We start from the raw sequence: 72,089 nt of genomic DNA on the forward strand, positions 1-72,089 counted from the left end.
CTGTTATGAAATTAATTTCTCAGGTGAAAAAGATAAATGACATATTAATCTCCTGTTCTGGGCCTCTTTGTTTCATTACTGCTGATGCAGCTGTTGTGGTTGTGCCAGTATTCACCATGACACTAAGTAATAGAGCTCCCCAAAGGTGAACACCACTGGGATGTCTTTTCTTGGGACACCTACTGCACTGGTGTTACTCATCCCTTTCTTCTCCCCTTTCACTACTGCTTGCAGTTTCTGGGTAGACCCTCCCTGATATCTCTTAGCCCAAGGAGCTCTAACCTCCTCTCACCAGTATTGACATCTTAGGCTGTTTATGCTACAAAGCAAAAGAGAGTTAGGAACCATTGGTGCCCCCATTAACCCTGCTTTCCACTCCTCTCTCTCTCTCGTAGGTTTGCTTTAGGGAGACCTATTATGAGCTAAAGGCAGGAGAGGAGCTAACAGTGAAGGAGTGGGGACAACTGGAACTTCACACTCAAGCTCACATCCTTGTCTCCTTCTGATAGTAGCAGTCCCTTGTCACACTACCTAACAGCTCAAACATGTCATAAGATTATATAAATTCCATGAACTGTCTCAATAAGGAAGGCTTTGCTACTCATTGAACAAGAGTCTTGATCTGGTTAAAATCAGTATTTGCTGTTTTCTTCATTATTTGTGTTCTGAAAACCACCTGAATATATGCTCAGCTTTAAGTCCACACTCAGTGTTCCTTAAGTCAGTGAGCTCTTTCTTTTTATAAGGCCTCTGTATAATTACACACAGTTGAACAGTTGCAGTCTCTTGAGACACTGTTTTTTTGCATGGCACAGAGGGTGTGCTGGACCCTTTACAAATGTAAATAGCAACACAGCCCATGGCCTGGGGAGCTGTTGAACGAAGTCAGACTCACACAGAAAAGCCATGAAAAATGTAAGTACTGTCTTCTGGTTCAACTCAAGAACAGAACAGACCTCATGAAGAGATTAGAAAGATGCTCTGTGGTGTGGGACTGAATACACCAGACCCATAGTATCATAGAAAAGTTGGTAGGAAGAGATGTCTGGAGGTCACCTGGTCATCACTTTCAAAGCAGGATGGCCACCAGCACTAGAACAACCTTTAATCTCAAGGAACATCGGCAATTCTTTCTTTTCTCTTTGTAAGGAGATATCCATACTCCCCACTTTGCAGCACAGCCCATTACTCTTTAAAATTTTTATGTACAACTTCTCTGGAATTACCCTGCATGTCAGGATCAGGTCCAGGTGACTCAATAAAGGCATTATACATTGAAAAGTGCAATGATAAATGCCAGAGTAAAACCACAACCAGAAGTCACTAGGCTTCACTGAGTTGCTGAAACACAGTCAAGAGCCATTTTTGATAATAAAGAGTATCCTGTCCTGCTCCTGCTTCCGCAGGGCTCTGGTTTGCCATAAATTCCATCATAACTGTGTGTAATGTCTGCCAAACCTGCATAGGTGCCTTATGGTACTAGAGAATCTCGGCTAGATACCTATATTTAGGCATGTAAATGAGCTCCATTGACTGTACTAACTAGATTTCAGCTGACTACAACAGGAGCTTACACAGCACACTCTCAGATACAGACCTGTGTATAGATGCCTATAGGAGCCAAATCCTACTTTGAGTGGCAGCTCAGGAGCGTTCTGGAAGAAAAAGAGTTCTGAATATTGTTTTGAAGAACACTGTGTTCATCACTTGTTTTTATTGTGGGCAGGCATATCCCATGTCCTTCATGTTTCAAAGGAGATGAGTAGGAGGCCATGCTGTATGAGCCTGGACTCTCAGTCTGTGAGGTAAACCAGCCTTACTCAACCTAAAGCATCAGAATTTAAGTTCCTCTCATATATTCTTTGGGGTTTCTGTGCTGTCTAACACTCAACTCTGTAATCATTGTGTTTTTTTTAACTTGAGTATTTAATAATATTTAATTGATTGTATTCTGTTGTTATTTTTCACTTAACAGAAGATACCTGAGAGAAACAATAAGAAAAGATAGTGAATGTGCATGAAAATTATGAGCTACTACAATCTCCCCCCGCCCCCCAAAATGACATAGTGTACTTTTAGGCTTTTTGGTGGGAAAATGGGAACACAATGGGTCACAAATAAAATGTTGCTCTCAGCATAACTGCTTTTATGAACTGCAAACCAGAACCACCAGGCATTCCGGCATGGTGCAGATAAGAACCATCAGCGTCAAGACACTAAACTAACAGATTCCTATAAAGCACGTAGCCCCTAGGTACGTGACATGCATGGGATCCTGCACTGGAAAATACACAGTTCCTGCAATATGTCAGTTCCTCTGTTTTCCACTCATCTTAATTTTTGTGTGCATCTTACTTTGAGATGCCTTATTTGCTATGCTCTGCATTACTTTAGGCAACCATTTCTCAGTCTGCGTGTGCGCTTTGTTGCTTTACTTCCATTATTTTGCTCTGTGAACACAGTCACTGCTGTTTGCAGCATGAGTTCTAGTAGCATTGCTCAATCCTGTTCTTTATGAGCTTAAAAGTGCATGAATTCAGGCATTTCTCTACCTGCCTTTTTAATTTAAGGCCAAATCAAGATATTATCTAGAATTTACCAGCTATGTCAGTAGAGAACTCATTTAGGGTATGTGTACATTCAAAATATTTATTAACAGCTAAAGCAAAAGAGGTTTTCTTTTCTGAGGTAAATGAATTGGAATATTTAGCAGGAAATAAACTGTAAGAATCAAATTACTAGGTTATTTTTTTCAGAAAGAAAGAAGCAGTAAGCTGAGAAGTAGCCGAGGGACAGTGTAAATGTGTAGGGGTTTGGAAGGGATTTTCTGAACTGATTTTATGTTTAATTGCATTGCAGCTTTGCATTGCAACTAGACTCTGCTGAGACAGAGGTAAACTACCATGGGGAGGAGGCAGTATGAGAATATTAGCTGCAAATCCAATGACACATCGTCTCTCAGTAACTCCATGGTCTCTCTTGCCTTGCAGAAAAATGATCCTTCGAAATCTCTTGCCTTTCAGTGAGAGACAGGTTGACAGGTCAACAGTTGCTCAGTACCAGAGGGGAAAGGCTGGGCCAGCAGACTGCTAGACCAGACAGGTTGGGAAAATGTAATCCCTGGTCTTTGGGTCTTGTTCTAAGTCCTTCCAAAGCTCAGTAGGAACTTTCATTGCTTTTTCTGAGTGCTGGGTGAGATCATCTGTGCATAGATTTTCATGTTACCCAGTTCAGATCCTACTTCATGCACTCCCTGATGGACGTGGTTTTGTAAACACGTTGTAGCATACTGCCTTTGTGCTTAGCTGTTACTTATACGGCTGGTCTCTTCCTTTGAGCACGCAGCTGCACAGGAACCTGTATTTATCCTCATATTCCATTGTGCTTTCAACTGTGTTCAGCTCTTATAAGTGTCTTCTATTTATTATTTTCCTGCTGAAGCCTTTGTTCACCTAAATCTTTGATCTCACATATCCAAATATAAGTAATTCTCTCAAACGCTGTACTCAGATGGCCAGAGGAAGGAACAGTCTTTGCAAATATGCATTGTGTCAGTATCTCCAAAATCAGGGAAAGCCACATTCATAAGGCCAAGCTTCATCCTCTGTTTATAAGACAGTTAGAAATAGGAAAGCTTCTTATCACTGCACAGAGCGGCTCGGCATGGAAGGGGAGAGGCCCCAGAGAGGGTTGGTCCTGTGCTGTTTCGATGCTGTGGTAGTGCAGTGGGGATGAATAGATATGTAGGAGAACAAGGATGTCATGCAACCTTTTCTGTTCCAGTCTCTTTCCCAGCAGAAGGTTGAGGTCTCTTAATAACTCCCGTACTATGGCCTCAGGGTGAGTGGAGTGTGAGCAAAGCCTATTCAAGTGTGGTTCCAGAGTGCTGTCTATTTCAGGTCGTCTTCATGGGCTCTACAAGGGAGGCTCTTAGAGACAAGATTTTTGGTCTCCCCCACAGGACAGCTCCGACATGGAGTAGGAGAAATGTGGTGTCATGGTTTAGCCCCAACCCGGCTAATTTCAGCAGCTAAAACTGTGCTCCCAGTTCTTCTCCCAGCCACCCCAAGGGAAAAGGGAAAGGAAAATGAGAGGAAAAAGGCTTGTGGGTTGGAAACTAAAACTACAGTTTAACTGGAATAATAATAATAATGAAAATAATTATAAAGTAATAAAATACATACAAATGTACAAGATCGCGCCCCTAACCCAATCCTTGATGACTATACGTCACAACAAATACTGTGGAGCAGACACAAGGGAATGGGCCTGTGGCTAGGAGGGAGCTGGACTCAGGAACTTGATTCAGGAATGCACGGATCTGACATCAGGAGCAACAGACAGACGAGGTCCTCACTGGACGTTGGCCATCACAAAAGAGGAGGAAATCCTCATAGTCTCTCAGTTTTATACCAAGTATGATATATATGGGACAGAATACTCTGTTGGTCAGTTTAGGGTCACCTGTCATGTCCTCTCCTCCTTGTAGGTGCAGCCCTTTTCCACCAGCTCAAGGATGCCCTTGGTTGCTATAAGAGTAAGTGTAAGAACTGTCTTTTTTGCATACTGATGCCCTGTGTTATCACTTCTAGAGGGGATCACTGTCTCAAAAACATGCAGTTAGCTTTCATAGAATGAAATTACTTAGAGCAACTGAGAGTCACAAAACTGACTCTAATTTAGCTCAAACCACAACATGTGGCTTGTGCCATTTACTTTTATGCTATAAACACTCTTGAACGAGAGACAGACTTACAACTTGGCTTGAAAACACCTGGACACTTTGGGAGTAATGTAAATGGTATGACTGAACTGTCATTTCATAGGGGAGATTCAGAGGATGGCCTATTTCAGTCTCATGAATTCTGCTGTGGTACTTCTACAATTTCCAGTAGAGTGTTTCCTACGAAGACAACCTCCCAGTTTATTTGGACTCTGGTGACCTTCAAGATTTAAAGTTGTGGAGGACATACACCAGGCTGCGTGCCTTTCTCCCAGGACGATATAACCCCCACAGAGGGGACATGCTTTCTCTCACAGTGTCTTCCCCAGCCATGACCCAGCGTTCATGACGTACTGGACAGTACTAGTGAACTAGCCATGAGGAAACCAGTTGTTAAAGAGGAGGTGAGCTGTATTTTGTTGATCAGTATACAAATTCTCTAAGCATTGCTGCTACAAAAATAACTGCAAGCTACCTCACAGGAATTTGTCATGGATAACGAGTTTCATCTTTACCTTTGTCAGTGTCCTGGATGAACTGTCTTTCTACCATTACATATCAGATCTATATGGGAGCATGTTAGGAGTCTGTATTGCCCGCCCATGGTGCCCCAGCTCACTTAGAGAATAATTTAAGCTCTGTTCTGCCTTTATTCACGTGCTGCCTATCAGGCTTTCCCTGAGTGCTTTGTCAATGGAGAGTAAGTGCAGCACAGGATTTGGTCCTTTCACTTCAATTTTTAGGGTTCCTTCTTATATGAGCACATTTCAAGTATTTTTACAAAAGCTGCATAATGCAAGATGGTTTTTGGCATGATTGTAAGAAGTGAAAAGACCAGGAAAAATTGTTTCACTCTGATCTCAAAATGAAGGAGTAGAAAGCGTCCCAGACATGGGAAGGTCCAGAAAAGACTTCTTAGCATCCCTCAACCTCCATAAGCAATGAGACAAGTGGGTCGATATAAAATGCTGTGAAAAGCCACTGTAGTTCCAGCCTGTATTTCTCATGACCTCAGGGGCTGAAAAAACCCCACTGCTTTAAAGCTAGAGGTTGTTGGGAATTTTCTGCTTGGGCTGACCTTCCACGCAAGAAGAGGTACATATTTCATTTAATTACAAGTGACTTCAAGAAAATAGTAAGGAGTCCACATTGTTGCGTTAATGCAATCATGCTGTGTTGTCTGAAATATGTTGCTGTATCTCACCTGCTTTCCAGCTGCTGCCCCAGACAAGCACTGGTTTGCCATAGCACTCCATCTCATCTGTCAGCCCCATATGGATGTTTTTGGATACTTTACAGCAACCCGTCCTCCTCGGACGCTGCAGTTGACTCAGGCCATTTCTTCCTTGCCACCTTTTTGAGGCCCAGAAATGAAATTCATTCACCAATGTAAGTTCTGTGGAAGTCAACGGTGAAGTCAGAGAAATCTGGCATCCGTCTGACTTGTTCTGTCTTGTTTCCCATTTACCTGCTGAGTTAACTGCCTGGTCTGGTTTGGGAGCCCTGTGTAACTAGCTCTAGCTCTGCCATAAGAATGACCTACAGAATTAGCTTTACATGTATATCACAAGCTCCGGATGGAAAATTCAGAGCAAAAGCAGACAGATACCTGGACAGACTCCCAGATCTTTGGGAGAAGGTGTGGGGGAAAGTTTTCTGCAAAGCTTTTCTACTTGGGAAGAGATAGACTAGGTATTGTATGCAATGCACATGTCTTTTTTACAAATGTTTTTGCATTAAGTAAGTATAACCATCCATAATATAAACTCTAAATAACCCACCACATGGTATGAATCTATAGGTAAGTAAAATTAGAAATGGTTCAAATGTAGTTTGCCAGAACCTAGTTTCCTTTTTTTTTTTTTTTATTTTCCCCCTATAATTAAAAGCAGAAAATTATACCCTTGGACTTTTTACTTCTTCCAACTAGCTTGCAGTTTGACCGTGGGGCATTCAGGTGAGTGAAGATACAGAGGTTTCATTGTGAAAGGTCCAATAATCCATTGCAACTTCAGACATGTGTGAATGAAGATCTGCACAGGAAAATTAACCACTTTCTCCATCTCTGTGAGGAAATGATAACATCTTGCCTTTATGAACAAGACCAAACCACGCATGTGTGTTTTACAACTCTATTACCACATCTGATGCCACCTGATTCTTTTTAGGCACATTGCTTTAATAGACTTATAGAATCGCAGAATAATAATGAGACATTGCATTTTCCCTATATTTCCACACTGAGGAACTCAATGCTCTTTGGTCAGGGACACAACTGTGGCCATTTAGCTGAATTATGTTTTTTAAATACTTACCTTCCCCAAACATTTTACATTAAATTAACAGAACAGCAAAGAGAAAACTAAATTTGGGTTAATTTTCATATTATAGTAATGGGGTGTTTATTTATAATGACATTAAAAAGCAAACCACTGACAGCAAGCACTAGGGAGTTGTCAGTAATATAGTTTTTTTGGGTTTTTTTCTTCCATTTCAAGGATTATATTGTGAGCTACTTTCAGGGTCATATTTAGCTCTTATCTGGGTTAGGGCCAGCAACATGGCTGTGCAAATACTGCCGTGTCATGCTGCTCCTCTGGACAGTGTAAATGACAGCAGGATAGCCATATCATCCTTACCCTTCCTTGTAAGCACGTGCCGGACTTCTGCCACCCAACAGTTCAACATCTTGGGGTTTTTTTTCCTTTTTGTATTCACATTCTTCATTTTGTCTGCAGGAGTTGCGCATTTGATTTTCACACATTTGATTGAAAAATGCTAAGTGAAAACAGGTAATGCTAGGTTTTGGGAAGAGCTTGCATGCATTTCCATGGATCTAGGCCAAATCCTACAAAACATAGGCTCATAGTTAAAGCCACACTGAATTTAACAGCAGTCCATGACAGTGTTTACAGGATAAGACCATGCACCACACAGGCCCCTCTTTCTAGACAGATCAGCTTTTTATTTACGCAAAAGAGCTGTAGTCTTCATTTTTATCTTTGGAAGAAAAGACATACCTGAACTTCAATATCTCCAGCAAATCTCCAAGGAAACTCCCATCTAAATTATGCAAACCATCAAGTTTATGGCTATGGCTGTTAAACTCAGTTGCTGTTTAATTGTATTCATACTTCAAATTGAGCTGTAGGAAAGGGACTGAGCCATATTATAATTGGATTAAAAATACAGTGTACCCCATGTGGAGACCCTGGTCCCCTCCCAGGACTAGATGACAGAGGGATTTGGATGGAAGTGAACAAGCTGTCATCACTTCTTCCTATACTGAAAAACTAACTGGAAATGTAAGTCTTTTCTCCCAGGCTGACCCTATTTTTGCCTTGCATCCTGATCTTGGATTCTTCCAACCATTTGTAAAACATACAGCCTTCCTTCTTTTCTGATTAGGCAATGATGAGACCCTGCAGTTCAGGGACTGTCTTTTCTGTATCTTCCCCAGTGTGGGCTGGTCAACCTCCATAGTCCTATGTGGTAGCTTTGCCCCAGCTGTAGGGTCTGTGATGCACTCCCAGCAGTGGCACCAACCACAACTCCAAGACAACCCGAGTTTCATTCAAAAAGCACCCTAGGCTAGAAGGAAGTCAGGACATCACCTGAAAGTTGGAACAGATATAATCTTTACGAACTTCTGTCAATGCGGACCCCAGCGCAAGGTCTAACAGGATAAATAGTTCCCATTTAGCAAGCACCAACTGTCTTTTGTCTACGCTGGATGGGACAAGCCTCCTTCTGAGCAAATTGCATCCGTACTGTCTTGGCTCAAGGTGTCCTGCAGGCCTCACCTGCTATGCCTTGCCTCGGGTGTCCTCATTATTCCGTGCAACAGTTTCAGCTCAAAATTTCTAAAATAGTGCAGTCCAAGGCTGCAGACCACCACAGTTATGTTTTCACTATAATTCTTTGAGGTCCAAGTTTCATGTCCTGGATTTTGACACAAAAACATATGGGGGAGTTTGAGGATGAAAAGCAGGCTGCAATAGCGTTAGGGAATGGTGTAAAATAGAGTGAAGTAAAGCCGGCGCAGGCTTGACTAGAACTATGTTTAGGCAGTGTCTTGGACAGAGCTATTTGGACAGGTCCAAGACAGAGCCACAGAGAAAATAAAGTTGTGTGGATAATAGAGGGTCCAGTAATGGAGCTCATTCTTGGTCCTCCTTTCTTTAGCACCACAGAAATCCTCAGAGGTGGCATCCCACAATTTGTGCCTGCTGCCTGCAGTTAACATCTGCAGGCAAGGACAGTCTGCCTATAAGCCACACTGGGCCAAATGTTCCACATAGCTACTAAATTTAAACTGTGCTGCTTGCATATAGATGAGGAGAGCGTTTATTCTGCCTGCTGAGTGCCCTGGGCTGCCCTACCAGATCAGAGCAGTTCTCCAGCAGCAGGAGCTGGGATGGGGGACACACAGGAAGTTAACATTTCCGTCTGCCTGAAACTGCAATTGCAAGCAGGGGCACTTAGCTATCCACCAGGATTCCACTGGTCCATGTTCCCCAGGGCCAGAAATTCAGGCTTGCACCCAACTTCTTGCTGCTAAGGCTCCTGCTTCCACAAGATGTGCCCGTTGCGAGTCCAGACCCGCACTTTCTGTCAGAGGGCTCAGCAGCAAGTGTGATGCAACCCACATGTATTTGGCTGAGCACCCTATTAGATGCTGGTGGTTTTGGTTTCATCTCTGATTAGGGCAGTACTAGGATCAGAGGGATGGCCATGACAGGGTTCAGGAGCTTACTGTGGACATATACAGAGCTACAATCTTTCTTGAACCAATTTCTGTGGGTTGAAGCGAACACAGCATTTGTGCGCTCACTGCCAACCGCATCACTTTTCTACTGTCTTCCGTTTCATTCACACATGGCTTTCTGAAAGGACTGAATAAATCGAATTATATTACAGTTTCATTAAATAATTTGGTTTTATGTTAGTGTATGCCTCAGGATTGTTATCAGATGTCCCATTTTGGGTATTTTATGCTGGAGTGGACGAAGCTCTATAAAATACACATGGGAAAGCATCAGAGTTGGCAGAAATGATATCATCCTGTGAAAAATAGTGACACTGAGTGCTGTCAAAACCAGTCTAAAACCACCCTCAAAGGGCCAGGATTTTACCTCAATAGTTTGAAGAAACCTTTCCCATTTAAATGTTCTCTGATTCTGTAAATGACCAATGTTACTCATCTTAGGTCTGTCACATAAAGAAAATAATGTACATATGAGTTTAATCCCTCCGTTGGTTTATAACATTAGAACTCAGACAGGAGAGTCACAAATCCACGTAGACGTCCCCAAGTGCTGACTTTTGCATTTGGATTTCTGATTTAGTTGAAAAATATATAAAATACTTGTGTAGCCAGACAGCTCTCTATTGGCTACACATCTGTACGGGCTCAAGAGCATCATATATTTTTGCAAAGATTTGGAATAAATTGTGCTCAATGAATTGGCTCCTCATATATTTATTTCAAACAGCAGACTCGGATGAACTCACGTATCATGGGAGCATCAACGGCAAAGCAATACATCTTGGGTCAAATCTGGCAGGAACAGCCATCATAAATATGGAAGATGCATAGATACATAAATAAATAATTTTTGGGAAATGGAAATGTACTTACAGATCAATATTAGTAACTGCAAGCTACCTTCAGCTTCTCAGGCACTAGTTTTGCATTTTGAAACCTTCGCAGTGACTGAAGAGAAGTAGTTTCTGCAGTTGGGATTCGTCTATCTGCATCAGCCATCTAGAAAAGAGGTACCTGGTCTGAGCCCTCCACCTACAAACATCATTTACATGGAGCTTTGTGGCTGTTTGACAGCAGAATATGTTGCCATATGAGATTGCTTCTTTTTCTATTGACAAAAGGGAAAATATACAGGACTCCATTTAAAATGGTACACTTAAGTTTTGTCCAGCTAAAATTAGGAATCTACTGCTAAATGTTTGCTCAGTAGATCCCTTACCCAGCCCACATGCATAAACAGCAAGCAAGTGTACAATTCAGACAGCAGATTTAGTGGTATTTTTGGTCATGTGGTTTCATCCACACCTCACTCTGAAGGCCTAACTCAGGCTGTCTCATTAGGAGAACAATGTCTTATCCATCTTTTTCACCTGACCTGACCTTATTTCTTTAACAGTAGGGTATCTGTACACTATTTTTATCCTGTAAACATCAAGACTTATATTTGCAAACACTAACTCTTAACCAACAGCCAGCCTCTCCTTCAGGTGCTCACACAGATTTCAAATGTGAAACTTTGTTTTTCTTTCATGACTAGGGTTCTATGAGAGCGGATGAAAACTGCACACAGATTTATGAATCCTGCTATTCACCCAGCCTAATTTTTGGCTCTGCTTCAACCTTTTTCTCTTCTTGTTTTCTCAAGAATGTTCCCCCTTTGGAAGCCAGCTTCATTAATGCAAAGTTCAAAATTATCCAGAGACTCCCTCCCACCTTCCTAGCCAGCTCACATCCTCACTAGGAATGTTGCAGGTCTATTCCCACCAAGCCAGGCTCCTTTCCAGGTCCCTCTGGTCACAGTCAGTTCCTCCTCCTGCCACCTGATATCCTGTAGGAAGCACAAGCCCAAGTCCCTCAGCTCTTTTAAGCTCAATTTCCTCTCCCTGAATTCCTTGCTGAATTTAGGTGACCCACAATGTTTCCCAGAGGGTCCAATTATGAGTCACTTGCTCTTAACATATGAACCATCCTTCAGCACATCTGCAAAGCATACTGTAGCTAGCACAGGTGAGACTGAGTCTGTAGTAACTCCTTTCCATGTCAAATAACCTATTTTAAGAAAAAGCACGAACCATTCTCATACCCCCACTTCTAAAGACACTTCTATTTATTTCTGTTTTTTAAGAAGTAAATAACTAGTCCCACTTATCCCTGACTAATATTAGTATTGCTACTGTAAGGTCAGCTGTGGTAGCAGCCTGGTGAACATTGTAAATTGGCAGAAGTAGTTGCCAAGAAAAGCAATGCCCTGTCTCTTGTCACTTGTTCCTGCCTCACAGCATCCCTTCCCATGTGAGCACAGAAGCCTGCGTATCTACAAACCAAGTTTCCCTGGGGAGGGAATCCACTGAATATTTTTTTTGACGTTTAAGTTTAAACCCAGATCAACTTACTCCAATTCTCCAAGGAGGCAATGCAGAAGAGGGAATGCAAGGCAAGAAGAGGTGAAGGCAAGACAAGTGTTGTTCAGCACTGATGCCGCTTTATACCAACTTCCACTTTCCATTGCACTTCACATTCAATTAATCTACCTGACAGTGCCTATGAAGAAAGTGCAAATTGTATGTGTTTCGAAAACACAGATTTTTTTTAAAAAAAATTAATGTCATTCTCTAGTGGAAACTCCTCTGAGAACAAACCTGTCACTTCAGGTAATTATATTTTCTTCAGTTCCTGTCAGTTTTTACTCCCTAGATTTATATGGACTGAGCAGTATCAGAATTTTTGAAAAAAGGTTTTGTGACTTATAAACAGTCAGAACACAGTTAGTAGTTTAAGAAAGTGTATACAGCATCTGAAACAGTTAATGCAGAATGATAAAGCTGTACTTCACTCATCCAGGAAAAATACCAGTCCTTTCTTTACTCCAACATCAACATGTTTACCACTGGGCTGGAGGGAAGACAACACCCTAGGTATACTCTTAAGAATAAAGTTATTTTGACCTGCAGGAATTTTCATTGCCTTTACTCTCACAAATACAGCACAGATGTGGATATTAGGAGAAAGCATTTGAAAAGCCATAAAACTGCTACTCATTTTATCATCTACTTACAGTCTCTATATGATTACCCTGTCTTTAGGCAGCGCATTAGTCAGCTGTGCTCAGCACTGACACTTCGCAGATGAACTGCTCTGTGTGCCGCTCCTGTGGTGCTCTAAAGCTGATAAAACTCAGCAGCTGTTATTTTCACATGGCTTATGCAACACATAGTGGGTGTTCTGGTCACTTTATAAATATCACCTTTACACTTCCAAATGCTTATAAGCACATTTATTTCTAATAGAGTATCTCCACTTAGGTGCAATGTGTATTCAGTTGTTGTTATATAAAAAGGTCAGTTCTGAGGGCAAAACATCTCTCCAGAATGACATGTACAACAGTGAAAATGTTTTTGCATTCGTATCCTAGGGACGTATGCCTAAGTCTCGTCAAGTGTTCACCACAGGAAGAATCGCACTGGTGGAAGAGGTTGCAGTGCCCAGCTGCTGCTCCTGGCCCTCAGCCACAGACTCCAGACCCCAGAGCTGAGCCAGCAGAACTGGCCACATGGGTTGTCTCCACCACACCAGTGCTAAGCCACCCACGCTAATTTAGGTGTTCATCATTTTATAAGTAAACTGTGCTGACTGCTTTCAGGACAAGGGACATTCCCAACTCCCTCTTTATGGGGACGCTAACTTCCAGCAGGAGAATTGGAAGAGGCTGGAAAGGAGAATTAGGGGAAATATGATAAAGCAAAAATGCTGGCTGCCATAGAGAAGGACTGACTACTCACTCGTCCCTTCCACGACAAGACATATGGGCTATAAGGAAGCCAGGTTGAAAACAAATGTAAGAACATGATACTTCAAGCAGCAAATAGGCATGCATTTCACTGCCAAAAGACACTGTGACTGCATGAGTTTTAAGGAAGAGTGATTGGGTAGATGAGCACTTGGAGAGGATTCTACTATGGGTTACTAAACAAAAAACACATCTTAGGCCCAAAAAAACTCTGTAATTGAGACTGGTCAGAGGCTGTGGAAACACTTCACAACTTACTTGGCGTCTCGTTTACCAGCAGGCATCCTATTGCAACCACTGTTTTCTTTTTCTGGGGGAGATCATGAATGTGGTCCCTCAGTGCCAAAATTCAGGCAGATGAGTTGCCTGGTTTTGGGGCAGTTGGAGGGTGAGTACACCCAAAATTCTGTGGATGAGCTTTTTTTCAGGGAAAACACTGCAGGTATCCCCTGCTACTTCTGGAGTCAAGGTATGGGCTTGGGATACTCCGATCTAAACTGGTACTGCTGTCCTTAGGTTCAGCACCCAGCCAAAACAATGGACAATTAAATGACAGAAATCACATGCCTATGCCCAGAATTATGATCTTGGTATGCATGAGTACTTTACATGGGTCCCTGAAATTTTCTTGGACATCTGTAATTGGTCAGTGCTTGGTTTACGCACAAGCTCTGTTAATATCCATGCTGGACATTAGTAACTTCCACTCTCCTTTGTGTAACGATAGTAGCTACTGATAGAAAACTAGTAGCCTTTTGGCTGGTTTTAACCACAGAGCTGTTGTAAGCAAGGACCCAACCGCAGTTTAGTAGTGTGGGTGACGAGGAGCCAGCACTCAAGCTCAACCTTAACCCTCTTTTATTCAGCAGCGTTCATCCCCACAATTCCTGTCCTGCCTTGTTAATTAGTCTGATAATCAACATTCCCACCAAGAAAGTGAGGGACCAAGTTCAGAATACATATGAGTGAGAGGATTTTAACTCTTATTTCCCACAGTGCAAGGATAAATGAAATTTTTATACTCACTGCCTACCTTTGCACGTAGCAGCAGTAGCAGAACCTAGGTGTATTTCCCATGGCAAACAGAAATGCTTGTGAGGGCTCCAAGGAGCATGTCCTCCATCTCACTCCATGGTCCTTCCTGCTGCCATATCGCTGGTGATACTTTGCCAGTCCAAAAACTACTACAAGTAGAGAACAAATAATTACTTGTGGCATTCAGCTAGGGTAGAGGGCAGGCAGTATTGTTGGCAGGCTCCATATCCTTGTTCCCATTACACTGTATAGACTATAATCAATTTTTTTGCCCCCGGCCAAAATAGTCCTGGAACATGGTCAGAACCTGCTTTTCCTGGCATAGCAGGGCTACAAAGTGATGCTCTTGTCTGCAGGTCTTTCCATAGTCAAGTACGGAATCCTCTTCTATCAGAGCTTGAAAACATAGGATACATTTCCCCAACTTGCTTCTCAGCTCACAGTGAGACCAGATCTGCTCACAGTGAAACCAGATCTGTAAGAGATGACAGTGGAAATCCTTCCTCCACTATAGTGGGCTACAGCAGGGATTACCATAAAAAACTACTTATTGTAGAGGTGAATTTTGTCATTTATTTGGTCTGGTGGATCAAACTATGCATCTGTCCTCTGCCCGTATCAAATGCTAGAACTGTCCCAAGAAAATTACAAGGTGTATCTGGAAGGGACACCGCAATTATCTTCTCCCCAGAGACAAATTTCTTTCTAATCCTCATCAGTTTCTGGTTGGATTTTGCCTTGAAGCTGAAGGGCTTATGTCTTTCAGAAGCATTTGCTCTGCTTCCACAACAGTCCAGAGTTCTCCTTACTAACATTCACACACAAACCCACAAAAATCACAAAGAAATCCCTAATCAAGTTCAAATTAGATCAACACATTCTCGGAACACACATAACACATTTCCTGGATGCGCAGTCTCCACCGAGCCTGGTTGCTCCTTAAGGTTCTGCTCAACAAGGGCAATTCCACCACCATTGTAATGTGCAAACAGCAACAGCAGCAATCAGCAGCAGTGCAGAATCCAACCATTCCTGTAAATCCCACTGTCACCAGCTAGGGACAAAGGTTCGTGGACTCAGAGCCACTTGAGCGTTTTAAAAATTATTGTCAGGTTTGGTTGGGCTTTGGAGTTAACCGCTATATGATCTGTGTCCCTTTCCTCCCTCACAATCCAGGCACTCAGTGAGAGCATCTCAAATCTGCACCACTGAATACTCCAGCACTGTCTGCAAGGCCTTGTCATCCCAATACCATCTGCAGGTGCCAACTCAAACAAGAAACATTTAGCACAGCGTAGATTGGGGGAACGAGCTTCTCTCCCTGCGCCGATGGAGATGGAGCGGCGTGTGGCATTGTCCCACCAGCCCCTCCTTACCCAAGAGGCACTGAGCCAGGACAGCAGACCACTGCAGGTGCAGAAAAGCCACGGAGCTCGAGTCTCCCCACAGGTTTCCTATGTTCCTTCCAAAGTCACGCTATTTTAATTGATATTTCTTGTGAGAATTCAGCAGGTGCAACATAAATCCCATGGATTGTGCTGAATCCCACAAAATCTTGACTTTCATTTTGGAAGGAGTGGGGGGAAGAGGGGGAAGAGGAGTTTTCTTGCTCTTTGGGTTTTTAGCCTTGAGCTACATGAGACAGAAAAAATGCTGTTTGCTCAAAGTGCTGCCAGATTAAAATAAGCAGCTATACATCTTTTTTTTTTCTTTTTTTTTTTCCTAGAAGGATGGTTAACTCATTGAGAAAAAACTCATTGACTGTAAAATTACATTCAATTATAGCAGAAGTATAGCAGGGACAAATTTGGCTTTTCCTTATAAGTCCTGGACGGGGGAGCAAAAGCTCCTATGTCAAATTTCTGCCCCTTCAGACATACTCAGCAAAGCAGATGGGAGAGCAACAGTGTCAGAAAGGGAAATTCTGGATTTATGGGTACACACTAAAACCTGGTAAAAAATGTTTAACAGACCCATTCCACCATGGTTTAAGTTATAAGGTGAGAGATACTAGCAGTAATGAAGGTGGTATGTCAGAGCATGTGATTTCTTTGGCATTAAGGTGTGATATATCTCCTTTTGGTTTACTTGCCACTTGATTGATGGCTCAATATCTTCAGGGCTCCACATGGTACAAAGATAAACAATGAGCAGATAGGGAGGCAGATGTTGGAAATAAAGACAGATTTCCACTTCTCATTTTTGCGATTGTCCATACAGAATATTTCTCTAAGAAAATTCCTGATAAGGGTTTGTTAGAGGGTTTGGAGGTTTTTATGTCTTTGTATAAAAAATGTTTTATAAAATGTTAATTCATCCCAAAACTTCGGGCCACCTAAGGAGACCACTTCTAACACTTAGACCACTTCTAACACTTAGAAACAGAGCAAGTTAAACTGCAAATCTCTGTGTTCTTCTCCACACTCCTGTACCCACTTCTCAGTTCTTTTATCTCATTTGCAGTTTGGTTTGAGTGCTGAGCACAAGTCCTGCACCGATGCCAGTCTAGCCTGAGAGTCCCTTGTAGGAAGGAACAGAGCTCTATCTGCTGACAGATGTCTATCAACTGATGGATGAGGTTTACAACTTTAGGAAATATAAAAGCTCTTTTCTTTTAAACTCAATACTATTGCTCAGCACCACAACAAAAGCAACAACAAAACTGCTAGTAGTAGTAATATAATGTCAACATTGATAATAATAACAAAAAACATATTGAGAACATACTGAAGATCTTTAAATCCTGTAATATTAATATCACTTAGCACAGGGAGACATGATTTTTAAAGCAGAAAATAGGTAGGAGAGCAATCCCTCTATTCTTTCCGCTATATGTAACAAAGAGGAAGAAATGGCAGGATTTTTTTCCACAGAAAATCTTAGATTCTTCATTGAGGATGAAAAGTTGAAATTTCAAAGTATTTTGTACATTAAAATCTAAAACAATGCAAAACCCCAAAATATAGACCAACGCAAGTAAAAGACTTACTCCTCCTTGGTGCCTTTCATCTATATAGAACATCTCTAGCCCCGAGATGGGATTGATACCCCTGATTTAGAAGAGACAGTAAAGCCCTGCTCTGGGGACCAGGACAAAGACCAGCACTTCTCCAGAGAGGATTCCTGTGAGATGTTCTCCTGAGTGACTAAGACAATTTAGGAGGGTCGAAAGAGAGTGGGACCAGGAATGCCCCTCCTCATTTCCCCCTAACAGAGCAGATTTATCTACATTTGTAAAGAACAAAAAGCTGAGAGGTTTCTGCCTGAAGTTTACCCGGGGAGCAAAAGGAAAATTTAGATAAAAGTCTTTCAAGAAAAAATAATGAGCAGAATTGCAGTAGTAACTGTTGCTATACGGATAAGGCAAAATATTAGACAAGGAAAACATCTCTCAGAAGAAAGCACAAGGGTAGAGCTATTATAGCATCCGAGGCCTTTTCCCTCAGACTTCTTATTTTATAACATATTTCTAAAACACAACACCCACAACTGTTTTTCTTCATCTATCAAAGCATAAAATTGCCAGTCCTTTGACCTAACTTAAATGAAGGAAGTAGCAATGTTAGGTTTAATTAAAAACAGCAAATATTTGTACAGCTGTCCCTGGTTTCACAGTACAGAAATAGGTTTAGCATCAAATCTTACAATTTTAAATCCACTGGGAACCATATACAAAAACATATAGGATCCTTCTGGCTGACTTGCCCAAGCCAGAAATGCCTTTTTTTTGGAGTTATTTCAGGTGGGGCTCATTCGGCCTTCCCGTTTCCAACCCACTATTTTCCTACTTGAGATTTTTTTTTCTTTTTCCGTGCTCCAAACGCAGTACTGTCAGCTTGACAGGTTTGGATGCTTTTGGGGTTTGTGAATAATAATAATAGTAATAAAACCGAGGGTAGGCTGAGAAGATTTGGCTTAGCAGCAGCTGTAGTTTTTTGGTGGAACCTTGATGGCTGGACCTGTTTGGGTATTTCCAGGGGTCTCTGCCTCTTGATGTGGGTGTTGTCAGGAGGCACCTGGTGTGGGATGCAGGAACATCAACCAGATCTGCACTGAACACCCCCAAAAGCGGGAGGGGTTTGAAGTGAAAGGTTTTGCTCCTTGCCCTCGCTCTCTTTTAAGATTACACACTGAAACACATTGTAAAATCCTTCAGCACAGAGCTTTATTACACAACCTCTGGAAGGCTGAATCTGCACACACCTCACCACCTTGACCAGGGCAGCCTTGGCAAGCACTCTCCCAGCAGCAACGACAGGAGACAGGAGGATTTACACCACCTCATGCGAAGGGCTCAGTGCTCCCCCAGCTCTTCACCCACCTGCCCGTCCCTCTCAGGCACCGCAGGTTTTGACCTGCTGAAGTCAGCTCGGGGCTGGGGTGGAGACGTGGGTGGTTCAAGTGGCCACCCACTGCGGTACAGAGATAAAAGTGAAGAGGGAAGGAAGGAGCCAAATGAGGTTTAAAAATCCACACCAGGTCTGGAGAGGCAAGGGAGGTAGGAAGGCTGATGGCCAATTCAGCTGCTCTTCTTGCATCCATAGGACACCAGGCAGGAGGTCTCAGCACTGTTGTCTGAGCCTCTCCAGGCTGTTGCAGCCAGTCACCCTCCTCGTACCCCCTTGAAGCCTTCCCACACCCAAACCTTCGGTGCCAGCAGGTTCAACCCAGGATGGTGCACACTGGGAGAGGAGATGGAGGTGTGCAAGGTTGGTGGGACTCAGGAGGTGGAGGAAGAGAGAAAAGCCCCAGGGAAAAGCCCTAAGGTAGGAGATGAAAGTGGAGACTTAACTCCTCTCCCCAGGCCAAAGAGGCTAGCCTGGCCAGGACTGACAAGGCATGAGACACTTCAAGAGACAGCTCTGCGCAGCAAGTTGTCCCAGCTAATAGAAGTTACTTCCTGGCTTGTACAAATAGAACAGATGCTCCTGCTTCCTGTCCTACAGCAGCATCCTCTTTCTTTCCACCCAAAAGTAAGTAATAGAGAGACAAACATATTTGTATCATGGGCTTTTGGTGAAAGGGCAGTGCACTGCACCCATAATTGCACATGCTGTGTCTTGCCATGGGCTGAAAGAGTTAATTTACATTAATTTTAAGTCAAGTAAATTAAGCCTATTGGAAGCTATACATGATGCAAAAAAAAAAAAAGAATGTTAAAAATCAGCTGAAATTATTAGACATTATTCAGAAATGAGATTACAATGACAGGCTGGAGTTCTACAAAACCAAGTTTCAATAAGACTTCCTCATTGGTCATAATTTAAAATAAACGAGGCTAATGACATTTGGGTTTTGTACAAACAAATGTTAGTCTGGTGAAATACACCCACCTCAATGAAGGTTTTATTTTCTTCCTCTTCTTTCCCAGAACTACTTTAATATTTACTTGTGTGAAAGAATTCATTTACATACTACTGAGAACAGAATTTACTTTGGATTCTGGTTTTCCTATTCTACTTGAAGCTAAGTTAGGTCCATTTTTCACTGAAACCCCATTATCACAACCTATTGAGCTCTGGGGCTTTCCTCACCTTCCCTTCTACAATGAGGATCTACAAATTCTGCAGTAGGCTTCCTCAGACCCTGCATCATGGATAACCAATCCCTTTAATTGTGAGTAGTTTCACTGCTGCAGATTTGATTTTGAAGTAAATTGGACTCCAAGGGATCCATTTATATTAAAACCTGTTTATAAATTCAGATGAACAAGCCCTTAAATATAGACTCCTACCCAATAGTAGATCTTGTTAGCATGTCCTACCAGCCACTGGTAGCCCTTGGTTTATGGCTCAAAGACACTTATTCATGCTAATAGTCAGTATTCAAAAAACTTCTCATTTATTGCTATGGTCATGACTCTTTTGGTTCCTTCTTGACAAACCCAGATTCATAGACTGGTTTGGGCTGGAAGGGACCTTAAAGATCATCTAGTTCCAACGCCCCTGCCATGGGCAGGGACACCACCCACTAGATCAGGCTGCCCAAGGCCACTTCCAACCTGGCCTTGAATCCTGACTTTCCTGTTTTCCATTTGTTTGGGGGCTCTTCTTCGTTTTCCTTTTGTTAGTTTATGGTGTCAGGATTGGTTTATCAGCTGAACTGGTTCAAAAAGTCACTCTATAAAATGGTTCCGAAACAGATAGACATAAGCTTGAAGAAAAACTAAATTCAAGAAATGGGGAAGGACAACACTGAAATAGCCCATCTCCTATAAGTACTAAGATCACTGCTTTCCACTGTGCCTCAGTGCCCATTAGACAGTGTTAGTCCTCAGCAATTAAAAGGGTCAGTGCTAATTTCTGATGAAAAGCGACAATCTTACAAGAATTTGGAGAAAATCCTTCACTATCAACAGCAAGCACAATATTACTGATTTTGCCTGCAGTACAACTATACAGGGACTGCTTAGCCAAAGGGTCTGCGTGAAGATAAGGAAGGACAAGAGGTCTCTTCCCCCTGTCTTGCGACCCAGGTGACCACATCGCCCCACTGCCTCACCAGCTGTTTACTGGCATTGCACCCACAAGCAAACCCCTCGAGCCTTCTGCCTCCACAAAGATGCCCTGTAATAATTTCCGCATTTTCTCACTCCAGTAATTACACACTGCCAAGGCGAACAGAGCGGCCTTTTGTTTAACAGAGATTCTGTATTTTAAGGAGCAATGTGAGTGCATTTGAAAAGGAAAAATACAAGGTATAAAAGCTTCCCGAAATAGCAGCGTGCGGCTTGCCCTGGCTGTGCTCAGGTGCAGCTATGCATTACTCCAGCTTTTTGATAACATCCTGTCTCCTGCACTGAAGTTACCAAGGGGTCGTGAGGACGGTACTAAATCAGAAATGTGTAGCGGATTGGACTAGGCCAATCTCAATGGCAGCCAGCGGGGAATGGAATATAAATCATGCTAAGAAGTTAAAATAGCCAGCCCATTTGCAAAGCAGTCATCGTATTTTCTTTAAGAGGGGAAAGAAAACAGTGTCCTTAAGAGGTGCCAGATTGGCAGGGATGGATAATAAAAAAACTTCTGACTGTGCAAGTTTCTTCTGCCCCTGTGCTGCGGTGTGGAGGAAGGTTGGGGCGGCGGGCTCAGTGCTCCTAGCCAAATGGAGCAACAACAGCAGACCTGCATATCCACCTGTAGTTCTCTTGCACCCTTTGGGGACAAACAGTGTAGTTACTTTGAAATTAGCCCAGCATCACTTAATTTGTACCAGGAATGAGTCACATCACCCAAGTGGCAGCATGAAGTCAGCCCTGTCCGACTTCCAGCGGGCAAGCAGGCAAGGGGACAGTGGATTGTCTCTGCTAAGTCTGCCCACAACAGAGCCAGCCACAGGCTTTGTTTTCCTGCTATATTGAGACCCATCCCTGGGGAACAAACCAGAAACTGCAAATTCATTGCAGGCCAAACAACACGACAGCATCAGGCATCACTGGCATTGGCCTCAGGTGAAGAGAAGACCTGGAGATATCCTGTTCCCCAAGAGAGAAGCCAGCTTTGATGGCTGCTCAGCACAGCATAAGCCCAGGGCTCTTCACCTGGAAGATATGCACATTTTAGGGGAGGAATACGGAATGAGTAGCTGTTGTTAGATGATATTTCTAATGGTAGTTAATAAGCTTGTTTTCTGGTTGCTGATTTCCTGACACAGATCAGAGATCAGTCCTCACTACAAAAGTGACTCGTTCCTCCTTATGCGAGAGATCTGAATACTGATTCATAAATAATGGCTTAGAGGTGATGGAAATGAGATAAATTGCTTTCATTAGAATTCACATAAATCAGCAGCACAGTCCCAGCTTGCCACCACAGATTGAACAAATGTGCCAGCATGCACGTTTTTCATTTTGCAGCCGCTGATATTATGAGGTTGTTCCTGGACCTAATAGCTTTGAATGTTCATTTTTTAAAGTAATTAATATGAAGAGTGATCCTGGAAAAAAATGCCTCACCCTTCGTAAAGTTATTTGCAAGCTGTAGGCATCAATACTCGTTTGTGCAGTTATTTTTTTAAATGCTGACAAACGGATGATTTGAAGTTCTTCAAGTGAGGAATTGTCTCCAAGACCCTTCTGGAAGCTCAGAGGAAATATGCTTAAGCTGTTCCATTTTATTAATATGATAGTGCTGCACTCCACATGCATCTGCACCTGCTGTGTTAGAAAGAGGCTTTGCAGCAGCAGACCACAGAATAAACTACACCAGAGGCTTAGGGGATTTTTTTTTTCCACAGTAATAGTAACTTTACAAGAAATTATTAACAACTCCACCATTGTCAGTGGTATAAGTCTTAGGAGATATCTTTGAAATGCAACTGTTTTAGAAAACAGCAAGTGAGAGATGGGTACAGACTTGAGGTGGGGCTTCTCTTCCCCACATAGGTTTCCTGAAGACTGAGCTGCTTAAGCCATATTCTCTAGGGTCATCACAGAGAAAGAGGCACTCCAGATTCAGTGCATCCCATAACAGCCATCTAAGATGGACTAGATAAACCATTCGTATGGTTCCACAACTGATCACACACAGAGCTTCTGGGAAAAAGCTCCAGCTTAGACTTTCATGTGCTCAAGGGATGCCACAGGAATCATTTTCTAAAATGACCATTTTATTCCTCTAGAAATTGAGCTATCATGAGAATTTATTCTGTAAAAATACAAAATAGGTCAGTGCGGGTAGAGGCTCTGAGTTATGAGGCATGGATGGACGTTAGGAGCTCTGGCATTCCCACCTAGACTCTCAGATTTTGGCCCGCCAGTCATGGAGACCATCCAGCACCTGGACCAGGGCACCATCACTGCCACTCTGCCTTCAGTGGAAATTTCATCTACCAGGGTGCATGGAGATTAAGAAAAAATGCTGAGGGCTGGCAGCAGACCAGGGTCTAAAATTTGAGCTTGGTGAAGAAAACGGCAGCTGTCTGTAAAAGCCAGCTGTAGTACTCTGTTTGATGGGTCAGGTTGGCATTTTCAAGTAAAATAAAAGATGGAAGAAAACCGTTTGTATCTTCTGTAAAGAAGCCTTTATAAAATTTTTCTCTTTATAAATGCAGAGCCACTTCGTGGATAGTATCAATTTTATGTTAAGGTTCAAAAAATAAAAGCTGGGCCATCAGAAACATCCTGAAACTTCAGCCTACCACTGAGTGACAACTGCATGAAACAGACCCAGAGCAGTGGAAAATTTTAAGCCATAAATTAGAAAGCCTTGAAAGTAGCAGGCCATGGTTTGTTGGGTTTTTTTTCTTTTTTTTTTTTTTATTCTGCGGGAGGTTCTTTATTAACTCATCTGTCTAAACATATGGATCTTGACAAATGAAAGCTGTAGGGAGGATCTGTTCCTATCCTGCAATCGAAAACATTTAAAATCAAATCACTGCAGACATCCTGTTACCTTCTCTTATATTGCAGGAGCTGTTGCTCTCTATCAGTTCAACTCACAAGGGCCCTATTTCCTGGAGTTAAAACGGAAAGAATTTTTAGTCTGAAACTTTTTCTTTTCCTTCAGTTCATTACTGCCCACTTTTACTGAAAGGAGAGAGATAAGTCAAGTTTTTATTCTCTGTCATGTATCCCAAAGCTCCCATGTGTTGGACACCTGCAAAAGCTAGCAAAGATAGCTTGTTTACTTAGTGCAATTTATTTGACCTTTTAATATATTTGAGTAAGGATTTTATACCTAAGGCAACTTTACAGAACAGATTTGAAAGGTGACCTTCAAAGGAAACATTAAAATCTTCCTGAAAAAGGAAACTTTTGAAATATAAGTGAAAAAGACCGCTTTTCAGCTAACCTCCTGACTCAGGACTCCCTGGCTTTTTGGCACAAGGGTGTACCAGAGCAGTGAGTTCAACTTGCCCACAGCAGCTCCACGACCTATATGGTAGAATACCTAAGGGCCCATGAATGGGTTGGATGGCTAGTTTTGGTGTTTCCATACCGAATATCTTCTATTTGCTGGCTGGTGCAGTCATTCAGCACTGGTTTTGATCTTAACCCACATTTTAATCTTTCAGCTACAAATCCTTTTGCTGTTGCCATTATGAAGCTGGAATTGTCTAGGTGAAATAGAGTTTTTAAAATTGGTTTCTTTGTTGTTTTTAATAACAAAGGTAAAACCCACAATAAGCCTGAACCTTCATGCTTTTAAGAATAAGACTAAAACTCAATTTCCTGTCAGCTAAAAGCACAGGCTACTTCTAACTAGAAGAGTAAATATATCAAGTGAAGGAGGTAAGAGGTGCCAAAATCTGCGTGTACCACATGCTATGGGAGATGGTTCCCCCACCCCCTACTGCTTGTACGGGAGCGTTCATTGCACATGCAAGATTGCACAGAGGCATAGACATTTTAGGATGACAGAGGCTGATCCTGCTGCCAGAAGATGTCTTGCCCTCTTCACCCCCAAAAGCTCATTCCCACTACTGAGATGCTCCTTCCTTTGTGCTGATGCGTCCCTTTCCTAGAGCGAGATTCAGGCTAGGGAACCATTGTGAGTTAAAACTCTTCTTCTACCATCTGCTCCTACCTTTCTTTTGGGTTGAATGTGGGTTAGGAGCATATGGAAGTAGTGGGGAATGTTTTTCTTTTAGTAGTTGTGTAGATGTGCACTACCTTACAGTGCTCACAAATACATGCTAGCCCAGCTCAATGTCAGGCAGAAGGTTGCCCCTGCTATAGGTAAGCTCCTACAGCCAGCAGCAGTACAGGTTCTTTAGGGGCATCTGGCTCCACTTAGGTTTTTTTCTAAACATAGCAGGCAAGGGTTTCCTTGGGCTGCAACATATGATGTTGGTCTGTCTGGATTAAGGAATGATTTTGTCCCATGCAGAGCATTTCACTGGCATGGGTAGGTGTTATAGCAGTACTTCTCGTGCTGTAGGCAACTCCATGTCTGAGGGACTGAAGTCTTCATAATTTGTTATGGTGTGCCACTGGCAGAGCTGTGATCCCAGTCACCTCACAGACCAGGGACACTGCATGGAAATCATGCTTCAGCAAGGGTTGCTGTCACAAAGTTCCCTTGGGAGCCATTTGGACCTCTCCAGAGATGTCTGGATATAAAATTTCCCTGAGGTCCTACCATTGCCTATCAGAGTCGGAGGAGCTGAATTAAAACCAAAAAATGTTGATGCCTAGGGAAAAAAGTGCCCCTTTAAAGTGAGTAGGTGAAATTGCTACCCAAGGCCTCTTGCTTGCAGCAGTATTTAGTGGTTCATTTATCTCAAAACTGAAGATGTTTTACACTGTATCAGAGATGAACATTCACTGTTAGGAAGTTTCTTCTTAGCAAATCATGTCTAGAAAACTTGGGGAGCATGATTTTTCACTCACTTCTCTTTGCTTTACTTTTAGGATAGCATAGAGTTTAGAAACATCTGTAGTTGTATGGCTTTACGCAGAGAGGGACAACAATTTGAGAGAAACTTACATGAATACCACCAGTGTCTGAAGACCATCATTGAGAAACTCATTTGTTCATTGGCAGTGGTCCCCTCAGATTCTTATACCCTCATCCGATCAGCTCTGAGGCAAATCCTGCAAAATCTCCTGGGCAATGTGAAACAGCAAGGCTCCTTGGCCAAGGAACAAGCAAAGCAGATGAGCTGTAATAGATCTATAAAAACAAGAGATAACTGGAAAGGTGAATCTTGGAGGTTTTACTGAAGCAAGAGTTCTTGCTGACTTTACATCAGTGTAGACTTCCCAATGGAGATGGTGTTCCAGCAAAGTACTGAATAGCCTCTTCTCATATCAAACTCATACCAAAGTCATGTTACCGGGAACTGGGAACATCTCCAGAAGTTGCTCTGGATGAACAGGAATTCATTCTTAAATAATAAGGTCTCAAAATGAAGCCTGAGAAGACAACTATCAGAAATTTCTGTTTGTATCACAGCCCAGGAAAATACATTTCCAAGCAATTCTTTATGGAGTGGACACTTGAGAGAGACATAGAAAATATCATGCTGAAATATGGACTCTTTCATGATAAGGTGTACAGCCTGATTATGCTACAAATAAAGAGACCCTGCTACATCTTCACTACATTTTACCACAGTAAGCCAAAAAACTAATGGAAAAGTGAGAATGCAGTATCTTCCACTGAGAAAAGAAAAAACAAAAGGGAGAAAAATATGTAGGGCCAGTGAGATCAATCACTTTAAAGCAATCAAGGGTCTTGGTAGATGATCCAGTGGAGGTGAACGGAAAGCAAAGTAAAAGAAGCATTAACGCGGTGAAGCAAAGGTATTTATAAACTTAGGTGAAACATTTGTGAACACTGCTTTGCAGAGCTTTCTCAGCCTCTGTGACTGCAGCAGACAGAATAAAACTCAACTATCCTACTGCCAGATCAGGAGGGTTTATGAAGTCACTTACTTCTGTCAAACAGCTGCAGTTGTAGTGCTGAGAAGAGGCATTCTCCCCCTGTTTTTGCAATAAGATTTAATATCTGTGTGATTGCTGAGCAGGAATAACGGCTTGTAAAATTTATTTTATTTTTTTAAAGGGAAAAGTTAAGCTCCTTTTAACTGTGCTTTGGGTAGTAGGTGAGGGAATTTTGTAGACTATGAGATAGAAAAGTATCTCTTTCCATTAGCTGGAGGAGTGAATTTCCACATGTGATTTTTTTTTCTTTCTTTATTTTTTTAATGTGTGATCATGAACATCATCAGCTGAATACTTTCCGAGTGTGCTTCCATGCTCTGATTGATTTGCCATATTTTATGTTCACACTTTAAATGTTACACTGGTGTCATTCTCACAGCTATAATTAAGGCTACCTCAAAACACTTCTTCACTGGTTCTTACTGTGAATGCAGACAACTGCCCTGGGTTGAAATTTTGCCTGGGATGTCTCAGCTTAGATTTCATTTAGAAATGGGAAGAAAAACCATGAAGGTTGGGCCAGAAGCAGATATCTCCCCCTTTTTTTTTTCTTTTAAATGTGACTCCCTCTCTCAAGGGAAGAGCAGAAAAGGCCTCCAGTGGGAGTAGAACAGAGTGGTATTTGCCGAAATGTTGTGGTCTACAGGGCAACACTGAGCATAATGGCAGACAGCAAACAAACAGAAGGAAGTCACACCAAGGTGTTATACTCACCCCTCCACAGGTATTAGTGAGCGTATATCTACTGATGTTGGCATTACCCTTTATAGTGAAGGGACGCAGGCCTGAAGAAATCCTTTGAAATTAGTTTTTTAGTAATTTTTCTAATGTTATCCCATCAGAGGAGAGTTACGTGGGCAGCAAAGAGGCCAGCGGAGGGGAAACCTGAGGAAGAGCAGCTGTAGCCACAGCCATGAGGTCCCCCCACATTTCAGAGTGCGAAGCAGTACCATAACCCCCACTTTGGAGTGACAGCCTGGACCCCTCTCCTGCTGACTGCAAAGGGCTGTTCCTTTATTTCCCACTATTTAGGCAGGGCACTCCCTGGCTTTCTACAGTTGCTTCTTCTAGTGTCGCTCAGTCTGTTCTCACACTCAAACACCGTATCACAGGGTCTGTATTCCAGATACTTCAGCAGGACAGTAGCCCAAACACAAATATTTTTATCTCCAGTTTCATTAAAAGGCCACTTGATGTACAAGCTTCCCCAGCACTCTCTATACCTTTCACTTTTACTCAGTCAATGCACTGAAATCCTGGACTGAAGATCAACAGCAAGATCCTGTGGACTTCCCCAAGGCAAGGATCTGAGCTATGCTCTCCAGGTCACGGCTCACATTGTCAGTGTTGCAAACAGCATTGGCATTGGAAAGGCTTTGAAAAAAGACCTGACCCAAGCTGATTTCAACCTTCTTTACACAATCACGTGTGTGCACACAAAATTAATGACCAAGTACAGAGGAACGAAAGCATATGGCAGGTAATTTTCTTTTCAAGCTCCTAAGAAACTAGCAAGTGCTACAGATTAAAAGTATATTACATCTAAAAAAATACTCTAGCCACAGTTTCACCAAATTGGACGTATTCCCTTCTGGATGGTTCTAGGCCTGCAGAGAGAACTAGCAGGTTAGGAGGAACACAAGACCTGTAGACTTAGTGGAATTTTAGGCCTTCTGAATATGTTTTTTTCTTCATGTTATTTTACAAGAATTAGTGTTTATGCTGAAAATTTTCAGAACTCTTTCTATTCCAAACATTCTCACTTAAAATGAATAATTTGAGTCAAGGTCATTTAAAAAGAAAACATTGTTAAATTCTTTGAAATTCCGGCTGGAAGTTTATGAATCCCTTGGGAAACTCCATCTTGCATCAGACGATTCAGCACAGTTTTTCAAGGTGACCGAGCAATGGAATGGGATGCAAATGGGTTCTCAGGCCCTAAGTCTGCAAACACTTCAGCTATGGTTTCGTGACTCAAAGTGCTCACATAACTGTGGTTTAATAAGTTACCACCTACCAGCTGAACTGCCAACTCAGTTACCACCTAACTGCCTGCACGCACACAATTAGCTCATCCTAATCGCCAAATGTGCAACTCACCCATCCCTTTGAAGGAAATCATTGCAGCTGCACATTTATATCAAGTTACCCCTTGGCATATTTGAGGCTCAAGGCCTCATTTCATCACAGCTTAAAGGAGGTGAAGCATGGTAAAAGATATGAGCATCTGACATGCCCGTGGGGTGTGGATTCATTGCTTGCCCAGCCTTGTGGCCTCAGCAGACTGGCCCATGGTGAGTCCTCAAAATGGGGTATGAGCTGCTCTCTGGTGTGTGTTCGTTTGCTATGCAGCAGACAAAAATCTGAACAGTGGAGAGAATAGCCTGAAATATGCCTTTCTGCCTCTGACATGGGAAGCAGGGGAACATGCTGCCCAGAAATAGCTGGCCTTGCTCGGTGGTGGCAATGTCAGCAGCTTGTGCGTCACACAGACTGCTGCCACACCTAAAACAGCTCTCTTTTTTAATGCTAAGATACTCCACTTTAATGTTAAGATACTCCACTTTGGGTTAATTTGGAGAACGAACACTGTTTCCACCTTTGTGATTTCATATACCCACCCCAACATGCTGCTCCGGAGCATCTGTGTTTCAGAGTTCTCCGTATGCCTCTTTTCTTTTCGGTTGTGCTTTCCAAATAACACCACCCAATTTAGCACAACTGCTGTGCATATGATCCACAAAATCAGCCCGTTCAGATGGGTTATGTACTTACATCTCCTGCTACCAGGCATTGACAAAACAGCTTCCTCCTCCTTACCAGTGCTTTCGGGCTTTGATGACTCAAATCCTTATACACATGAGCAGCCCTCGCCTGAACACGTACTCTGTTGTTTTAACTGTGTCTTTCTACAGTCACATTGAAAGGATCAGGATGTTTCCCACCATGATGCCAGATTTCAAGCACAAGATACACTTGCTGCATCAGGAAATTGGTGAATAAGAAGCTGAACCAGCAAAGAAACCCTGAGCATGAATGTATCAATTACTCTGTCTGATAAAAGTATTTTCCCATTTAGTACGTGAGGCTCAGGTTGACAAATAGGACAAAGTAGTCAAGGAAAATAGCGAGATATAGTAAGGCAATAAAAATGTACACACACACATCCTTTATACTGCATGTATAGAAGTACTTGAATTTTATTTCTAAAACCTAAATTTTGATGAAACTTCAAGACTGAAAAAAATAAATTAGAAAAAAGTTAACTAATTTTCAGTAAATATATTTTTTTCCTGAAAAAATTTATGCTAACTTCCCTGCATTTTATTTTAGCTGCTTGAAATAGTTTGAGATTTAAACAGAAGTCTGGAGTATTCTTTTCCTGAAGGTGTTAGTTTTCACTTCGAACAGTCCTATCATCTATGTAGCCTTTTTATATCCCTGTAATAAATTTCATCTACCATTCCCCTTTGAGCAGCTTATCCACACTTGTGAATCCCTATTCTGGGTCTTCTAAATTGCCAGCCAGCTTCAAACAAGTACAGCTACTTGTTTGTCAAACATTAAAGTGTGTTTCCTTCACAGCCAACTCTACATACTTGTTCCTAGATTGATGCCAGGCTAAATGTGCAACATCTGACAGACCACCACAGCTAGAAATCTAGTACTTTTAACAATTTTAAGCTGAATATCTCATTTCTTAGAAGTGACTGCCACTTTGAGCCTATCCAGACAATTCAGAGAATGCTGAAATTTGTGTTTAGTTATGTGCAAATTTGCATGTGCTATAACCATGCCATACAGAGCATCCAAACCTGGTCTAGGAAAACTTATTTTATAGTTGCACCTCACTACACTATGTTCTGGTTTCTCTCTTTGCGTTGTTTGTGGCCATTACACACCAGGACAGTGGCAAAGACAGCGGCATCAAGCAAGCACTGGAAAGAAGAGTTTATCAGTTAAGTTTTCCTGCCAGTCCTTCGATTTGCTCCCTTTTGCACGCACATAATGTGCAAGTTTTTAATTCTATGATTACAAACTCTCTATCTCAAGGCTCCTGCTCCACAGGATGAAAGTGTGGAGTGTGCACAGAATGAAAGGTGTTCACCAAACGAGCAGCTATGCGATATTTAGTTCAGCATGCAGCTTCGTGTTTGCCGCCCGCTGCTCTGCGTCAGGGAGGCAGTGGGAGCTATTGCTGTTTTGCAGAGGAGGAGTTGCGGCATGTAGAGATGACAGCTGAGAGCTGCCACCCCTTTGGTGAGCTCAGCTGGAGAGCACCTCAGCTGTCAGAGCGCTCGGTGCCTCTGGTGGTCCTCGCTGAGCCCCCAGCCCTGCTGCATCCCCTGGGCTGAGCCCTCCTGCGCACGAAGCATGGCCTGGGCTCAGCCACCACCTTGGAACAGATGATCTGGAAAGGGTCTCAGAAGCTGTACGTGCACCACTCTGGACTGAAACAAGATTACTATGGGAGTGGTGAGGACTGGCACAGGTTGCCCAGGGAAGCTGTGGCTGCCCCATCCCTGGACGTGTTCAAGGCCAGGTTGGATGGGGCCTCGGGCAGCCTGGTCGGGTGGGATGTGCCCATGTCAGGGGGTTGAACTGGGTGATCTTTAAGGTCCCTTCCAACCCAAACGATTCTGCGATTCTGTGATTCTATGATTTTACGCAAGCTTTTACCAGCTTTTCAATTTGCAACGCAGCTCACGGCACTGTAACTTGGATGCACATAACTTAAACAGCCAACACAACCTTCTTCCCCACGAAGAAAAGCATCAGGAGGTGACGATGGAGCCCACGCACCCACCTGGGAGTCCCACCAGTGTCCCCCGCGCCGGGCTGCGGAGCTGGGCTCAGCGGGGGGCTGCGGCGCCTGGGGGAACGTCAGGGACATCGCTGCATATCGGGCCTTCTGGGCGAGGCTCTGCTCCGGAGAGGCTCCGCAGCGCAGCCCCGCCGCGCCCTGAAGCCCCTTCCGCGTCTTTAAAAGCGCGCGGTGGGAGCCGCGGCGGCTGCGGGGGCGCCGTGACCGCGGGCGCCCAGCGGGGGGCGCGCTCGGGTCGCCGGCGGCGAGGAACGAGCGGCGGAAAAAGTGATGCGAGCTCTGAGGGCTGAGGGGGGAGGGGGGGAAAGGAGGGGGAGGGCAGGAGGGAGCGGGGAAGGAAAGAATGAGAGGAGGAAAAAGAGAAGGAGAGAAAGAGAGGAGAGAAAAAGAGAGGAGAGAAAAAGAGAGAGAGAGAACGAGAGAAAGAGAGAGGAAGAGAGGAAGAGAGAAAGAGAAAGAGAAAGAGAAAGAGAAAGAGAAAGAGAAAGAGAAAGAGAAAGAGAAAGAGAGAAAGAGAGAGAGAAAGGGAGAGAAAGAAAGGGAGAGAGGGAAGAAGGGAGGAAGGGAGGGAGGAAGGAAGGAAGGAAGGAAGGAAGGAAGGAAGAAAGAAAGAAAGAAAGAAAGAAAGAAAGAAAGAAAGAAAGAAAGAAAGAAAGAAAGAAAGAAAGAAAAATAAAGTTAGTTCTCTGTGCTTATTTCCTTCTGCTTTTTTTTTTTTTTCCAGAAGATAAGACTAATTAAGTTAACTATTGCTATTTTTTATTGCTATTAAGTTACCACCTACTTCCACACTAGCTGCTGGAAGTGGAGGAACTCAGATACTACAGGAAGGCTATTTTCAATTACAATATTTGAGAAATTCCAAAGCACTGGAAATCTCAAGAGGGGGCTGTCTGTGGCTTTCAGCCCAGTTTCTGAATTATGTCCCCTCTATAAATAGGACTTTTTTTTTGCCGCTAGAACTATGTCAAGAGACAGGTTTCTTTTTTTAATCACATAGTTACTTCGGTGACACCACAAGTATAGCTCTGTCTTCACGAGTGGTAACACGTACCGCTATAACATCTACCTCTCCCGAGGCAGAGAAATTGATACCAATGAAGAAGAGCCTTACAACTGCTCCTAAACTATCAGCTTGTCAGCAAGACTGTGCCACTTAACTAACCCATGACATCCAACAGGTAACCTCTCTTTGCAGAGTTACACTAATGGGCTCAACACATATCAGCAGTAGGAAACTACACAAAATTGTGTGTTGTGTGGTCTTGCTCAGTTTTGGCAGTTCTAGATATGCTGTAAGTTTTCTATATAAAATCAGTTGAAGGAAAGATGCCTGGTGCTACAATGATAATCTTTACCTCAAAGACTTTATTTGCTTAGGTTTTGAGATTTTGGGGGCTTTGGGTTTTTTTTTCATAAAATCACATTTTCCGGCTTTTCTTCCCTTTCTTTGCATTGCCCCTTGGAAGGTCATTAGCACTGTGGTGCCGAGGCCTTGGGTTTCATTTGGCCCCTGCCCATTGCACACCAGCGCGGATGGGCACAGTGCTGCCAGGACACACAGCAATACCAATGCACACATGAAGGAAAACTAGAATAGTCTACTTTACTAAAGAAGCTGCTCATAATTTTTGTTTTTTTTCCTTTTCAAATAACTGCCAGTGGGTCAGGCTTGATGTAGCACCCGTAATCTTCACAGGTAATTAAGCAATTCAGACCTTGTGTTTGTGGGTAGATGCTGCTGTCAAAACTCAGGCCCATCCTGGAAATGGCTCAAGTGCTTTCTTGGGGAAAAAAACCCACCCTCTTGCTTTCTCCCACCTGTGATTAAGTAATCTTAAATACCAAGACTATATAGGAGGAAAATTTGCTTGTGTGGGATATTGCTTGGAAGCTGATGTGACAGCTTGTTGCACGACTCTTCTCTGTACACATTCTTCCTTTTCACTAGAAGGAATGAAAAAGATGAACAGCACAAGAAGCTTTTGATTTTTGTTAGTATAAGTTGACAAAATAGAGCTTTGTCAGCTCTGATGTTACACTGACAACCAGCGTTCCACACCTCAGCAATGTGGAAGGAGCTACAGTCTCTGTAGCATGGGCTGAAGTGTCTCAAAGTTGAAATGAGTGGACTTTATATGAAGCCAAACTCTTGCTGACACCCATGCCACTGCAGCACTAGTGACAGGGGGAGCAGGGAGAAGACTTGTTCCCTGCACAAGTTACCATTTACGTGTGTTAACAGGATATTCTGAATTATACTTGTCTTCAGTTTCCTAAACTTCTTTTTGCATGGACAACGTTGTCCCAAATACCTCCCAAAAATATAGGAGCCATATAAATATACCTCCCAAGTATAGGAGCCCTATAAGGGCCTCAGGAAATCTGGACTCTGGGAGAGCAATTTGAAACTTGTGCTAGGGATGAAACAGGCTATATTGTCAAAACAGGCATTTAAAAGAGATTCAGACTCTGCAACATAAGGACATAAAATAAACTAAGGAGGTTAAGTTGGGGTGGGGGCGTGAGATTAGACTCATGGAGTCCTCAGTTAGTGATGAAAAACAGTCTTTGTTCTCCTCTTCCCAATGGTGAAATAGGATGATTTCTTTCATAACTGCACTGTCCAAACCACTTCTTAGATTCGTGACTTATTTCCATTATTTTAGCAAAGGTGTGTCTCAGTTGGCATGTAATATTTGAAATAGAGGGGACTGCTAGCACTTTCGAGGTTGTCTAGTCCATAACCACATAGAATAGTACCATGGAAGAACAACTTCTCAGTCTCATGCAAAGGGAGGAAAAATTGAATAAAATTTAAAAAAATGCAGATTTAACCCAAATATCAGGAGGATTTTTCCAGTTGCTGGATGTTGCAGGTGGTGGAAGAGTCCCTCCAGAAAATATTGGTTCACCCTTCATCCTGGCACATGCTGAACTCATCTGAACAAAGCAACACCAGACACTAGAATTACTCAAGGAATCAAACAGTTTTGATAGCAAATCTCATAGACTATTTCTAGGTATTTTCCCCCTATTACCCCCCTTTTTAATGAGAAAGGCAGTTATGTTAAAAACATCATGGGGAGTAATTCTGAATTGGCAGAGAGATCGGACAGATGATTGAATAGATTCTTTCCATCTCCACATTTTGAGATCTATGAACTCACCTTTGAGAAACTTTTCTCATTTCAGACTGAGTTTCACTCTCCCAGGGTAGTCTGAAGGAGGTGGGATATTTAACCTGAGTAGCATTAACATTACCACTGCTCTTTGGCTATAAAAGTTATTAAGATGTTTGAACATTAAGAAACTTTGACTCAGAGTGACTTTTCTCTGATTTGTTTTCTTCATGGGCACCTCTCTGTAATATTTTCTGCTGGTGCTTCACACTGCAAGCTAGAGATACTACTCTAGCTTGATGTGCTAGAGGGTAAACCTGCTCTGCAGCCAGCCTAAAGTTTGCTGCACCAAGTCCTCTGTAACTTCTTTTACTTCCCATCCCATCTCTCACAGGCAGAAAGCTCATATGAGGGACACTATAGAAATATGGTGTCCAGTGCGATTTCTAACTAAAAGCCCATCTTTCTGGCCCCCAGTAAATGGTCCCCTTAACTAAAACTAGAGTTACTTGGGAGTCCTGAGGAGTCCTGCAGCTCCCACCACTGCGAATATCAGATCAGTGCTTAGTGACCATTACTGTGTCCTCAGGCAGTAATCCCACTTAACTGGGGCTCATCGCAATGCAGAGTAGCTGAGTGTCAAATGTCCAAGTAATTCTTTTAATTAAGGAATCCTCAGATAAGTTCACGTGGGATCTAATAACTCACAACTCAGTGCTTCTGTGGGGAGAAATCAGCAAATTCAGACAGCTTTCAAACCACAAAAGGTATGGAGGAGGGAACTGGGGTCCCCAAAAGCGGCCCAAGGCATTTGATCAGCTGTCTGGGAATAAGGGACAAGAACAATTTGTAGGAGTGACAGTCTGGGGATGTCTGGCAACGTCCTCAGCCCTGCAGAAGGCTCAGGGAGGTGCCCAGCTGTGGAGCGACTGTTTTCCTCTGGGTTCACTCCCGTGTAAACCACTTCTGTTATAGCACGGAAGTGTTGTTTGGTCTGGGCTGAATTCTCTTGGATTTTTCTCCAAGCAACTGTATTTATAGCCAAAAGTCCGTGACACAGAACAATATCTAATTTAGTTCACAGCTCAGAGGACGTAAGGAGGAAGTAATGTGGATATCAGTTCAGAAATAAACAATAACCTGGAAAAAGCAGCAGTCGAGGACATTCAGCCATTTCATCTGGAATAGTTTGTCATTATATGGTGCTAAGGGGACAACAGCCTGAGACTACAGTGGTCCACAGCTTTTCTTCTTATATTTCCTAACCCTTCCAAATGAGAGACAGTGCAAATTTATGTAAATAACACTGTATAACATATAATTCTGCTTGGTGTAAAGCTGACTTTTTGGGCCAAGAAACAGGACACTATTACAAGCTGAAAAAAATGCAGAAAAGTGTCATTGTCTTTATATTTGTTTTCAGGTTGGAGTTTCATGGCTCAGGGGACCAACACACTGACCTTTCTCTTGCATACTCTTCAGCCTCTGCTTGGCCACAGGCAAGCCAGTGCAAGTAAGCTCCGTGGTCCTCCTCAAACCCCAACACATGCAGACTCCAGTGATCAGGAGTCTATGCTGGTCTTGCCACAGATTTCCTGTGCGGTCTTGGATAGGAAGGTGTCTGTGTGCCTCAGTTTTTCCATCTGTAAAATAAGAATGATGTTACACTGCTTCCCTGGCGCAGCTAAATTTCTTCTTAAAAAGCAGTCTGTGACCTTTGGATGAGTGGTGGTAATGAACTGTTTGCCTTATTTATAAGTGATATAAATATTGGTGTGATATAAATATTTTTCTTGTATTGTACGTAGAGTGTTTATTTTGTGCAAGTGAATGCAGTCCCAATGAAAGCGCGAGACTGAGTATTTTGCTTTCCCACATAACTCAACCAGCGTTCCTGAGTCCTGATCTCTAACACCTCTGCTATTGCAGTCCTGGGCCTCTCTTGAGCAGAAACTGCTGATCGTGCCAAATTCTCTGGTGTTTTGTAATGTGGGCTAACATGCGCCGGGGTTTGGATGAGACCAATAGACTCATTTTCACTTAAGGCCTGCAGCAGCACTGGAGCTGGAGAACATAGAAGTGAAAGGTCAGTGTATCCCTTCCCTGAGCCACACAGCTCCTGTTTGAAAATAAATAAAAATATCACATGACTGTTATGATTTTTAAAAATTTAACTTTATTGCCTTTCTTCCACTAGAAAGTCATCTTTACACACAAATAAGAGTTATATGCTATTACTTTTGTATATTTGTATTATTCCTTACTTGGAAGGTTTGTTTGGAATAAGAAGGAAAATTGTAGACTTATTACTTCTCTCATTTTTCTAATTTTGTGTGTCTCAGTCCATATGTGTAGTATTATCCAGTATTTAGATGGCTTTCTGGAACCGAGTTGATGAGTAACACCATGCACTTTGAAAAATTAAGGACTGAATCGACACTGACAAGTGATTAAGTTACTGCAGCCTAATGAGTGTCTCAAGAGAATGATTAAAGTGAGCAGTTAACTTGGGTGGGATGGAAACGTGCACAATCAATTACAATGGCTTGGTAGATGATGAATAAATTGTTAAACTATAATAAAACGACAGTTTGCCATGTCTATGCTTTGACGGACATGGTGGCATCCCCTTTTCACTTCAAAGAGCAATCTCAGCTGCTTTTCTAGGTTCCCTCTGGAGTCAACCAGAGACGCAGGCACTCACAAGCAGGGAGATGATCCTACTTACTTCGTGCACCTGTTTTGGAACAGTAGAAATCAAATGGCTCATGTTGGTGAGATGAATCCCACAAAAAATACCTAAAATGGTATTATTATCAGTAGTCCAAATTTTCCTGAAGGAGGGTAGCCATTGAGCACTGGATCCCTCAGAACTGGCTCCAGTGGTTGAGTTAAAACCTAGAAGAGGAGATACAGTAATCCTGAACCTCAGTATCTGCCTCTAGCAATGAGGTCAATAGACAACTCTGCTGCTACTGACTAAAAGAAAGTTAAGAATGATCCCATGTGCCTCCCCACTTTAGAGCTCAACAGTAACTTCAAGTTACTTCTCAAACAACTGTAAAAAAGCTATAAAACCTGGAATCTCACCCACAGTTGTTCTTCTATTAATAGAGGCACAAATTAGGGAATCCTGGCAGTCTGATAATATCTGCCCAGGGAACTGGTACTGAAGAATCAACAGGTTCATTATAACTATCTCCAACACCCCTTGTTAACTAAACACCTTCTTGAAATACCTTTCTGCAAGCTACAACAGACTTCTGCCATAAAGTACGTAACACAGACTACCAGTAGGTCAATGCTCCTCTGGCTGTAGAGTATATCACTAGCTTGTAAATCAACAATCCATATCACGATAGCATGAAAGTTAGATATGAATATTTTTGAGTGGGGCCAATAAACAGCATATCAGCCTGAAGGCACTGGCAACCTTATTTACTTTATCCTCACTCACAATTTTACTTTCAATAGGAGAGTTAAAATGACCTGCAACAAGCCAGCCTTTTCATGGGACTCCTGTAGAAGGATTTCTAGGTAAATTCATACATTCTGTCACCAAGCCCAGCCTGTACCTTAGATGACATATTCGTCATTTGAGCTGGAAACCTGTATTCCCACATCGATTTCTACCACAAATTTGATAATCATTAGCCTGCTACTGCTCTATCTCTGGGGCAGACTATTCATGTCTAATTTTCCTGGACACTATGGATAACATAAAAAAAACCAATCCCCAGAATAGAATGTGTGTATGTATACAGACACACATTATACATTATGTATATACATATACATATATATATAAAACTTACAGATCAGCTTATCAACTCAATATACCCATCAAACGTCTGAGACTAATGACCTAAGAAGGGTACTGTTTCTTAATAAGTGTACTACTTGAGACAGCCGTATTGTATTTTTGAAGGAGCTATCCAAGCACCGCATAAGGAACTACTTCAGGACCAAAAGACAACCCACAAGGACATTTTATCTCCAATTATTACATCCTGCACATCCTGGAACCTACGCAGAAAGTCACTGAGCAATTACAGCATAAGCTTGTATCTAGCTATAAGCTCAGTGCTGCTTTCCAAACCTTTGTCAAAGACCTGGTAACAAGACCACTGAAATCAACACAATATGATATTTGCAAGCATTAAAGGAGATGCTGTATGGGATGCATTGCACGGCATTGACTCACCATGAGCAGTCTGGTATAAAAAGGGTATCTTGGACTCTGAGAGGCATACAGATGCAATGCCAGAAGCACTGATTAGGTAAGAAGGGTGAAACTCCAGAAATATGAGTCAAGTAGTCACTAAAAGCATTCAATGCTGAGCGGTTTAGGAAAAACATGAAAATAGACTAATTTAATATGATTATTAACAATTTTCATCTCTAGTCACGCCAGAAAGACTACAAAAAAGAAAGGGTTTGTGTTAGTCAATGGGACGCCTACTGCAGGCGCTTGTTACAGTGAGAAATGTGAACATGCGGAAGAATGAAAAAAAGCTGTTGATCAGCTTTTTGAAACTTCGAGTTTATTTGACTGAGATCAGGACTGCAAGTTAACCCTTCTATCAGAAGCCAACCTATCACTTTATAGTCTGCCTGCCTAACATCGCTTTTATTTTTGGTGGCTGGAGTCTTTCATTGAAACAGAAATATGGAGCTGCTGAATTTATTGTTGCTCTGGGTATAACATCTCACCCTGCAGTAGTTGCATTCTGATTGAAGCAACAATTTGACCTGACAGAATTTATAATGAGCCAAATTTGAGCAGCTACAGCCCCAAGTCCCCTGAGTAACTTGCAGAGAGATGGCAGAAGAATAGGAAAGTTCCGTGATGGTGACAGAACAGCTGGGAGAGCAGCTCCTGCTGATGGAGTCCCTGCACTCACTCTTCATGGAACCTTGACAAAGGTTTACAGTGAACAAGCAGGCAATCTCTTCCCTACCCAGCATGGTGCATTTGTATATGGTAAAGATTAGGTGAATTCATATCATGCTGTATGCATAATAGACATGAAGGCATTTTGAAAGAGGAGCCCCATGATTGTCCTTTTGGGATATAAATTTCTCTAAAAATATAAGGGAAGGCATTAGAAAATATCAGTAGAAAAAAAAAAAAAAAAGAAAGAAAATATCTTTAGAGAAGAAAGTCAATACAATAATCAGGCAGTGTGAGGGGAGGAAAAGGAAGAGATAATCACCCTTAAGGGACCTGATTCTCCCCCTCTGCTCTGCTTTCATGAGACCCCATGTGGGGTACTGCGTTCGGTTCTGGAGTCCTCGGCACAGGAAGGGCATGGATCTGTTTGAGTGAGTCCAGAGGAGGACCACAAAGACTATCAGAGGGTGGAGCACCTCCCATATGAGTACAGGCTGAGAGAGTTGAGCTTGTTTAACCTAGAGAATAGAAGACTCCGGGAAGACATTATGGTGGCCTTCTAGTACTTATTGGGGGCCTACAGGAAAGCCGAGGAGGGACTCTTTATCAGGGAGTGTAGTGACAGGATGAGGGGTAACAGTTTTAAGCTGAAAGAGGGTAGAATTAGTTTAGATATTAGGAAGAAAAATCTTTTTCTGTGAGGGTGATGAAGCATTAGAACAGGTTGCCTAGAGAAATTATGGATGCCCCATCCCTGGAGGTGTTCAAGGCCAGGTTGGATGAGGCTTTGATCAACCTGATCTAGTAGAAGGTATCCCTGCCCAAGGCAGGGGATTGGAACTGGATGATCTTTATTGTCCCTCTCCACCAATTCTATGATTTGATGATTCTAATGGGAAGGAATGAAAGCAGTGCATATGGAAAGGAAAGGTGTTGCTTGTCTGCTGTGGGGAAAGTTGTTTCAAAATTCTTCCTAGAGACGAAATGAATCACTCTATCTCCTATGATGTTTTACATCTTGAACAAAATGAAGTGGCAAAACTCATAGAACTTCTCCAGAAGCAGTTGTAATGGAAATTGAGATGAAATCTCTGTGTGCTGCAACTTGAGTGTCCCTTAAAAATGTTGAGAAGGAGGAGGAAGGGTCTGCAGGCCAGAATGTTGGAAGGGAGGTGAGCTTGAGGCTGGAGGTTGCTCTGCCTGATCAGCAGAGCTCTGATCCGGTGACCTCTGTGATCAGGCCATCATCTTGCATTCATCTGGGACAGAGTTAATTTTCTTCAGCCTGCAAACGAAAAAGAAGGGAGCTCACAAGAAGTTGGGAGGAAAAATATCCAAGACAGCTGACCCAAACTGGCCAAAGGGGTATTCAATACCATGTGATGTCATGCTTAGTACGTGAACTGGAGGAACTCACTGGGGTGGGTGGAGATTGCTGCTTGGGAACAGGGTGGTCATCGATTATCAGAGGATGATCAATTGCAATCAGGTCTACCTGATTCGTATATTCTTCTTCTTCTTCTTCTTCTTCTTATTATTATTATTATTGTCTTCCTTTGCTGTTCTATGAAACTTCTTTATCCCAGTCCATGAGTTTTACCTTTATATTTCCGATTCTCTTCCTTATCCCACGAGGGTGAAAGAGTGAGCAAGCATCTGTGTGGCACTTAGCTGCCAGCTGGGACTAAACCACAACAGTTCATTTTTGGCGCCCAACGTGAGACACAAGGGGTTGAGATAATGACAGATCTGACCACAGCGTTTAACATAGATTTGTTTTACACATATATAAGTTAAATAGTTGTTGATCACAATATCGGTTTGTTTGTTCACATGGTTGTGTAATGTAAATCCTTATATGCACAATGAATTCCCTGCAATGCTGTTTATCACCTCTGTGAGAGGGATCAGGATTATCATTTTGCTGTACTGTGTAATGTCAAGTTATGATACAATAATATCATGAGATTAAGCTGGTGTTTGTTTGCAACATTGCTGTCATGTCCATACCTTGGGCATCATCTCTCGGAATTTATTAATAATCACATCCAATCTAAGAGGAAGATGGGAAAGGGGGATACTTTCCCCCACTCTTTTACCTCCCCTTTCTTCCTCAGGCTAGTGGCAACAGCTCATGAGAGTCCCTGGGATCTTCAAGCCAGCATGCTCTTATTTCTATGTCACTTGAATGTGCTTCAGGACTTGTTTAGGGTTACAAAATATTCTTTTAAGAATACCATTGCCCCAAGGCTGAATAGTTGTGTGTGACATGACATGAGGGAGAATATGGTAGGTAACTAGAGAAATTCTCACCTCCAATGGTTTGGGACTTCAGTCCTGAACAACTAGACAACCCTGATGACGTGATAAAATATTTGAAAGGAAAATGAGGTGAACCAGGGTCATCACGAGAACAGGAGGAAGAGGCAGAACCAAAGATAATCATCTGGTCCCCATCCCTGAGTAATCTTTGAGATATGCAAAGAGATTTCAGCTTCCTTTGAGGCAAGCACATTTTTACTTGACAGCTCCAGTTTGGGATAACAGGGCCAGTAGCTTGGAAATAGAGGGTAGGGAAGCCAAGCAGCTATGATCCCTGTCTAGGGAAGGGAGCATTGACAAGGTGATTGGAAGAAAGACACAAGCCCTCGGGTTCTGGTGGTGACTACTTTCAGGTGTGAAGGAAAGGTACCCCTTCAAGGAAAATGTTATGTGTCACCCAGGCAAGTGGACCAACATGGAGAGAGGTATCCAGTACCTTGGGGAACTGGCTGTGCTGAAGGTGATTTATAACGATTGAAATAACAATCAGCTACCCACAGATCCAGATGAAGTTCAGTGCACACTGAACTGTAAGTGAAGTTACTGCAGAGTGCACCATCGTCGTATGCCAACTCATTGTCAGTAGTGTCCTGGAAAGAACTAGAAGGACAAACAATTGTTGAATTGGCCGACCAATTCTGACAACCATAAGAAAGCTCCTCTTCCTCCCTATGGATCTGCATTTTGGCTGTGGAGAAACTGCCAGAAATACTACCTGAGAAACTGTCCTGAGAGTTCCAGCAATTTAAGGCTAAGTTCTGCTTTCTGCCTGTATGGGTCAGTATCACAGCTATTAGGAATATGTGTTCCTCTGCTTAAGAGAGGCTATAGAGGGTACATAGCATGAGGCATCCTGGGGTTTTACCTGTGTGATCACAGAGAGCGCGTAAGGAGGTGGTATGGAAGATCTACTTCAGCCCTAGAGCCACAGTTATACGAGTTGCAAGGAAAAGCAGTCACAAAAGGGGATTCTTCCAGGGAAAATGACACTCCAGTTTCCAGGGTACAGTTCCCTGGACAGAGTAAAAGGGCTGATCTTACCTCTGATTCTCTTGAAGGAACTTCTGAATCATATTTACAAGAAGTGAGTAATGAATACTATGACCAGAATTAATGGGGTCCTGCCTCCAGGCAGGTGGAGGAAAACGGAAACTGGGTTTACTGAACCGTGTGAATTTCATGGCCTGGCATGTCAGACCCTCAAGAGTATAAGGCTCTAGTGAATGCTCGTGCACTACACTGGTGTCAAACACTGGGATACACATCTAGCAGAAGCCACCTGGTTAGTTAACACTCGGTGATATACCCATCAAACCAGCCCTGCCCAGTCAAAACATCCATGTATTGTAGAAGGGGATGAAGTCCCTGCGGTGCATAAGAAAAATATACTGGGGAAGGCAGTCTGGATTAGCTCTACCTGAGGCAAAGGCAAACCCTTCTGAAGGATTGCTTTTGCTCATGGACCTGGGTGCACTTTGTGGGTGATGCAGAAGGATAGGGAAGTCTGATGTGTACCTCAAAAGGATTTGATTTTGACTGAGAATAGCCAGTGAAATTAATTACATGATGTTAGTTGCTAAATGACCTTGCCACTGTATGCCATCGCTACTACAGTTGCTATTACTTCTCCCAAGTAATACGTGACAGGATGACAGGAAATGGCCTCAAGCTGTGCCAGGGAGGTTAAGATTGGATATTAGGAAAAACGTATTTACTGAAAGAATGGTGAAGCATTGGAACAGGCTGCCCAGGGAAGCACTGGGGTCACCATCCCTGGAGGTGTTCAAAAAACGTGTAGATGTGGCACTTTGAGACATGATTTAGTAGGCATGCTGGTGTTATTTTGATGGTTGGACTTGATGATCTCAGAGCTCTTTTCCCACCTTAATGATTCTATGATTCCATATGCCATATCAATGGAAATACAGATTACAGTAAGAACCACCCAGATTAATGAAGAGTGAATTTTGATGAAACCGAGCAAAGTCCAGTGGTGATGGAATCAGAATTAACTTCAGCAACTGCCACCCAGTAGCTTCCTTCACATCAACATCATCAACCCACAGGCCGTGCCAGATACACCAGCTGTGAGATCCATATGCAGCACGCAACAATCCAAAATCACACATCGTCTCTCCTGCCCTGAAAGATTGTTGTGACAGATGGAGCCTGAAGTCATGGATTAAACAAACTCAATGGACATTGCAGAGTGATGGCCCATAGACTGGGGAAAAGATATCTATGTCTATATTTACATACCAAAGACAGGAAAAGTGTTGGTGATTAACTGGAATGTGTAGAATCTGGGCATGATGTAGATAGTATAGAACAAGGGGTGGATACTCTCCGGAGTTCAGCTCAGATAAAGTTAATTTCTCATACTGGCATGCAAATAAGCAGGCAAGAGGTGCACAAGAAGCTGAGAGGGGGCACAGCAAGGACAACTGACACAAACTGGCCAAAGGGATATTCAATATCATGTGATGTCATGCTCACTACATAAACTGGGGGATCTGGCTGGGGGGCAGGGATGAGATCGCTGCTTGGGAACAGGCAGGGCATCAATTTTCAGGTGATGAAAATTTGCAGTGTACATTACCTGCTTTGTATTTTCTGTTATTGTTATTATTTTTCTCTTCCTTTGCTGTTCTATTAAACTGTCTTTATCCCAACCCACAAATTTTATCTTTTTCTTTTCAGTTCTCCTCCCTATCCCAGTGAGGAGGAAGGAGTGAAGCGAGTGGCCACGTGGTACTTATTTGCCAGCTGGGGCTAAACCATGACAGCTGTGTATCACCAGTTAAAGTACATCCATTATAAAAATCCCATGACTTGTTTGCTAGAAATTCACTCAAAGACATTTTTAAAATGGAGAAGAAAGATAACTCTGCTACATGCTCTTTTCCAGAGTTGTTGAGGTAGAAAGTTTCTCTGCCTCAAAACTATTTTCAGAAATATTCAGAATAACTCGAAGTATTGCTACAGAACTGTTTGTCAGCTATGGATCACTTTGATTTTTGTCCACTGTGATAGGTCCATGCAAAAATTCACTGTGGAATTGTCATTGAAACTACCTGTTTCTTATTTTGGATCTACAAGAACTGCTGCTGGTGTACCAGGTTAGTAAGGGACGTATGCCAGTTCCCAGCTACTGCTGGAAACCGGTTATTAGACATGAACAGTAATTTGGGTTAAATTGACTTGGAGTAAATTATTTACAAATATGCTTATCATCAATACAAAAGGAAGTTGGGATAATTGTAGTATAAATGAACATAAATGTTTCAAAGATTCTAGTATACATTATACTTTATTGTCTCTACTGTTTCGTATGCTGATGCTGGTTGACAAATGGTTGTGAAATATTTTGCTTTTATATCTCCATAATCTCTTTCATAATTTCTTATTTTACTTTTCAATGTTAACTTTCCAGAAAATTTAATCAAATCTCCAAATTTTGGTACCACTGAAATTACTAAAAATACGTCCATGAGCTGTATCTCATTAAGGGCAAATATAAAAACAAAATGGAAATTTTGTAATGTAAGCAGTTTTCAACTTCTAAATGAACAAGGAAAGGTTTGAAGATTTTTAAATAGTAAAATATCTTTATGTTTTCAAATCTCCTTACTTAAAAAAGGTTTATCAGATCACTTTTTTACACTTTCAAAAAAATCTACTTCTTTGCCATGAGACCACACGTGAAGTTTCAGGTGGGAAAAAGTTTGGCTTAAAAAAGAAGAAAAAAATATAGGGTCTTAGAATAAAAATCAACATGGAACTGCTACTGTAGTTCCATTATAAAGACTCATAAAAACCATTTCCAGTTGCTCTCCAGTAGGTCTGATTTCCATAAGTAAAACTCCACTTTATTTCTTTCACAGTTCCTTATAGGTCTTTAAGGAGCTATGAAAACTCTCTCGCCAACAGGGAATTTCTTGCAAAAATAAAGTATGTTAGGAAACATTTTTTTTTTTATAGATCTGGAAACATATTAATGATTAAAGGCCTTATCCTTCAGAGACGAGTGCAGTTTCCATTGGTTTCTGTGGGAATGATAGATGCTGGGCACCTTTTCATACTAGATGTAATATCTGTATATCTCAACTCTGTGATTGCACCAGGCTTGTGAAAAACCTTAGTGCTTGCCCTCCAAACTGCAAAGGGTAGGTCCCCATATTTAAAACCAATAATTTCAAATTCATGATTCCAGCCCTTGAGATCATGGGACAAACTTAAAATTCATGCATCTTTTCAGTTTTTATTTGATTTGTGAATTTGAGTCTTTTAATGTAAGTAAGTTTCTTGCCTTTTAGGTTTTCTCAGCAGGAATCCAGGCTGGAAAGTCACTTTTGCTTAGAACAGAACAAAGTTTTCCTGGTCACTGCCCGTCTCCCACAGCTAGGGGTAAAGAAAGATGCCAGACATCACAGGATTTAGTATCAGACTACAGGGGATGCCTGCGGTAAGGCTAACTCATCCTCCCTCTTGCAGGTTTGGTATTGCACTCCTGCACACCTCGGCATAGCCCTGCGGTGCTGCCTGTGCTTTCTCAGTGCTTAGCAGGGGACACAGGAACACAGCAGAAAAAAAGTCTGTGGGAGGCAGAACTGCAGCTGCTGGAGAAGCTTATTTTGTCTGTCAGCAACTGTACATGAACCCTCTCTACTGCAGGATAAAATCTGACAGAGGCCTAAGTCCTAACAGAGAAAGTTTTATGTACGTTAAAGTCCCCATCAACCTGTCAATGCATAAATGGCCACATGCAACGTAAGTGATGATTAAAAGTAATCTAAAAGAAAGCATTTAAAAACCGAGTGAACCTACCTACTACACCAGATCTACACCCAAGCTTCTTGATAAATTTAACTGTTTTTAAGTCACAGAGATCAGCAACAAAAGGTTTGAGTGCCAAAAGACATTTTAGACATTCAGCAGATTTCCTGTTAAAATGTAAGATAAGAAACCACTAAAATGTACATAAAAAAGGCCTCAGTCAACTGTGCAAAATTTTTGAGGAATCAAGGAAAGCGTGTCCAGTTTCGTTTCTCACTCTCCTTCAGCTTTTGTGCTTTTATGTTTATGACAAAATCAGTTTACAGTTGGAACAGCTGAATTCTGCCTGCAGCCCAATAGCAGCTCCTTCTCTTGGAAGGATAGTTACTATTCCTGTTGCCTTTAATTGCCTGGTTAATCTGTGTAACCAACAACTGTAATCCATGTAATCCTATGGCCCTTTCACTTGTCCTTTATTGACCGGGCAGGTATTTGTTATGCTGCTTGTTGTGTCTTCCCTCTGAGCAGACTGTCAGTTCTTCTAAAAGAAGGATTTCCTACTGCACAATGTGTTTGCACAGTGCCAGCATAACAGAACTGCTGGCTTGAAGCTTCCAAAGCTATGGGATAAAAAACCCAAATACCCCTGTGGCCACCCTAGTGATTTGCTGGAGTACATTTGCCTATTCATGTCACTGAAGCTGGCAGGTGGCAAAGTAATAAGGGGAAAAGTTTAAAAAAGAAAAAAATATAGAAAATCAGCCATTGTGAAGGACCAGTCTCCATCTTTTTCATAGTGCTCCCTGACCTCAGGTAGTCTCCTTCTGGAGAAGTGCTGGAAATAAACTCTAATTTTTCAAAGATGAAAATCGGCTTTCTATAGTCTATAAGGAAATGACAATTAAGTCAGTGTCTTATATTTTCCCAGAACTTTTCCATCAATGTAAGACACTGATTCAATTGTGTCACTCAAAACACATTGGAATTGGGAGCTGAAAATGCCATTCTAGATTTACCTACATTTCTATACCACTGAAGTCAAGAGATGCACCTACTCCAGCGATACGTCCATTTGAACATTTGCTGTAGACCTATGTAAACACACAGAATAAATGACTGTGGATATTTGTAAGGCTGCTGCTAGGAGTGGCTGCATATGTATTGGATAAGCTTCAGATAAAAGCCTAAACATCTGGATGCTTATAAAAATCATCCAGAGCTCCTGGATATCGAGGCTTTTCTCTCATTCATTTGGATGTGTATGTGAAATTGTCAGTGGGCATAAAAGTGCTGTAATGTGAGGAGTAATCAGCCAATGGACAGAAATAGGAATCAGATGTCTTTCAAATAAAACTTGTCTCTCCACCAGCAATCCTCCAGCGAATCTCCCACACCTGTGGATGATGGGTTACACTGCTGTTACTACCATTCAGATTTCTTTTAATGCTGGGTGTATTTTTAAAAGACAGCTCTCGCAGCTTATAAAGCAGGATTTGGGCTTTGGCTAATGAAAAGCATTAACGTACTGTGGGAGGTGGAGAGAGAGAAAGATTATAATTAAATTTCTGCACTCGTCTCCCATCTCTAAGGGCTTGGATAAGAAACTGTTCTGCTGGGCAGCTGAATTTGAGCTAAATAAGATAGCTGGGGGAGGGAGCCTTCTTGGTGGTTTCATGTAGGCTTGCACATGTGGTAGGGGCCAGGGAACATTTCTGATGAAAATAAAATTGTTCTGGGCTTGATCCAGCTGAAAATACCGACAGCCTGCCGGGCCCTGCAACTTTCATAAGGTTGCAGATCCTGGCTTTTAGCAGGAAGCTTGGCCTGGCTGCTGTGGAGGGCCCTGCAAGCGAAATAATAGTTTTATGCCGGAAAGCTGCACATCCAATTGGTGAGGCAGGAGGACTTGTGCCAATACATTCCCATTCTCCCAACACTGCCAAGGTTGGGCTCCTTTTTGTACCTGCAATCCCCCTGACACCCAGCCTCTGAGAGCAACCAGGGAGCCACTTGGCAGCCCGAAGTTGCAGATGGTCACTCCTCTGGTCGTGAAAAAGTTCTGGTCGGTATTGGTATCTCACAGGCTGGTGGAGATAACTGGTAATGGCCTCCTGTGGGATGAACATGATTTTCCCCTCATCCTTCTGCATATGTTTTTTTACTATCAGTCTCTCTTGAGTTTTATTTGGCCTCAAAGAGAAATGTTTTGTTGAAATTATTTGTGACATGTTAATTCATACAGTGCCCTTTATGTACATCACAGGCAAGACTTTATAACAAGTAAGTTTAAACAATATAGGTACCACATGCTGAAAAAATACAACTATTGAATATTCTCCAAACAACATTTTACAACTTTTGAGAGAGTCAGATATAAAAACTTTTTTTGGGGTAGGATGTTGGATTCCATGGCTTTGGACTGCCAAGCAGTGTGTTTCATGCACTCTCAGGCTAGGATAGGAGACTGAGCCTTTGGTGGGCAATGAAAAGTAAGACCATAAGCTTGGTCAGCTGTTGAAAACATGAAAACAAAAATACTTTAAACTCAGCAATACATAGTAATTTGTGCAGCTGTCTGGATCAAAGACTCAGCTTTGCATCCTCTCAGCTTTTATATTTTGTTGCCCTAAAATCACCAGTGGGCCAGAACTTCTCACATCGTGACACAATAGCTTATTCCAGGAGCAGAAATAGGGGCAGAGTGAGCAGAATTGGTTTACCTTTCTGACACAGTCAAATCCAGCTCCAAAATTGTGCCTTAAGCTTCTTTTAAAGGGGAAAAAACCCCACTTCCTACCAACATGAAACCCTGATCCTGACACCTCTGTTCTTCCCTCATTATTTTAGTGACTTACCCTGTTATAGAGGAGCAGAAAAGCCTGTGGTCACTCTGACTACACTTATGGAAAGCTAGTTTTTTTCAAAAACTTTCAAGGAGTGATCACAAGCACAGAAAACATGGGATTTAATAAAAACATAAAATGGCGTTGCAGTAAACCAGACTGTTAGTGTCCGTTATCATCTCCTTAATCACTGATTAAACATTTGTACCCATGGCCATTTCACATGATTTATACCAGAAGTAATTAGTCCCTGACCAAAAGAGGACTTAAATACATGTCTTAACTCTAAGTATCTGAAGATCTTTGCTGAAGTCTCTGGGAGGACTGACACCCTAAGACACTACCCATACACTTGAACACTGGACTGAAGCCTATGTTTTCACTTTCCTGAAATGGAACAGTGCTTTTTCCTGTGACCATGGAGTTAACTTGAAAATTCACCCCCACACAGATGGCCTGCCACTCTTTTTTTCTGCTTCAGTGAATCTTACTCAAATATTTCAGCTGCAGTTGCAGAGCAGGCCTGATTCTATATTTGGGAAGTGACTGAGAATTTTGCTCTTGAGTTTGCTCTTGGTTTCAGAGCATTCAGGATGAGGCCTCAATAAGTACTAGAAATCTCTTAAGTGTGTGTTTAGCCTGTGTTTTCAGAGGTTCTTAGCGTCTTGGACTACAAGATCAGTTTCCTTTTAGAAGCTCAGATTTGAAGAGTATGCAAATTTATATATGTACATGTGCACACTCACTCCATACACGCATATACATACAGTATTACAGTTTCACTAGTATTGTGCAAACCCATTATCTGATTTAAGCATGACCCAGTATTATTCTAAGGATGGAAACCTTTACTTTTCTCTGCAGTCGTCTTTGTTCAACTAAGCCAAGACAACACTTTTATCACAAATATATGTAGACACGTAGTCCAAGTGACAAAGAGGCCTCTTAAGCACAGAGAGGGATTCTACTCTGCTGTACCAATGTAACTTCTGTTCAAGACAAAACACATTCCTCTGGGCTTACACCAGGCAAATGTACTTCTGAGTGGAAGACATAAAAGACTTATCAGAGCTTGTGCTCCTCAGTGGGATTTATATCTCTGTAAATGGGCTCGTTTAAGTTGAAGATGTATGTATGTACATTCATAAAGGGAGCTATTCTCCTCTTAAATGCAACATATGGATGTGGACATGACTCCGTTACACATAAAAATGTAATAAAATATTTTCCCTGCAAATATGCAATACAGACCTTACACTCCATTTTATGGGAGGATGTTTGTGCATAATCTGATTCTTACATTATATCATGTTGCAAATTTAGTATAAATGCTCTCTCACTTCCAAATGATAGTCTGCATAGCAGGATGATTCATGGGATAAGACAAGAGCACTTTGCTCTTGCAAACACACACCGAGAAGAGGCTTGAACTCTCCGAAGAAATACACTAGATCAATTCAGACCTGAGGCTCACAGAGTTGCATAGCACCCCACAGGATCTTGATAGCCTAACTTGGGAAGGACCCAGAACTAACATCCCAGCGGTCCATGGATTTCTGGAAGAATAAGCTTCCCTAATGCCACCTTGCAGCTTGGCCCATAATGTGCAGAGGCTATGCAGAAAGTGTTCCACTTGCAGAAATGGCACCTCCACACCCGATCTTTGATCTGCTTTCTAAGGAAAGGATTGTTAATTTTAAACAAATGTCACATCTTCCTCCACATCTCATTCAGCTGCTGGTTTTTGCTGCAGTGCCTGCTTCCATGCATCTCACCAGCAAGCAACATGTTGTATCCAGATGGTCCCGAGAAGGCTCTGAGAGTTCCTCTGCCTTGGGTTAGGGCAGTTGGCAGTATTTCAGATCAAATAAAAGCTGCCACATGATGGAGTCAGGACCATTTTAAAAAGGTTGTGAACACAGAAGGCTGTGAGCACAGTGCAGCTGGACAGAGGTGTGATATAAGCAGGGAGGGACAAAGTGAAAAAGGAGGGTAGCAGTGAGACAGTCTGGACACCATGTTGTTGATGTAAGTCCTGGGTGGAAGGATATATCTTTACACAGAGAAAGAAGTTAACAATACCACGATGTCTCAGACAGTATCTTGGAGTGGGCATGGCAGTTCTTGCTCTCCATATACATAGAAATGCATGTCACAGCATTAATGACAGTCTTCCATGGAGGAGGAAAAGGGGTTGCTGTGTCCATCTTAAAAATAATTTCCTTATTGTTATGATGGTATACAATGACATTGTTCTCTCAGTATTTAGGTATTGAATTCCTCTTTTTTTTTAGAGGGGACTTAAACTTGAGTGACCTGTGGACCCTCCATCTACATACTAAGCTCTCTTTGTTTTTTGTGCTTTTTGGAGAGATTATGTTCCCAACATTTATATAAAGAGTCTGCCTTCTTAGAGGGGATTTCATATGACCCCATGATCCCATTATTTATGTGCTATGATCCTCCTTGTTAGAGGTTACTTTAACCACCATTCACACACTCAGCTCCACAGAATAGGGCTTTCCCCACCAATGTCAATAGAGTTAGCTTTTGTTCGAGTGCTCTTCCTCTCTGCAATTAAATCACACTTGAGAGGCAACACTCCAATTTTTTACAGCATGCTCTCAGGCTGGCTGCATCCTCCTGTGCCAGTGGCATGTTAAGCAATGCCCAAGTCCAAGAGTGGACGTGACCGTGAGTTGTGCAGCTGTGTCCATGTCTGTAAATCCCAACAGTCAGCACAAGGGTGCAAAGGAATAGGACTGGGCACAGAATGCTGATGGTGTCCTAACTGTGATGAGTTCCTTAAATAATACATGCTCAGACAAATATCAAAATAATCACCACTGAAAACTGGTATCATGAAAAGAATTAACTTTGAAATTAGTACATCCTCTTCATACCTTGCCTTTTCATTTCAATCATTTTACATTTGTGAACTCTATCTGCTTTGTATACAGTTATGCTTATAGTAAAAGATGAGTATAAAGCCTTGGTTTACGGTATTCAGGCAAATAATGCTCAATATAACTTTACACTGAATGAATACTAGGACAGTTTTAACTATGTGTGGAGACAGGTTCTTGCAGACTTCACAGATGGGAAAGGAAAACCAGAAAAAAGCATAGTGAGAAATGAAGCTTTTTAGAAATTTACTGCATAGACCAAAGCACTTCAATTCCACAAACAAGAAAGGGAAGGAGAAAGTAACTAGGAACAGAACAATAGTGACAATATATCAGATGTGGCCAGAAAAAGAGGATGTAGACACAAAATATATCAATGTGGAACACCAATGAGTAAAGGCATAAGGAAATAAAAGTGTCTATTAAATACCTGTCTTTCTATTGCAGGACTGAATAGATGGATGGTGAAAGAAAAAAAAAAAAAAGCCCGTGAGTGTTATAGGAATCTCAGTGTTTAGAGACGGCAAGATTTCTAATAAAGACATAGCCAGTGACAGCAGAAATAAATCTTTCCATGAGAGACTTCACAAGCAGTGGAAAGAGGTACATGCTGTTCACATGAGCGATGCAGAGCAATTTACGTATAGAGGCTATTAAAAATCGTTTGCTCCAGAGGAAGATATGTCTGAGGTGACCTTTGACATTTTTGCTTTATATTTAAGAGATGCTTAAGACATTTTAGTGTATCAGGGTAATTTCAGATAACTGAAGAGATATTGATTTTGTGTGAGAATTCATGAAAGCAAATAGATAATTATAAACAAAAATAATGAGAGGTACTCTCATCTGACAGAAATTTTTAGGAAAAAAATGGAGAACTCAAAATAGTATTTATCGATAAAGGAAGCAGATGTGTGAATAAGTCCTAAACCATTGGCAATTCCATTCTGTGAAGCAATTCTGGAGTAGGTGAGGAACTGAATTACTAGCAGATCCTAAAATAACATTTTTAGCAGGAAATCATGTGGTAATGCAAATATTTACAGTAGGAATGTATTTGAATTAGTACTGGTGATGATGCTAGTCTGTATTTCTGTTGGTAATATAGAAGGGAATGTAAATTACTACTGAAAATGTCTGATGACACAAAACCTGGTAGAGTGGTACATTACAGTGAAAGCTGGGCAGGTGTACAAAACTATATGGCCTTGACATACAAAGAGCTTGTGTTTTAATACAGGCAAAACCCATAAGTCTGGATATAGGACTGAGGAAGACAAGGGTAGCCACAGAATCTGGGACTTGGTGTCCTGGTTTCAGCTAAGATAGAGTTAATTTTCTTATCAGTAGGTGCTGTGTTTTGGATTTATTATGAGAATAATTCATAATAATTCATAAAACATTATTGTAGTCGTTGCCAGGTAATGCTTATATTCAGCTGGGATGGAGTGAATCTTCCCAGCAGCTATGTTCTAGAGCTAGTATGAGAATGTTGACGATACACTGAAGTTTTTAGTTGTTGCTAAGAAAATCAAGGACTTTTTCAGCTTCCCAAGCTCTGGTAGTGTTCAGGTGTACAAGAAGAGAGGGAGTAGAGCCAGGCAGCTGACCCAATCTGGCCAAAGAGATATTATATGATGTATAATGCCATGCTCAGTACATAAAAGAGAAGTCAGCCAGGGGACAGGGTTCACTGTTTGGAGATAACTGCTCGGAAATGTGCTGGGTGTCGGTCTCTGTGAGTGGTGACCATTTGTATTGTGCATTACTTATTTTCTGGTTTTTATTTTGATGATGATGATGATGATGATGATTGTTATTATTATTCTCTCTTATTTTTGCTGTCCTATTAAAATGTCTTTATCTCAGCCTACGAGTTTTCCTTTTTTTCCCGATTCTCCTCCCCATCCCACCAGGGGCAAGGGGAGAGAGGAAGGGAGTGGCTGCATGGTCCTAGTAGCTGGTTGGAGTTAAATCATGACACTTAGGAAGGCAGTGCCTCTGAGAAGGACTTGAGAGCTACATGCAAGAAGTTGCATTAGAGTTCCTACTGCAACACTGTAATGAAAAAAAAGGCCCTAAATGCAAAAAGAGAAGAGCAAACACTGGAAATATGGATATAATTTTACATTTGTATATAGCTGCAGGGACACAGATGTTGGAACACTGTGTACAGTTCTGATCATCCCATATTTATAAAAAGACGTTGAAAAACTGAAAAAGATGTGAAAAATGAGCCAGAAAAAATATTCCAAATACTGGAAAAAAAAAATCTGAACAGTGCAAGACCTTAAAGACCTGATAAAAAAAAGAGGAAGAAAAGATAATTTGAATATGCCATGAGTATTTTCACCACAAGACACAAACCTGAGACTAATGTGGAGAAAGCTAATATGATAAGCAATGGAGAGTAAAAATGAAACAAATTCACAAGAGAAATAACGCAAATGTTTTGGAAAGCCAAAGTAATTTAAGTTACTGTCCCAAATGTCTTCACCTCAAAAATTGGTGTCTATAGGAGGACTGTGATTCAAAGAAGCTCCAGGTAGACAACAGCGTAGACAAGTAACCTGATCTTTTAAAAAGACACGTCATGGCTTGTTTTATCCTGTGAAATAGGTCCCCATGATCTCATAGTTTTTCTGGGCACATCTGTATGACTCTCTCACTCTATTTCTATGGATAACATTTTGTGGAGTAGACCCAAGTCTTTCTGTACATCCAATATACCTTTTTGGCAGAGAACTGAGAAGAGAGATAGTTGTGTAATTCTTGCCAAAGCTAACAAGAAGTGGATCTTACACAATACAAAGCTTTGCTTGCAGAGAAATTCAATCCAAAGCGATGTATAACTGCAAGCAAACAGTGAAGTCATAAACACCCTGGAGCCGATTTTGCCTTTAGCTCCTCACTGCTGTTGCATGGTTTTAAATGACGGTTGAATTTGTTCAGGGCTGGTGTTGCTCTTCGTTCACACATCCGTGCCTTGGCATTTCTAATCCTCCATGGTACTGGGGAAATAGAAGTTCTGTGATGCTCTTGTCCTTCTTCTATGACAAAGGCATTATTCTTAAGAGCTTATTTAAAACTGCATCTCTGTAGGATCTTCTCAATTGATTCCTAAAGGCTTTAGTCAGTGAGTTTGAAATGGATACAGCAACAACCTTGTGTGATTTGCTGTACCCAGAGCTTCCAGAACAACTTGAATTACTTTTGTCAGAGAGGCCAAAGCCTTTAAAAGGTTTTATTTCCTACCTCTACACTTCCTGACTTGGAGTCTTGAATGCAAATTATACAAACTGGCAACGCAGAAAAGGATTTGGGGATCATGTCTGAAATGATTCAGAATTTAGCCCTCAAAAATCCTTATCTGTTAGTGGGATGGAATTTTCCTTTTCTTAAGAAAACAGCAAACCATCATTTCTTTTAAAAAGTCCAAATATTCTAGAAAGCATCTATTATGTGCTTTAATTTCAGAATATTGTTCATTGTACAGACACCTGTGCTTAGTGCTCAATCCTGATACTCAGCTAATATGGAAACTTAGATAAGCAGTCCTGTTCAAGTCAATGGGAAAACTTACCTGGAGAGGGTAAAGTTTGCAGAATCAGATCATCTGTGAAGAGTTTCTTTGTTTCCAGAGATATTCTGTCCTGCACTAAGTAGAAAATGTCATCGTATTTCAAAGTGAAATTCTGCAGGCCATTTATCTAGAATGTGAGCTAGTTCCTTTGGGTATTCTGGAAATTCAGAAACAACATATTTATTTAATTTAGAAAAATTACTTCCGTCCAAGGTTGTTTCTTAAGAAACATTCATGACAGCCTAAAACTTGCAAACTCACTACATATATGTGCCAGGCATAGCATAAAGATAATTAGCTCAATACTTTGTGATATGAAATCTCCTTGAACAAGTATTTTGTATTGGATTGTAACAGATCTTAAAAGACTTTCCAGTGTCCTGGAAAAATAATCATAGTTTTAAAAGGCTAGTAAATGTATGTCTTCACATGGTAGTTGGCAAATATTTCAATAAACTGTAAAAATTCCTTCTAACAATTTTCATACTCGGTCCTGGAATGATTAATCATGTTGCCTTTTTTAAGGTTTACATTAAAATAATAAGAAATAAACTTTCCAAAACAGTAAAACATTGTGGTTCTCATGCCAATAGAAAAAGCCAAGGACATTAAAAATTAAAGATGACATCTCCAATCCAGACTTTGACCCCAGCTAAGTAATTTTCATGCTTCTGGCCTCTCTTGGTCCCCTGAGGAAAACAGATTAAACCCTTCTCCCAAAAGCTGAGGGTAGACCTGGCCTAAATTCTTTCAGATTGCAGACTTAAAGAGCAGAAACCTAGGTCTGTAAGCTATGCTTAGTTATTGAATGGCATCTGTTTGTGCTGTTACATAGGACAGAGCACACTTTGCAGGAAAATCTAAGTGAATTATGGACAAAGTATTCCTCTGAAAAGAAAAAAAGTGTTTGGCCCTGTTACTGCTTTAAATGAGTTTGAATGAAATTTCTCACCTATGCTTCATTATTTTCTCCTTTATGAATTTTAAATATATCTCAAGCTTGAAAAAACCTAATAAAGGTTGTTTTTTTGTTTAAAAAAATAAATATTTTGTAATTAAACCCTCTGAATACCCTTTCTTTTTTCTCCTGGAAAAAAAAGGATAAAGATAGAACAAATGGGCAGAAAATACTCAAGTGAAAACAAAATTTTGGTACTAGTCAGAAACCCCACTTTTTATCTCCCTGGGCACCAAAGGTCAAAGGCGCATTTTGCCCTTAACCAGGCATCCTGTATGAAATAGCAAACAGCAATCAAATGTTGATTCTTCACCAGAATATCTTTGTAGTCTTCAAGGAGTCATGGCTGAAAGTCTTTCTGCGCTGGGGTCAGGGTCTTTGTATGTAGTAGTACTCATAAGATTTGTCCCCTGAACTTTTAGCATCCTTTTGTATGAAGGACATCCTCAGTTTAAGCACACACTAAAGGGCTTCGTTTTTCTTGCTTTCAGCCTGATGTCTGCTAGATCTATTTGCCTCCTTCTTTCTTTTTCCTGGTTCTTGTCCTGAGTGACAGTGAAAGAGGGGTCCTTATTCACCTTCTCTACCTCTGCCATTCAGAGATTTCACATTTCCATTCAAAACTCAGAGATTTTAGTGGTGTAGACCAGAATGGAATAATTTATGGACAGTTCAATAAAGCCAAAATTATATTTACAATGAAGTGCAAAACTTTCAGTAAGATGCTTGTGAAACATTTACATTTTGTCAAATCAAACAAACTTTTTTGATAGAGAAGCCTGAAAATTTTCCAGCAGACAGATTTTCTAAGTGTTAGGCTATGTTTTTGGCTCAAAAAGCTCAGTAAAGGCTCTTTGTTTTTATTTTAAAACAGGGTGTCAAAATTAATTATCAGAAATTTCACTGACATAAAGGAAAATATTTGGGCCAGGGTATTCATTATTATAAAGACTATTACCAAAATTTTCACACTGCAGACATAGCCACATGTTCATGTAGACTAACTAAATAGAACACAGATTTCAGGCCAGAAATTCAAGCAAGAATTTTTGGCTAATACACGCAAGACAATATCTTTCCTCGGGTTTGAATTTTATCAAGTCAGGTTGTTCAGCCTTGACTACAGATATTTTAGACACTTAGCTATCTGCTCATACAAACAAATTTGCTCAGAACAAGCTCTGCCAGAGATTTCGCCATCTCTCTTATGGAGCGATCTCAAGAAAGAAATGACAAAACCCCAATTCTGTGTTTGCTATCTATATCCTGCCTAAGCCCCAGTGCCTAACTCCTCTTCTGGTGCCTAACTCCTATAGAAGACTATCAGGTTGCTCAGGCATGTTTTCCCCTTCATGAATCCAGGACGACTTCTCCCAGACACTGTCTTTCCTTAATGTGTTTGCAAATAGCTTCCAGGAGGATTTGTTCACTCACTTTTCTAGTGATTGGGTTGAGGCTGACTGGCTTGTACTTTCCTGGATTCTCCTTCACGCCCTCCTTGAAGAGTTCCTCTGTTCCTAAAGAGCCTTCCATGATCCCTATGACTTTTAAAAGATCATCAAAAGTGGCCTTACAATGACATATGCCAGCTTCCTCATCACTCATGGGTGGATCTTGCCAGGTCCTGTGGGCTTGGGTGTATTTGGTTTGGTTAAATGTTCCCTAACCTGATCCTTCTCCATGAAGGGAAGCTCTGTCTTGCTCCAGCCTATTCCACTGGTCTCAGGGGTCTAAGATTCCCGAAGGCAGATCTTGCCAATAAAGACAAGGAGAAAGGGAGATTTGAGCAGCTCAATTTTTTTCCACGTCCTTTGCCACCATCTCTCATGCCCTATTTGTCAGTAGGTTGATGTTTTCTATGGTCTTCCTTTTGTTGCTGGTAAGTGATACCTGTGGAAGCCTTTACTCATCACCCTTCATGTGGGCTTTGGCTTTCCTAATCCTGGTCCTACTTGCTCAGACAGTATGTCTGTATTCCTCCTGGGTCACCTGTCTCTGCTTCTACTTCTTCAAGTAAAGTTTAATGTTCAAACTTCAAGCTTTTTTAAATGTTATAAGAAAGCATAGAAGAGAGGAAAGAATTAGTCTGACAAGCTTATGGTAGCTCACGTTGTTGAAGAGGTGCACGGACCATGTTTCCTGAGTGGTAAAGGCTCCTGTCATTTACCATCTTGTCCAGAGGATGAGTGACATAGATATAAAAAACTGAGGCTTGATTTTATCCCAGCAACATCACTCAAAGATGCTTCTTGGAGACAGCAAGAAATCCAAGGCTTCATTAAAACAATGAGCTGTGCTGAGCAAATACATGTGTGATGTCAAACCCAAAATCATGAAATCTTAGAATCTTTTATGTGAGTATGGGCTGGGAAATATGGACTACTCCTAAAACCTTTGGTATTAAAAGCAATATCCATTGTCATGACTTTAGTTCATGAATAGGGCAAGAATTTTTCATTGGACACACTATTAGGTATGTAAGATACTCAGAAGGAAAATTGAACCTCATATAGAAGTACTGAATACTGGTTTATTCTCATTGAAGTTACTGGCTAAAGAAAGGAAATAAAAGGAGATAAACTGAGCATTTTTTTTCACAAAATTTTTTTTTTTTAAAAATCCTTATTCCAGTGAATTGCAAAACCAATTCTTTCCAGAAGTATTTGGAGGAAGAGACAGATTTTACTACCTGCTTAACACACATTGGAATAGCTGGTGATTTCTTGAAGCATAAACAGTATAAAGGGTGCAGACATTGCTCAAATCCCCGTTCTCAGAGTTTGGGGCCAAAACTTCAGCCAAGTCTCTGAAACTCCAACTGAGCAGCTGCACCAAGAGATTCTTCTGTGGGAGTTGTTTGGAGTTGTTTCCTTTCTCGTTGGAGGGAACCTTGGTCAGAAACTTCTTAACAGAGGTTTTGCTGAAAAAAAATCAGTTGCAAGAAAGATTTTGGTTTCAGCAAATAGGCATTTTCCTATTTAAAACATATGCTGTGAACGAAAGTTCCAGCCTTGCTCCAGGGCTGGGTGTCTTCAGAGCCTGGAGGTGTTCAGGAAGGTGGAAGGTGCTCTGCACAGTTGGAGAGAGCCTATCATTTCACAGGACCACATAGCACACACAGGAGATGTAAAAACAAGGATGAACTCAAGTCAGGGTACTTTTGTAGTCATCCAGAACTGCCCAGAGCTCATTTGTATTTGAACACAGAGGTCTGGAAAAGTCTATTAGTCTCCCTCAATTGTTACCCTGTCCTGAAGGCTTGAGTAAATGAAAGACACCAATGTGTGAGTGTGACGTGGTGAAACTTATCCATAAGAATGACTACTTATCCAAAGGATTAAGTGAAAGCTGTTTTTTTTCTACAGAAGTCCAGGTCTGGACACGTGCATGCTGATGGAATAGCAAATTCCTGTTTCGCAATTACATCTAGAAAGAGAAATGTTTTCATTTGCTGCTTTCCCTCCCACTTGCTCAGTCTGGGATAAGGATCTTATTCTATTCAGCCTGAGAGATCGAGGTTTGGTGGATACTAGAAGTTTCACAGACAAAAAGAAAGAGATGGGAGTGTGAGGAGAAAGAGGGAAGGGGAGGAGGGGGCAAGAGTCCTGGCACAAATATTTTTGCATTCGAACTGTTGCAAAACTAGGCCTTGTGGGAATAAAAGCTTCATGCAATGGACATATAGACCATGGGATGATTATTTCTGCTGCCCGTGAAGCTGGGAGGTTAAAACAGGGAAATGATAACTGGAGAAGAATTATGAGCAGTGAAGACAGAGGCAGTCCAGGCGCTGGTACAAGCACATGCACTAGGCAGCTGGCCTGGGCATGCTGCTGAGCCAGGACTCGGGCCAATTTTTCTTTTATTTTCCTCCTTCTTGGAAGAAAAGGAGTGAGGTTAAGCTGACCGGAGAAAGCAAAGCTAACATAGCCTTTTGTGGCCTGTAAAGCTGAGTACAGACTGTCATTGTCAGGCTATGCAACACAGTCCACTTTTGTTGTTTACTTGCAGCAGTGGGTGGAAGGAATGGCTCTGAGTTATGTTGGGTGACAGGGAGCCAGGAGAAGGGCTGTTGTGGGACGAGGCTCCACTGTCTTCCTGAACTTTCACTTTTGGTTTTCATCTGAGCTGGAAAAATGATTCCTTATTGTTATCTTTTCTTTTAATGCCTGGACCCAAGGCCAGATCCTCAGCTGGGATAAATCAGCTCCATCTCCCTGCAGCCAAGGAAAGTAGGAGGATGCACAGCAGTTCAAGATACGACCTGCCTTGTTTAGACACCGGAACGCTTCTTTTCCCTGGTAAAAATAAGACCACCACATTCATGTGCTCAATCATCAAGTACGTGAACATTTTTCAAAAGCACAACTTCCCAGTGACCCAGAGCGCCTTTAAATAAAGAAGTGCTATTGGACCTCAGTAATGTGAAAGAGGCGGTTGAAATCCCTGTCTTGCCCAGCTGTTAAACCTGTGTTTGATTTCTGAAAAACCTATAGAGAAAAAGGGTTAAAGGAGACCATACAAGAAGTAGAAGAAATAAATTGAATGCACATGTGCAATCATTATTCATACTAATGTTCCCTGTATTACTTCATAACACAGCTGTATACACAAAAAAACAGTCCAGTTTGGTTTCTTCCTATTCGAATCTTATTAATTTCTGTTTAATGGAACACAAATGTTTGCGCTCTTCATTTTGACGAATGCAGCCTTGTAGTGTATTTGTTAAGCATTAGCTAGTGTGGTTGTGACCATCTAATACAAATGTCTCTGGGTCTTTCATGGCTCCTGACAGGACATCTTTTGAGCATGACAGTTGCCATGGGGATGGGTGCAATGCCTATTTGGAAGGAAAATTGGGAGCAGTGCTCATTACGTCAAAAACTACATTGGGGAGGAGGGGAAGGAGAATGTTTGCTTCTTGTGCTGACACTTAGCTGCTTGTTTTACCCGCCACCCACACACTTCCATCAAACAATATCTCTTTCAAATGCAGAAGTCAAAGTTTGCATCTCCTATCGTTCCAGCTGGAACAGGCAGAGGCTGTGTGAAATGAATATCATAGCGTGCAGGGCCAGGGCACTGCCTGGCTGGCTCTATCTGTCACTTCATAACACAGAAACACTGAGCCCTCTCAGTTTTCCTCTCCTCCTGCCCTTGGCTGAATGCTTTGCCCAGCTCCTTAGGGCACTGCAGGGACACCAGGGTGGTGTGGGGAGGTGGCCGCTGGGTACATTGAAACAGCTTGCTCAAAACTAGTAGATTTATTGTGGGTTTGCGCTGGTCAGAGGAGGATCGGTGTCTGTGCATATCACCATTTCCACAGAGAGGGAAGATGGTAATAAGAACTATGATGACCTTTGTATCATCTCTGTTCCCCCAGAATACTGTGAGAAGTCAAGGGAAAAAAAACCTTTTTTGTAGAAAACAAGTCTTAGACTCTTCTGGTTTGAGCTGTCTCTTGCCGTGTATTCCTCTAAAGCCTGCACATTTCTTCCATTAGAAATTAGCCATCATTGTATTTTTCAAGGAGTGGTTCTGTTGATTTAAACTTTAAAAAAAAAAACGCAAATCCACACTGAAAAAAACTTCAAAGCCCCTCAAACTGGATACCAGCCAAACAGTTGAAGGAAGAGACACAGAAGACTCACCACGAAGCCCAGGTTTGGGGGTGGGGATAGTTTCAAAGTGCTCAAATGTCCAGTTTTGTTTGCTGGGGTAATATACAAAATCTTCTTGGTGAAATACAAGAGGTGGCTGCAACACCTTGCTGATAGTCTGTGATGCCCACACTGAACAGTCGGGGCCAGACGGGTGTTCAGACCCTGGGAAACCTGGATCCGGAATGATTGCTCTTACAGTCTTGCTTATCTTTCTGTGTTTTACAAGGACTGGGAGCCCACGGCAGTGCTCAAGGGTTTGCATTTCTCCTGCCCTTAGGATCATATGGGCAATCCAGGACCAGATGAGTCCACGTGCTAAAGATCTTGGGAAGACAACAACTTCTCCAGCATCTGGATGAATACAAATTATCTCACATATGGAATGGGGACAGGGTGATGCAGTTGGCCTCTGGTTTGTTGTGGGGGGAACATGATTTGGTGTTTTTATATGCTGTCAGAGCACTTTTTCATTTTCTTCACTGTAAGGTTGTGGACATGAAATATGGTGCAAAGAAAGAGGCAGCTTTGACACACTTGCAAGTTTCCTGGCCACAATCGGTCTGCAGTGTTTCTTGCTGGGGCCTCTGCACCAGAAAGGCTCCTTGAGCAGCTACCTCTAATACACTGCCCTGAATGCAGGCAGGAATTAATTTCTAAGGTTTTATTTAAATAAAAAAAAAAACCCCATCCATAACCCTCTCCCTCACAGAACTAAATGCCCTTATGTGCAGCTGTAACAATTCTCGGTCTCCCCTGTTCAGTCATACATCAACAGCTGCCTTTAAACTTGAACTTTCTCCACTCCTGAACAGCCTGCTACCACTTGAACTGCTTAACTAATATTAACATCTAGCGGCAGTAGCAACAGCAGATGTTATCTTGTCTGAGGAGAGAGGCTTCCAGGTCTGAATGACAGAGCTGCTTCGGGGGCTTATACATTTCCCAAGGAGTCACAGCCCTTGGGAGTCATAAAGATGATTTTGCATAGGGGTGACAACAGGGGTCTCAGGTGGTGCTTGGACCTTGGTGCTCTTCTTTCTTCCCTTCTTTTCTTTTCATGGAATACACCAAAGCCAGGAGGCCACATCTGAAAGCTGAAGGAACTCCACTGGGCTCTCTTGACTCTCCCTCACCTTGCCCACCACTTGATCTCTGCTTTTGCAGGGCTCATTTAGCTCCATTAGGCGCTATGTGTAAAGTACACCTTCTCTTATCTTTTCTGCACACATAACCTTCCAGATTAAGACGTCACAAACTTTTGAAGTAGATAATTTTGTCTAAATACTGATGTGTTTTACACTGGTTCATGGTCTGCAATATCAATTATATATTTATCCTTATAAAATAATCATACAAATACATATTTTATTTCTAAAACAGTTTTTCTCTGAGTAGATATGATTAAAAAAATTATAACACATTAAAGACTACCATTGCAGCAGGTTCTATAGTTAATGTGTGGTATGTGTCTCCCTATGGCAAACACGAGCTAATTTGAGTTAAATTAGCTGTCCCTGCCTAGTCATATCTTCCTTCACCATAATTTATCTGGCCATCTCATAATTTTGTGTTGTTGAAACTTTAGGCTCAATTCTTTCTCCAGATTTATGCAGCCAGTGGCATGCACATGTGGTCTTAGATTTGGGGTAATCACGAGTCTGTCTCTGAAGGGAGGATTCTAGACTGAAGGTCTATATGTTTGAACAAAATTTGTATGGAGAAGAGCATTCTATAATAAATCAGGGCAAATTTATTCACAGTCTAGCTTTTTGTACTGTCTGAAAATGTAATTTTCAGAAAAATCTAAACTTCGTTAAAAAAAATCTAGATTTTCATAATATCTGATAGAAAGATATTATCTATCGGTTTATCACTCACAATGAAAATATATTTTCAGAATTTTATAATCCCATTTCAAGGGAATTAAAAGTTTAAGCTTTATTTTTATTATTTTTACAGAATTTCATGTCATTTATGCCAGCATCAAAAATTGCAAGGAGGAGACATTTTGAAATACAAAAGAAGATCAAACTTTTAAACATGCTTAATAACACTTTTGTATGATTTTTAAGATAATTAAAATAATGGAATGTATAAATGAAGTTATTAAGTGCTATCAGTAATTTCACATTTGAAATACTGTAGGTAATGAGTATAAAAATGAAAACCACATTACATTAACTCAAAATTTTTTTTTTAAAAAAATCTGTAATGAAGTTTTACAAATCATCAGACGTTTCCAGTTTCCACTTCATGGAAAATTTCAGCTGTATTCGATTATGTTTGAAGTCTCTGACAGTCTCAAAAGATGTTAGATATCTTGGAGCAGGAAAATATATGTCATTTCAAAAGAATACTATTACAGTTAAGTCTGCTGTCTTACACAGACTCTGTTAGGCAGGGAATAAACACCATCCTAAGTGTTTATTAGGAGGAAACTCTGCTCTCCAAACACTCAAGATAACTGCTTTTTGTTCTATGACGACCAAGTTTTGAAAGAAATATGTTTCATTGTTCTCTGGTACAAACCTGCAACTCACTTTTGCTTTTTCCTGCTTGCAGTGCTTCACAGAGTGGCACTTTGCGTGCAGGGATGCAAACTCACTCCCGGCACAAACAACCACTGATGCCCAGGCTAGTGGACAGGTGTGTTTAGGCATGTGTCTGCTCTTCTGTCCAGGGTCCAACCTTCCATGGAACTGCTGTATCCAACATCCCAAACTAAAGTAGATTGGAAAACTTTATGGTGAGCTTCACCTCACCTGACATAGTGTGCTCGTGGAGGAAACCTCTGCATCTAAGCGAGTCACCGTCATCTCCCATTAGAGTCATGGGAGAAGCAAGCTTTTCAGAGTATGACTCAACTGGCCCATTATAGACACTTGCTCCCCAAGCAAGACAGCTGCAGATCACGGGGGATTCTCTCCTGTGACCTCATGGGGAGCCTGTACAATATGACAAATGCAAAGGTCTGCCTTTGCTCCAGTCCATCACGCCTGATGTGGTTAACAATAGTTTGATTTAACAGAGGTGCTGGATGACCTTTGCTGTGTGAACTCCCTTGGCCATTACTGGAAAATTAATACTATGCTCCCAGTGAAAAACTCTCCTTAGACCTCACATAGTCTTTAATGTTGCCATGCTATGAGGTGCTCACTCAAATGCCCTATCTTCTGGGCCATAATGTTTTTTACAAGAGGATGCTCTAAGTGCAGCATTTCCCTTGGCACTGGAAGGGCAGGGGCTTCTCTATAGCCTCATCACCAGACTCAGAGTACAAATTGCTCCTGTTTATTGCAAATGGAAGTATACCTACCATTATAATGCAAAGAATAATTTGTACAAATTTAGATTCTGTTTTTTCTTTGCAGACAGTCAGGTAATTCATAGGATCATAGAAGCATAAAATGGTTGGAGCTGGAAGCGAACTAAAAGATCACGCAGTTCCAATCCCTCTGCCATGGGCAGGGACACCTCCCACTAGACAAGGCTGCTCAAGGCCCCATCCAACCTGGCCTTGAACACTTCCAGCGAGGAGGAATCCACGAATTTCCTGAGCAACCGATTCCAGTGCCTCCACATCCTCATCATGAAGAATTTCTTCCTAATGTCTAAACTAAATCTTCTCCCTTCTGATTTAAAACCATTCCCCCTGGTACTATCACTACATATCCTTGTTATAAGTCCCTCCCCAGCTTTCTTTTAGCCTCTATAAGATCTCCCTGGAGCCTTCTCCAGGCTGAACAATCCCAATTCTCTTAGCCTGTCCTCATAGCAGAGGTGTTGCAGCACTCTGATTTTTTTGAATATTTCTTCCATATTCAAATTTCCTTGGCAATATTATAGTTGTACAGAGGAACAGTTTCCTTTGAACCAACAGTATAGGGAATGTAAACAAATTACTGTGTTCCAGTCAGGGCCATCAGTCACCTCATTACTATCTTTCTTTCCAAACTCAGTGAGTAATCTTTGTGGCCAAGCAGAGGGATGGAAAAGACCACTTGGGTTCCTGGTCTCTCCAGCAGAAAACAGAAATTTAGGGGAAAGAGAGATACAGAGTTAAGAAATATTAGAAGAGGACAATTGTTTGCTTTCTCTCAGTTTCCTGGGTCTTGCTGAAGGCAGCAGCCCCATAAAAACTATTCAGCAGAAAGGCTTGGTATGTAAGCACAGGGTTTACATTCAAATTTCCTCTCCTTGCTAATGCAGCAATAGCCCTTGCTGTAAAGGACGTGCATGTCTGGTACAGCTCAAGCGCATTTGTGCCAGAGTTCCTACATTGTGTTCCTGCTACTATGGCCTCTTGCTTTGCTCATTTAAAATAAAATCACTGGCTGGCGATTAACAACATGCATAAGGGGGGAGGGGAAGTAAAAAAGAAAATAAAAAACACAAAAAAACAAAACAAGAAAATATTTATGGTTTGATACTTCACCATGTCTGTTAGGTCTGCCTCACTGGTAAATGAAAAAGACCATCGTTTTATCTGGGAAGATTGCCGTAAGAGACTGAGAGCTAGGGTTGCATCTAGATAACACAGGTTGTCCAACTAACCACAAGATATTGATACACAGGTATCCTTAAGGAAAGGATTGGGAAAATGTGTGTCTGGGGATAACACATGTGAAGTTTCCCTTTCCTGGGTCATACAGCTGAATCATTTAAGCAGGATGATGCCCTTGACATGCCCTTGGAATAGTCATATTTGCTGTGCTGTCTGCTTTCCCTTCTCCTTTTGCAGCCCTCTCTTCCAACACCAGCATTGTTAAGTGTAATTACCTACCTTTTCTGCAACTCAAGCCTGGATTTACACAACTTTGTGTATTTTGCTACTTCAAACTGTTTTCTGGCCTACATGCTAGTTGTACCAACATTGGCATTCCTAGTTAAAGTTGTTCAATCCCTTAGCCCATTGCAAGCCTAAGGCCAGTGTACCAGTTACTGAGATAATCCAGTGTAAATCAATTCCTCTGTCCCTTCTAGGAAATGAAAGTCCAAAATCAATCTAGATTAACAATGTTACCCTATTTCTTATAATTCCCTTTTTCCTTTTACTCCATGCAGATCCTTCCTTTTTTGATCAGGTCTCTTTTCTCCCCTTTCTCCTTCCTTCATGTGTTTCATGAATCCAGAGCTCTCTCTCTTGCCCAAGATGAGGTTCCCTTGCAACCACAGAGAGATCAAATTTACTCATTTTCAGCAACACCCAAGTTCAGCCTGAAACCACTCAAACCAGCAGAAAACAATTCCTGCTTCATGTCTCCTCAGGGCTATATCCTAGGCTTTGCAACTGCAGAACTCCAGGAAACCTTCACACAGTATCTTCGCACAGAATCTGTGTAACCTTCACACAGAATTTTGCAGGGCTCAGGCTTCTTTAGTCTTACCAAGGGCCATTTGTGTTTCCTCACTCAATGTACACACCTTTGTTAGGTTTTCTTCTGTCTTCTCTATTGTGAACTGTCTGTTTCAGGCTTCCCCGGCAAAGAAAACAGCATAAAATTTCTGTCTTCCTGACAAAGAAGGAAAACAAATATATTTTTATACATTTTATCCTCCAAAAAGCAGTGCTGTTTCAGGAGAAAACACTGAACAGAAGTGGAGTTCAGTCCCCGCCTTAGCCCAACAGGATGAATTTCCTCTGCATTTATTTTGGTCGGACACAGCTCATGTACTTATTGATTTGGCATGCCTTCTCATGCTCCTCAATGAATCTGGCCCTAAAAACCTCTATCAAAGATACAGATACTAACAACAGTTTCAGATTTGATTCTCTCCGTATTCTGTAATAAGCAAGTAATTTAAATGCATGGGAAAAGATTTCTATATCAAGCTCTGTTGCTTCATTCTCAAAGAGGAATGTTCTATAGTTACTGAAGAAGTTTATGCCATATGGTCCCACCTACATGATCTTCCTTTCCGTTTTCACAGTATATTTTGCGCTATTTAGCCACTTTTTGTTTTGCTGTTGATGTACCCACGGTGATCCAACAACAGCTAGTTTCTTGCCATTCAGCTGTAGAAGAATTGTGACACTAACCATTCTGTGCCTGTATATGACTGAGCCTAATAGAGGAATGGTTATTTTTCCTTAAATTGCTCTTCCCAGTTCCATCATCAGTCTCGTCTCCTGTTATTAATATTGTTAGCACTGTTCTTGTGACAACAACCAGAGGCTTTGGCCTCCAGCTGCATGTAGCATTAAAATGCATTTTTTTTCCCTTTTCACTATCTATTAAGGTCACAGCAAGATCTGCTTTGCTTTCTGCTCTGCTTTCCCTCTATATTAAAAGCAAACATGTTTTATTTTATTAAGAGAGAATGTTGTTAAGTGGGAAAGATAAGTCTGCAAAATTAGGGGAGTGCCAAATGCCCCATGCAGAATTAATCTGCCTCCATCTGAACCTGTCTGCCAGTACCCACAAAAGCCCACTGCTTTTTTCCATCATAGTCAGAGGAGGGAAATGAAAAAAAAAAAAAAAGGAAAAACAACAAAACAATGCAATGACAGGAAAATATGAAAACTGAATTAAAAAATCACAAATGTGGAAAAATAACAGAAGTGATCAGCAAACACTAGGTGAGAGACTCAGTGAGCTACAACTCTGTTATCCAACTGGGGGTCATGTCCTGAAATGTCTCTGGAACATCCTGAAAATTTCCTGAGCTAGTAGAAACTTCAGTTCTTTAGTTTTCAGACCTGATTAAAGAAAAGATTAATCACTTACTGTAGAATGTTTTATATTGTACCTGCTGTGTGAGGACTTCTCTGTGATTTATAAAGTCCAATGTCACAGCTCCTCTGTGAAGCAAACCTTATTTCTGTTGTACAGAGAAATGCGTTTATATGTGCAGAAACTCAGACTATTTTAAATATTTTTTATGCTGTGTCATTTATACGATAATTACCAATGGAAATGCGTTTAATTAAAGGGAGATAAAGTATTTCCTATAGCTCCCTGTGATAGCCCTTACTTTCTCTTCATTTCTGTTTTCTTATTTGGGTTTCTTTTTACATAATATTGATACAATTGAAAATACAGAGAGGAATCTGCTACATACTCCACAGCATATAAATTCACTGTGTTCAGCTACATATGAAAGAGGTTGACTGGGAAGTTATCTCTTGGGTTTTTCCCTTATTTTAGGTAAACATCTACTGGGTTCTAGATTCAGGAAAAAAAAATTAAAAAATTAATTCCTTTTAAATTTCAAAGCATAGAGCCTTTCAGATTTGTACGTCATTAACATGAGATACAGACAATGGACAGCAGACATTTGCAAGAGTATTTCCAAAGTGAAAAGGGTCATTTTGCTGCCCTGGCTACCATTAAGATATTCATCAATATTTGGTTAGGAAAATAATAGAGGATTCCTTGGCTCTCTTTGTGGTAACATTTAGTAATGTTATTTGATCTCTGTTTTTCTGAAGTATAGGCAAAACCTAAGCTAAACTGGGCCATTAACTGAGGACATATTCCCATGTGTAAAATTTACACCAATCTGTAGGATCAGAGATAACATTAGGAAACAGTGCTGCAGGCCTGCTTAGGGGAACAAAATAGAACAGCTGCACCTAAGATGTGTCATTATTATTATTGGTTAAATCTATCCCCTGTGAAAATAAAATCATACTTAAATGACATTTCCCTAAGCTGAACTTGAGAAACAACTAACAAATGTAGCTCCAAAGTATAACTGAGGCCCTCTGCCACTGCTGACACTTGTAGCTGGGGATGACGTGTGGAGATGTGAAGACCCAGGGGGTCTCCAGGCCCCTGAGACAGGAAGCAAGCTGTTGATGTAAAGCTGTGCCTCCTCCTACACCACTGGCTTTGTGGTGGATCTGGCTTTTACACAAGGATGAGCTTTTTTGGTGGTGGACGCCTTCTCTCTGTCCTCCCAGGAACCTGGCACTGAACACACATGGCTTCTTTTTGACATCTTTCTCCCTAAACTCATGGGATTTAAGGATATTTCAGAAGGTCTACATGAATCAGAGGCCAATCAATTATGGCCCTCGAGAAGTCAGGGGGGATAAGGGGCGGTTGTGGAATGTACGGACTGAATACAGGAAAAGACAAGCTGTATAAAGAAACATTAAGAGTTATTCCCCAGCAGGCTGCTGAATGAATTAAGACTTCTCAGGAGCTCCTTTGACTTGCAGTGAGACCAGCAGAGGTTTTATGTGAGCTGTTACAGCAGCAGCCATAGCAACCCACTGCAAAACAGATAGCACCTTGAAGATGCAGGAAACCAAAGATATTCATAGACTAAGGATGCGGGGTCTTGAATATCCTGAAAAGCGGAAGCTTGTAGTCAAAGAAAAAAATTGGACACATAAGCCTGTCAACATGTCCCATACTGTGACTCTCACAGCATTTAAGAGCTTGCAGGAAAGTACAATTGCATGTGGAGAAAGCCTGCCTCTGTGCAGGTGGGCTTCCAGGAATTCATTCAGGTCTCATTTGGTCTATTCTGTGAAACTTCACTGCTGCTTGGGTTTTTGGAAGAAAAGAGAAAACTGGTCCATGTGAAGTAGGAAAGGCAGAGGGAGGAATTCAAAACTCAGAAAGGATGTCCAGTGGAACAAGATAGCAGTCAAATATCCATTGGAAAGGATGAAACATGAAAGAAATATTAGAACACACCATGATTTTTTATTTCCAGAAACAACCAATTAGGTCTTAATTCAATTGTTATTTTTAATTTGTCAGAAACCTTATGTAATTAAGGACACTTTTAAAGAGCAGAGAGATGAAGATATAGCACTTTGTATCAAGAAATCATCTCCGCAAGGAAGAAAGGAGCAAATACAATTTCAAGCTGGAATAGTTAGAAACTACGAATGTGACTACTGGCTTTGCTCAACCATGTGGAGCATCAGATTCTTCCAAGTGAGCATCAGTTGTAAAGACAGATGCCATTTCCAGCCTTGCTTTTCTTGCACTTTGCACAGGCTATGAATTTATTATCGTGGGATGGGGAATGATCTGAGGGGTTATACAGAGAAAATAATCCAGGGCATTTCTGACGATGACTTGATATTCCAGACAGAGTCATCTAGTACCATGTTCCCCCAAATACTTGGAAAGAGATTCAAGTGTGTCTTGAAGGACAGAAGGTGGCACTGGCCCTCTGGGCAGCTCTGGATTTCACACAGAACCTGGGGCTGGACAGCCTTTGTGGTGTTACATATATCTACATGGTAGTGTACCATGGTGTAATGTCTACTTCAGTGGTGTAAAAATATCTACATGAGAGAGCTGGTGATGAGCATGTCCAGTGCAATCTGTGGGACGATCAGCAAAGATTTTAGATTGATCTTTTTTTGGGGAATCTCTGCTGACAGGGCTGTTTGCAACACTGTGGCTTTGCTGCAGGGGTGGCATCGGATCCTTAGAGAGCCTAGGCAAACGTTGGGATATGGATTGGCCCCTCTTTCCTGCTGGATGCTTTTCTGCTAAGCTGGACCAAGCAGGCCCTGTTGACTTGG

General features: G+C 41.6%; 1 protein-coding gene across 1 annotated transcript; it reads left to right on the top strand.

Moving 5' to 3' along the window:
• The first annotated feature begins 3,829 nt into the window (after positions 1-3,829).
• On the top strand, positions 3,830-25,978 carry DLEU7 (deleted in lymphocytic leukemia 7). The gene is made up of 4 exons (XM_054056249.1): positions 3,830-3,840; positions 12,941-13,063; positions 19,118-19,286; positions 25,667-25,978. The coding sequence occupies exons 1-4, from the start codon at positions 3,830-3,832 to the stop codon at positions 25,976-25,978; spliced, it is 615 nt and encodes a 204-aa protein (XP_053912224.1).
• Positions 25,979-72,089: the final 46,111 nt, after the last annotated feature.

The sequence above is a fragment of the Cuculus canorus genome, chromosome 1, assembly GCF_017976375.1.
Source record: "Cuculus canorus isolate bCucCan1 chromosome 1, bCucCan1.pri, whole genome shotgun sequence".
Classification (NCBI taxonomy): Eukaryota; Metazoa; Chordata; class Aves; order Cuculiformes; family Cuculidae; genus Cuculus; species Cuculus canorus.

Coding starts and splice junctions, on each gene's coding strand:
- DLEU7 (XM_054056249.1), top strand. Junction 13,064..19,117: donor GGGTTGTCTCCACCACACCA/GTGCTAAGCCAC, acceptor TCCTCTCCCCAG/GCCAAAGAGGCTAGCCTGGC. Junction 19,287..25,666: donor CTCTTTCTTTCCACCCAAAA/GTAAGTAATAGA, acceptor CTTTACTTTTAG/GATAGCATAGAGTTTAGAAA.